Source organism: Nerophis ophidion, linkage group LG03 (genome assembly GCF_033978795.1).
Source record: "Nerophis ophidion isolate RoL-2023_Sa linkage group LG03, RoL_Noph_v1.0, whole genome shotgun sequence".
Taxonomy (NCBI): domain Eukaryota; kingdom Metazoa; phylum Chordata; class Actinopteri; order Syngnathiformes; family Syngnathidae; genus Nerophis; species Nerophis ophidion.
The window spans coordinates 70,469,848-70,532,839 of NC_084613.1; the positions used below are offsets into that span (position 1 = coordinate 70,469,848).

The window sequence follows — 62,992 nt, forward strand, 5'->3', positions numbered from 1 at the left end:
GACTAAACGGACAACTGTCTATCAAGTGACTCTCGCTTTATACTGATCATGATACATGCAGCACATCTCTGCACAACTACAGTGCATACGCTGTCGAGCTAGCTGTGCACAAACAAAACGTGAAATGCGGGCTAATACTTTACAGATGTATGATTGTGTCAATAACACATTTTTAGTTATGAAATCCTACTACCCAGGACTCCTACGTTTTAATTAGCTAAGAGTGGTCAAAGGTCAAGCTTGTAGCATGGCACTACTGAAATAATCAACTCCAAGTGCTCCTTTGCAAGTATTGGAAGGGGTTCATTTACACTCTTTCCAACAAGGTAGCGCTACTACACTTGTCTTTCCACCAAGTACGTCATTGTGGTCATCCACAAGCACTTTACAGCTACTTTAGTTTGATTGGTCATGTTTTTCAGTCCGTACAGATTGTTGTTTCATCGCTTCGCAATGTGTTGTGTATTAAAAACTTAAAAGCCATTTAGCTGTTGACACAGTTGCTTGCTTACCTCTTGCCATTGCGAGCGTTTGGCTAATGCCGTAGCATGCCATCACATCGCGAATGTGTTAGTTAAAGTTAACCTAAAAGTAAAGTACCAATGATTGTCACACGCACACTAGGTGTGGCGATATTTGTTCTTTGCATTTGACCCATCCCCTTGTTCACCCCCTGGGAGGTGAGGGGAGCAGTGGGCAGCAGCAGTGGCCACGCCTGGGAGTCATTTTTTGGTGATTCAACCCCCAATTCCAACTCTTGATGCTGAGTGCCAAGCAGGGAGGTAATGGGTCCCATTTTTATAGTCTTTGGTATGACTCAGCTGGGGTTTGAATTCACAACTTACCGATCTCTAACCACTGAGCGATGAAAAGAGTTCCTCCATGTTCGCTTTTAACAATTACAACGGCACTACAGCGTAATTACTATACGTTTTACGGAATGTAAATGAAGTCTTGTTGGGGGTTGTTTTTAGGTGCATTTTGAAAGTGATTTTAAAGAATGGATTTCTCCCATTAGCTGCATTGCTAGCCACCTAGAACAAGACTTAGTAAAATACAAATAAAAAAAACTTTTGTCTTTTTTTTTTTTATGTATTTAACCAAAAACACAACAATAACAACAACATCAGCAAATAGGATATGTACTAATATGATGGTAAAAGTGATAGCAAAGAAGCAGTTAGTGAAATAAAAAATAATACAGAAATGACAATGAGCATTATTACACTACAAATGGAGCAATACAAATACCAACAGAAATAGCCCTATTGATAATGAATAATAACAAAAATTACCTCTATTATCCATTATCAACAATACAATTGTTCACATGCAGGAATGAGTAGCATTCATATAAAAAAGATCACCATAATCTAGCACATATAAAAATATGGCAGAGAAAAGGCGCTTTTTTACACCAAAAGAAAATCATCTCTTATTACGGAAGAAAAAACCCAATTCAAGTTGTAGTTTCTTCACCATCCATCTATCCATCCATGTTCTACCGCATGTCCTGTTCGGGGTCGTGGGGGTGCTGGCGCCTATCTCAGCTGCATTCAGGCGGAAGGCGGCGTACACCCTGGACAAGTCTCCACCTCATCACAGGGCAGTTTCTTCACCAGTTGATCAATAAAAGGTTTAAAAGTGAGGGAGTCAAGGTATTATTTATATTTATGCAGCACTTCTATGACATTCCCTTCAAGAGTGGACATTTACGGGGGAGTTTGAGGCACATTTCCATGTTTGAAAAACAGCATAAATTTAGTTTTGTCAGCATTGAGAACCACTTTTAAGTCAATAAGTGAATACTGCACAGTGACAAAAGCTGTCTGCAGGGAATTACCAGCCTGTTCAACAGATGATTCAGATAAATAAGTAATTGTATCGTCAGCATAAAAATGCATATTAGCATCAGGGAAATGTGGTTTGAGATCATTGATGTATAATATAAATAAGAGTGGCCCCAATACAGATCCCTGAGTAACCCCTTTTTGAACAATGATAAATTCTAAACAAAGGTCCTGTCATCTAAATGATCATATTATCTGTTATCTTAATAAATGATAAATGGGTTGTACTTGTATAGCGCTTTTCTACCTTCAAGGTACTCAAAGCGCTTTGACACTACTTCCACATTTACCCATTCACACACACATTCAGGGAGCTGCCATGCAAGGCGCCAACCAGCACCCATCAGGAGCAAGGGTGAAGTGTCTTGCTCAGGACACAACGGACGTGACGAGGTTGGTTCTAGGTGGGATTTGAACCAGTGACCCTCGGGTTGCGCACGGCCACTATCCCACTGCGCCACGCCGTCCCTAATAGTCTTCTTGTCCCTCATAAGGATTGTAAACAACAGGCAGAATCCTAAAAAAAATTGCAGTTTTCCTTTAAAATGTAAAAAAATTCCAAATATTAAAAAAAAAAAAGTTCTATAAGGAGTATACCCTTAAATGTTGATGTCCATTTTTCCTTTACAGCAGCTTCACGGGAAGAACTTGTTGTTCAGCGACGGTTATGTGTTGAAGGAAGACATCGGCATGGGCTCCTTCTCCGTGTGTAAGCGATGTGTCCACAAGGCCACCAACACAGAATACGCCGTCAAGGTACAGTAAATCTGCTCGCCTGTCTAAAATGCCACTTTCTTCTGCTCCTGCTAAACTCCTGTCTCCTGTTAGATGATAGACAAGACCAGCACCGACCCCACGGAGGAGATCGAGATCCTCCTTCGATACGGCCAACACCCAAATATCATAACACTGAAGGACGTGAGGATCATGCAGTTCGCACGTGAACGCCGCTTCGCTTCGAGCTCACACAAACGTACTGTTGGCGCTCCCGTTGCAGGTGTACGACACCGGGAAGCAGGTGTTCCTGGTGACGGAGCTGATGCGAGGGGGGGAGCTCCTCGACCGCATCCTCAAGCAGAAGTTCTTCTCGGAAAGGGAGGCCAGCGCCGTGCTGCACACCATCACCAAGACTGTGGAGTACCTGCACTCACAAGGGGTGAGGACAGCGCACGACATCACACTTAATGGTGCAAATCTGACAAGCGATACCAAAGCTTCACTGAATAATATCAGCCATGATTTTGTCATTGTGTCATTACATTACTTCTCAAATAAACAGGCTATGAAACATGACACCACCGTTATATTAGAGGGAGATTTTTTAGGAATTTTGCATATCGTTCACAATCATTATGAAAGACATGACAACGGATATATTTTTTTAATGCATTCTAACCCGTAAATAAACGGAAATAAAAGTCCTCTTACAGCGGAGCCAATGGGAAGTCCTCTATTCTGCCCATAAAACCCAACAAAAAAACATTCAAAAATCGCCAACAATACTCCATTTAAATTTCGTGACTTGAATATTGACCAAGTATTAGTGATATTATTATTAGAAGCACTAACGCAGACAAACTATTTATAGCTTTGGTACTTATACTGCTATGATCAACTGATCAGTTGAGTCCTTGTTTACCCGCTCGTCAAACTTCATTGTAGATAATAAATCATGATTCTCACCTGGATAGCAGAAGAATGAGGAAGTATTCGGACAAGTCGGTAGACTTTGACAGCCAATTTAGACTCGGAAATGGCGAGAACGACCCAAAACACGCCTGGTTCCACCCCTCTTGTCTTTGCGAGGATTATGAATCATTCTTTGTTTAAATGGGAATATCTAGCATTCGGCATCTGAATAACAGCAAACATTGTACAGTAAGTGATGTTTTATTGTTTGTTGGCTCTCATAAAGTCTGCTGTGAGTAATAATCAGTGATGATGTAGTTAAAAAAAATCTAACATTTTGATACTTTTTCTGAATTAATGCGCCATGTATACTTAAAAAGATTAAAATACATCAATATTAAATGTTATTATCAATGTGTCCGTACAATAGTACATATATACTTGCATTGTGTATACAAAACCTTAATGGGGGTGGTTTAGATGTTTAAAGGCTTTATAGGCAGAATAGTGAGGCTCCCATTGGCTGCATTGTAAGCCGACTTGATTGCATTTATTTACGAGTTAAAATGCATTGAAAAAAATACATCCGTCGTCATATCTTCATAATGATTGTGAACAAAAGGCAAAAGTCTACAAAAAAAAAGTGAAGTACACCTTTATCAAGGTAAGTAATTATTATAACTATTACATGGCATTTAACTTTGGTGAGTGCTAAATTTGTGAGATTGTATTGCACAACTTTTACGTAAATTATACGTTAAAAGAAGGGTTTAATACATTTGAGACATTTTTACAAAAAAAAAAAAAATTTTAAATTTTTCCTACTTGGACTTTAGGTTTTAGTATGATTTTAGGCTCAATGTATTAATATTATGCCTGTCAAAATGTGATTACATTAATCACAGTTTAATAATAAATCGTGTTTAATTAAATGTATTATATTTTATAGGTATTATTTATCATAAAATTATTTTTTAATTATTTTATTATATTTTGCCATGCTCTCCTGTTTGATAACAATAAAGCATATTATCATTTATAAGAAATATATATATTATTTATGATAAAAAATATCAAATTAATCACATTTACAAATTTATGATAAATCAATGGCTAATTAATTACATAAATAAATCATGATTTATTTACAGCATTTTTGTTTTATTACATTTTTAAATTAAATGATCATAATATATGTACAGTATTAATATTACAATATGCATAATATTAGTGTTAAACGAAAATAATTAATTTATTAAGTTTATTATATTGATATTTTAATAATTGAATATTGTATTTATAATAAATAACTGTACAGTATACAATAGTATTATCAATCATTCTATATAATTTATAATAAAACATATTACTTTAAAATATTTCCATCCATCCATCCATTTTCTACTACTTATTCCCTTAAATACAATCATAATTTTTAGTTTTAGAAAATATTAATGTGTTGTTTAACATAACTAACTATTGTGTTTATTTAATCACGTTAAAATGTTTGACGCTATCAACACATGCGCATCATGTCAAGCCACGTACTAAACCTCTCTGTTATGACAGCGAACTCTCTGTTTTTCAACTTAATCCTGGCCTTAACAATAGAGGCTTTTTTTTTTTAACCTTAGATTAATCATGATTAATTAATGTAAATTGTGATGAATCTTTTTTTTTTTTTTTTTTACTTCATAATTTGACACATCCTTAGTTATTAAGTCCTAGCACGCAGGACTCCTAAGTTTTTCAAAATAAAAGTCAAATGCAGAGAATAATTTTTCCACACCTGGTGTATGTGTGAGACAATCATTGGCCCTAACTTTTTAGATTCAATTGTTTTGTCGCATGGTACTTCTGTAACTCAACTGCAAGTATTTGAAAGGGTTAAAAGAAGTGTCATTTACACTCTTGCCCACAAAGTAGCGCTACGAGACTTGTGTTTTCACCAAGTATGTCACTGTGTAGGTGGTGCACAGAGACCTGAAGCCCAGCAACATTCTGTACGTGGATGAGTCGGGCAACCCAGAGTCCATCCGCATCTGCGACTTCGGCTTCGCCAAGCAGCTGCGCGCCAACAACGGTCTTCTGATGACGCCCTGCTACACCGCCAACTTTGTAGCTCCTGAGGTGAGCCCAAAATAAAGGGGGTGGGAATGATCCGTTTCAGGGTCAAACTGTCACCATGACATCATATTTGGCATTTTTGACAATATCAGGCCTCAAAATTTAACTTTTTAAGGTCAAGGCAAGTGCTGCTTTAAAGGAGGGCTCATATTTTAAGTAATAATTAAGATTATTATTATCAATATTGAAATCATGATTACTGATTGTTAAGTAAAGCAGTGTTGGGGTGTGAACGTAATACCATCATGTCATTTGTAATGTCTAATAAAAAGACTATAGATAAATGTTTTCCATATACTTATAGACAAGTATTAGGGTTCTTTTTATTCTTTAATAACATTAACTTGTCAGATTTTTGTGATTACATGATGCATTTATCTCTAATTTTACATTTTGATAGAGAGAGTTTTTATTTTTATATTTTTTTCGGTTATGTACATCATGTAGATCAGGGGTCACCGACGCGGTGCCCGCGGGCACCAGGTAGCCCGTAAGGACCAGATGAGTCGCCCGCTGGCCTGTTCTAAAAATAGCTCAAACAGCAGCACTTACCAGTGAGCTGCCTCTATTTTTTTTATTTTATTTATTTACTAGCAAGCTGGTCTCGCTTTGCTCGACATTTTTAATTCTAAGAGGGACAAAACTCAAATAGAATTTGAAAATCCAAGAAAATATTTTAAAGACTTGGTCTTCACTTGTTTAAATAAATTCATTTATTTTTTTACTTTGGTTCTTATAACTTTCAGAAAGACAATTTTAGAGAAAAAAGTACAGCGTTAAAAATTATTTTAGGATTTTTAAACACATAAACCTTTTTAACCTTTTAAATTCCTTCCTCTTCTTTCCCGACAATTTAAATCAATGTTCAAGTATTTTTTTTTTATTGTAAAGAATAATAAATACATTTTAATTTAATTCTTCATTTTAGCTTATGTTTTTTCGACGAAGAATATTTGTGAAATATTTCTTCAAACTTATTATGATTAAAATTAAAAAAAAATATTCTGGCAAATCTAGAAAATCTGAAGAATCAAATTTAAATCTTATTTCAAAGTCTTTTGAATTTCTTTGAAAATTTTGTTCTGGAAAATCTAGAAGAAATAACAATTTGTCTTTGTTAGAAATATAGCTTGGTCCAATTTGTTATATATTCTAACAAAGTGCAGATTGGATATTATACCATTTAAAACATGTCATCAAAATTCTAAAATTAATCTTAATCGGGAAAAACTACTAATGATGTTCCATAAATTCTTTTTTGAATTTTTTCAAAAAGATTCGAATTAGCTAGTTTTTCTCTTCATTTTTTTTCGGATGAATTTTGAATTTTAAAGAGTCGAAATTGAAGATTAACTACGTTTCAAAATTTAATTTTCATTTATTTTGTGTTTTCTCCTCTGTTAAACTGTTCAATTAAGTGTTTTTTTTTCATCATTTACTCTCTACAAAAAACCTTCCGTAAAAGGAAAAATAATGTACTGCAGAATGACGGACAGAAATACCCGTTTTTTTATGTATATAGATTTATTTATTAAAGGTAAATTGAGCAAATTGGTTATTTCTGGCAATTAATATAAGTGTGTATCAAACTGGTAGCCCTTCGCATTAATCAGTACCGAAGAAGTAGCTCTTGGTTTCACAAAGGTTGGTGACCCCTGATGTAGCTTATGTATCGGGAGAGATCCATTATGAGTTTGAGCAGAAATATGTCACATAGGAATTAACTAAGCATAATAACACATTAACAAAATGATGTCACATGAATGATATTTGAAGTGACATGAAAAAAACATACAATTAATGTAAACAAAACATGGTGTTGACTTTTTCATATCAAAATAGAACTCAAAGCAGTTTGACTAATAATGAAGATGAAGCCTAATAAACAATCAATCAATGATTATTTATATAGCCCTAAATCACTAGTGTCTCACACCCAGTGGGACGTCGGTGACAATGATGACTATGAGAAACCTTGGAGAGGACCACATATGTGGGCAACCCCCCCTAGGGGACCGAAAGCAATGGATATCGAGCGGGTCTAACATGATACTGTGAAAGTTCTATGAAAGTTCATAGAAAATACTATGAAAGTTCAACCCATAGTGGATCCAACACAGACGTGAGAGTCCAGTCCAAAGTGGATCCAACAGAGTAGCGAGAACAAACATAGATAAACAAGCTTTGTTCTTCTCCAACGTGTTTCAGTGAAACAGTTTGGCCAACAAAAAAAAAAACCCGGAGTGATACCTCTCACATCGAAAAAACAATCTTCACCGCCTGCTTTTAATTCGATGAGATGAACAAACATTACAGCTAGAATTTATGTTATTTGAACGCTGATATTAAATAAAGGAGTGAACATCCCAGTCAACAAAGTAAAGAATTTATAAACAAGCTGTGACAATGTTCACGATACATCGCCTGCTGCAAAACTTAAAGTTTTTTCCTTCGTTGTATACTTTGTGTGTGGACAAGTGTCTCCCATATTGTCCACACCTGTCTCCATCTAAACACAGCAATGCGCTCTTAAACGCACGGCGGAAAGCGAGGGAAAATGACCTTAAACCAGACATGCGTCTGTCTCCGTGTTGCCTAAAATAATAAATGACGGTTATTCGGTCATTAAAAAAATTCAACGGTATTATTACCCGTGGGAATTATCGCAAATTATCATCATACCGTTTACTGTTACATCCCTTGTCGATAAACAAGTGAAAAGTCAAGGGCGGTCACAGCATGTTCTTGCCGCAAATGTTGGTCAATTTTTTGGGGCATTACGGCAAAATGACGAGGGCCATCGCGGTAAAATTTGAGTGCTGCAATATTGTTTTATATTCAATACGGGGTAGGTAGTGACAAATGAAATAAAGATTTTCTTGTTGCATTGATGTCAGGTGTTGAAGCGTCAAGGCTACGATGAAGGCTGTGACATCTGGAGTTTGGGGGTCTTACTGTTCACAATGATGGCGGGGTAAGTCGACGTTTTGCACTTCTTTAAAAGTCGTACTCACTTATTACCTGCTGACAGTTTCACTCCGTTTGCCAACGGGCCTGAGGACACGCCCAATGAGATCCTGAACAGGATAGGAAACGGTCACTTCAGCCTGTCTGGAGGGAATTGGGACACGGTGTCTGACGCCGCTAAGGTACAACTCAACTTCTCCCCTTACGGCCGGACTCTACTTAAATGTCTCGTCCTGTCCTGCAGGACTTGGTGTCCAAGATGCTCCACGTGGATCCGCATCAGAGACTGACTGCCAAGCAGGTCCTCAGACACACATGGATCGTCCAGAGGGACAAACTCCCCAACAGCCAACTCCCACACCAGGACCCCAAACTCGTCAAGGTGAGGAAACACAGTTTGAACTGCAAAGTCCGAGCAGTACATCAGAAAATATACAATTAACATGAAGTGAGTCACAATCATTGATTTTTAACAGCTTTGGCTGCCAGTTCTATGATTAATTACATTCTTCTACAAAATAAACAGCTTTGATTAATTTCTATATTACTGAAAAGAAAACTGGTTTTGTTTAATGAACTGCTTCCCAAATATTTAATGTAGTCAAATACAAATAAGGTAACAAGAGAAGTATCCACCACTTACCTTTTTTTAGGTAAATCTGTACAGTAGGTAGGGGCATCTACATCAACTATATGATTTACCCGAGTGGCGGGACAGGACAAATAAAAAAAATTACTATATATATATATATATATATATATATATATATATATATATATATATATATATATATATATATATATATATATATATATATATATATATATATATATATATGCATATATATATGTATGTATGTGTGTAGGTGTGGGAAAAATCACAAGACTACTTCATCTCTACAGAATTGTTTCATGAGGCGTTCCCTCAATCGTCAGATTTTTTTTTTTTTTTTTCCTGATGATTGAGGGAACCCCTCATGAAAAAGTTCTGTAGAGATGAAGTAGTCTTGTGATTTTTCCAACACACACTCATATATATATATATATATATATATATATATCTCTTGATTGGATTATCCAGAGAATAGTGCTCAATACCGTGGTATAGTGCAATATGTAGGTGTGGGGAAAATCACAAGACTACTTCATCTCTACAGAACTGTTTCATGAGGGGTTCCCTCAATCATCAGGAGATTTTTATTTTATTTTTTCCCCTGGTGATTGAGGGAACCCCTCATGAAACAGTTCTATAGAGATGAAGTAGTCTTGTGATTTTTCCCACACCTACATATATATATATATATATATTTTTTTTTTTTTTTTTTAATTGATTTAGAATTGTTAATGTAATATATAATTGTAGTAAATGGTAAATGGGTTAAACTTGTATAGTGCTTTTCTACCTTCAAGGTACTCAAAGCACTTCAAGACTATTTCCACATTCAACCATTCACTCACACATTAACACACTGATGGCGGGAGCTGCCATGCAAGGCCCCTAACCACGACCCATCAGGAGCTAGGGTGAAGTGTCTTGCTCAAGGCAAGGACACAACGGACGTGACGAGGTTGGTAGATGGTGGGGAGTGAACCAGGAACCCTCAGGTTGTTGGCACGGCCACGCTCCCAACCTCACCACGCCGTCCCACTATAATAATAATAATAATTCAGTTTAAATCCATTATTTACATATTCTAATTAAATGTTTTGCAATTTATATTTGACCTAAATTGTTATATTTTTATTAAACTACCTATACCATACCATAAGTCATCACACACACAAAAACTCCACTGTGAAGTTTCTTTGCTTCATTTCATGTCCCTCCTTTATATTTCTTTTGCTCTTTCTACTTATTTCACATCAAAGATACATCATTAACATGTCATGCTTGTATTGTTTTAATTGATAAATGCATTTGATTAAAAAAAATGTATTATGAAATTATCACTCTGCTGTTCAAAGGACAAACTTGGCCACTCGCCTTTATATCACACAAATTATTGGTGTCATCTAAAACAGTGGTCCCCAACCTTTTTGTATCCGTGGACCGGTCAATGCTTAATAATTTGTGGGGGTATGTCCTTTTTTTATTTGTATTTTTTTATTTTTTTTATTTGTCATGAAAAAGGGAGGTTTTTGTGGTTTGTGCACTAATTGTAAGTGTATATTTTTTTTATGTTGATTTAATAAAAATAAAAAAATATATATATATTTTTTTTTTTTAAATAAAAATTAATAAAAAATTCTTCTGCGGCCCGGTACCAATCGGTACCTAAGACATTGAAAAAAATTTGATAAACAATTATACAAATATTTAAGAGATGCATATACTCATATTTGCTTCATAATAATTTTATTTATTACTATTTGTATACTGTTATATCTCTGTTACCTTATCCCTTGCACTAAATGTGCCAAGTATGAGACTGCATGACGACTGTAATAAACCTTGAAATAAATAAATACATGTAAATAACTAGTAACAATTTAAAGATAAAGGTCAACTTCCGCCCGATTGTAGCTGAGATAGGCGCCAGCGCCCCCCGCGACCCCAAAAGGGAATAAGCGGTAGAAAATGGTTGGATAGCTGGTCACTTTTGTTGTTGTTTTTAAACTGCTGTCTAGCAATTTGTGTTGCAACTTGTTGCTTTATAAATAGTTTGGATTGGTTGACGGATAAATCAGTTGGATGGCTGCTCTGTTGAACATAAAATGGACGACTAAACGGGATGACTGCTTTCCAGGGCGCCATGGCAGCCACCTACTCAGCCCTGAAGAACTCGCAGCCCACCCCCGAGCTCAAACCAATCGAGAGCTCCTTCCTGGCCCAGCGGCGCGTTAAGAAGCTTCCGTCCACCTCGCTCTAGACGCTGACACGCACCTCTCCTATCAGCTGTCGGCGAGCCTGATGGCTCGATGGGGGGGGCAGGCAGGGCAGGCGGAGACGACCAGCCAAGGAACACTGACTGTGACCATGAACATATTTTGTCTGCTTTAGTATGAATGGGGTTTGTATGTACTGTGTGTGTGTGTGAGTGAGTGTGTGTCTGTTTTTTGTGCGTGTGTGTGTGCGCGCGTGTGTGTGTGTTCCTGCATGACCACCATGCCATTTTCCTCCAGCTTGCTGCACGTTTAGTTGTCTGACTGTTTCTTCTTCTTCTGTCTCATTGTTTGTGAAGATGATGATGATGATGATGATGATTATGAGGACACTCCTTACACCAGCGGCTTGTGCTGCTTAAATCCGTTTGTGCCGGCAGCACGGCAGCTACAGTCCTGTCCTAATGCTGTTCAAATGTTATTTCTTATATATATATATATATATATGTGTGTGTGTGTGTGTGTGTGTGTGTATGTGTGTGTGTGTATGTATGTATGTATGTGTATATGTATGTATATATATATACATATATATGTGTATATGTATGTATGTATATATATTTATGTATATATATATACATATATACATTTATGTATATATATACATATATATGTATATATGTGTATGTATGTATATATGTATGTATGTATGTATGTATATATATGTGTATATATATGTATGTATATATATGTGTATATATATGTATGTATATATATGTGTATATATATGTATGTATATATATGTTTATATATATGTATGTATATATATGTATGTATATATATATATACACACTTATATATATATATATGTGTGTGTGTGTGTATATATATGTATGTCTGTATACACATATATATATGTGTGTATATATATATATATATATATATATATATATATATATATATATATATATATATATATATATATATATATATATATATATATATATATATATATATATATATATATATATATATATAAGTAATGTGAATAAAATAATATACATATATATAGGTATATATTGCTGCCATAAATGCCTCCCTTGGCGTTGGTACAGCCAGAAAATGGGGAAATGTGGGAAATGTTTGTCGATGTTTTCTTTTCCCTGGTGTCAGTTTGCATGACTTGCAGTCTATCTTTCTTTCCATGTGGGTTTCTTCTTTTTGGATGATTTCACTACAAAATGGGGGCTTTTGTGGAAGAGACTTGGCATGTTCCAAAAAAAAAATATTGGCTCCATTTGTTTTGTTTAGTTTTAAAGTGCGTCATATCGAATGCATGTTTCCTGTACTGGTTGAGTTCTGTCTATTTGTGTGTTGCTTTGAAATAGTGCAAGACATACTGAGCACATTGCTAAGAAAAAAAAAACTCAACAAAAAGTCTCTTCTTGTGTAAGAGGCTGAGCAGACTGTTCTAACTTCATGGAATTCACCCTTTTCTTCTCTTAACATCACTGCTTGTGTTTCATTTATTGTTATATTATTTTCTTTTCTTTTCTTTTTTTTAATTGACGTCTAGATAGTGTGCCCTCAGTGTGTAGGTCCTGCTTTCAGCTCGGTGCCTAAAGGCCTACTTGCTGAGGAAATGTCCAAAAAATTTTATTTACTTGGAGAAAAAAAAAAAAAAACACACCAGAAGAAGAACTTGATGAATCATCTGTCAATCAACCAGCTGTCTTACCTCAAAAGGGATCAAACGTTCTAGCATTCTTTTCTTGTGTGGTGGCAAACAAACAAAAAAACAACACATTGCTCCTTTTGACTCAAAGTTGTGCTGTTTATCTTATTGTATGATGAAGAGTTTTATATCTTAAAAACATTAAAGATTCAGTTGCTACGGTAAGTTGTCTGCTGCAGTACTTCCTGCGTCTCACTGAAATGGGCACAAGATGTGTGTCATATTTGAAATGTATTTAAATACCCCAAATTAACCTATGACAACTTGGGATTTTACACATTTTATATCCATAATAAGCATTAATATTGGTTTACTTTTTTTTTTTTTACATCTTTTAATTCCAAATGCATGATATTATTCAATTATAACTACCGTATTTCCTTGAATTGCTGCCGGGGTGCTAATTCATTTAAAACCTCTTCTCACTCCTGCGCTTATCAAAGGCATGCGGTAAAAGTAAGCATGCGCTAATTATTTTAAAACCTCTTCTCACTCCGGCACTTACCAAAGGTATGTAGTAAAAATTTGAATGTGATGTAAGCTTGGACCATAAATCCTACTGAATAGCTCTTAATCGTCTTCCCTTTATGCGATTTCAAATTACCGGTATTGAAATCAGCCTCCTCCATTTTGAAAATGATGACAGGGGAAGTGTCACTCGTGACATCACGAGTTTGACCAGGCGGTAATACATGCGCTAATTATTTTGGGAAGCGAGTTTGATCCGGCAGTAATTCAAGGCAGGCGTATACTATATGCCCTGTGGCAATTCAAGGAAATACGGTAATCCATTTCCAAGCAAAATCAGTCTAGTAAAAGAGCACGTGTTAATATCTATTTTACAAAACTATTTTAACTATTACAATAACTAATAAAAGGTTAACATTCGGGGAAAAAAATTGTAATTTAAACACTTAAAAGTCTTGGTGAGTTATTAAATTAAGGAAAATAATTGTAAGTAAAGTGTAATATAATATCAATCAATCAGTCAATGTTTATTTATATAGCCCTAAATCACTAGTGTCTCAAAGGGCTGCACAAACTACGACACAAACCACGAGATCCTCGGTAGAGCCCACATAAGGGCAAGGAAAACTCACCCCAGTGGGACGTCAGTGACAATGATGACTATGAGAAACCTTGGAGAGGACCGCATATATGAACTATACGTAGAAATTGTAAGTTATTTTTTGTATTTATTTAATTATTATTTTTTTTTATAATTTATTTCATTTTGTAACACACAATTAGGTTTGTATTAAGTTTATGGAAAACAATTTGTTTAAAAAAATATCCATCCACCCATTCATTTTTACCGCTTATTCCCTTTGGGGTCGCTGGTGCCTATCTCAGCTACAATCGGGCGGAAGGTGGCGTACATCCTGGACAAGTCGCCATCTTATCGCAGGGCCAACACAAATAGACAATATTCACACTCACATTCACAGACTAAGGCCAATTTAGTGTTGCCAATCAACCTATCCCCCAAAAAATATCCAATCCAGTCAAATACTGGTGACCGGATACAGTACGCAAACAAAACCAGGCGCCAAAATAAAAGTCAACCTCTAGTTTACAACACGCATGCGCATATATAACGCTTTCCTGCCGTAAAAAGTATTACAACGACATTTTTTTTCCTTCAAAGTGTTTGGATAGCGAAGCTCATTTTCGAAAGAAATGCAAGTTTATTTAGTTACGGCTATATACACAGACAAAGCTAAGATGAAAACAGCAGTTTCTACTTTGAATAACGAACGATTATGGATGGATGAAAAATATTGTAATCTTTAAAATTCCCTTGTCGATTATTTAGGAGTATCAGTTGATAAAAAAATCCTGACATTTGACGCATTCGCAAACGAATCTGGCAGCTCTGTAACTTAGACAATAGGCATTAATTATTTATGTGGTAGCTAATATTTTTAAAGTAGCGTCACGTTACTCTCTTACTTTATAGCATGGATCACGTTTTAATTATACGTGAAATAAGTGTACGAAGAGGGCGGAAGTGACGACATTCGTGGCGGAAGAAAAAATATTTAGCGCCAAAGCTTGAGCGGCGGGGCGAGTAACGTCAACAAAAAAGATGGACGTCGCTCGCAAAATGAAGTCTAAAGTTTCCGCCGAATTCAAGATGCGAGGACTTATTCTTCGACCGTATGTAACCTTAACTCATTAAATGCTACTAAATGTATTGACGTTTAACGTCACGTCGCGCTGGTTTAGAACTAGCATAGCTAAAGGATTAGCTCTAGTCTGCACTTTACTTTTGCACTCACATTAGTCCGTTTTATGGTCAAATAATACTTTTCACACTTTTTTGTAACTATGTTCGATTTTGTCTTAATTCTGTGTATCCACTACCCGTCATGTCATAGGGTAACACCATTCATGAGTACAACCCAATATAAACACTTTGTGTATTGTGTTTGTAGTTTACAGACCTAATAATGGAAGGGGTTAGTGCAGGGGTGTCCAAAGTGCGGCCCGAGGGGCTTTTGCGGCCCGCAGCTAATCGTTTACCGGCCCGCCACACATTCTGCAAAAATTGCAAAGTTGATAGTATTGCAAAAATTTAAAAAAAACATTCAAAAAAAGTGGAATGAGGTGAAATCTAATGAGAAAAAGTGGCAATGTTGACACAAAGTTGCCATGTAGGCAGTTTTTTTGTTCCTTTTGTCTGTATTTTGTTTTCCATTGCTCATAAAAAAGGACAAAAAATCTGTTATAATGAATTATTTAGGGCTGCAACTAACGATTAATTTGATAATCGACTAATCTCTCGATTATTACTTTGATTAATTGATTAAAAATCGGATTTAAAAAAGAAACTACATTTCTATCTTTCCCAATACTTAATTTAAAAAAAACGCATACTGGCACCATGTCCTTTCGACTTGCCAAACATAACAATAACAAAGCAAGTGTTAGAAAAATGTTTTTTTTATATATAAAGTGCACCATTGTCATGCACAATAGCAATAATTTTGCTTAGGGGGATTTCAAACCTCCCACTTCCAAAAACATGCACCTGGGGATAGGTTGATTGGCAACACTAAAATTGGCCCTAGTGTTTGAATATGAGTGTGAATGTTGTCTGTCTATCTGTGTTGGCCCTGCGATGAGGTGAGGACTTGTCCAGGGTGTACCCCGCCTTCCGCCCGATTGTAGCTGAGATAGGCGCCAGCGCCCCCCGCGACCCCAAAAGGGAATAAGCGGTAGAAAATGGATGGATGGATGGATTTCAAACCTGCCTATTACCTATTCCAACCATTCTGCAATGTTGGATGCTGAATGTCTTTCCTCTAGTGGCAAGGTCGTAAGGCAGATTGACTTCATGTTCCTTACGTCTCCAATGTAGTGGCATGTTTTGCCAAAGTGGCTACACTTGTCCACACATCAGTGGTCAGACTACCGTGAGTTTTTTTCTTCATCCATGGATCCAAGATGTTTCCTCTTAAGGTGCTCCCGAAGCGATGTCATACTTTCGTGCCACGCGAGGTCGATGCTGCACGTTTTGCAGGAAACTGTCTTCTTTGCAGTGTTTAGGGTGAAGAATTCCCACACTTTTGACGACTTAGGTGGTAGTCTTTTCTCCATTGCACTTACACTATCGCTCCTTTTTTTTCCTCCACCATTTTTCAAATGTTTCCAGACAAAGAATACGGCTTTGGTCACGTGAGCTGCACATGACACATCATTGGCTGGCTCACTTCCGCTGCCCTGGCACTGTTTTGTACTTTTTTTGTACTTATTTTGATTATTGTTTCTCATATTTTTTTAAATGTTGCAGTTCCTAAATAAAGGTTTAGGAAAGAACTTAAGGGGGAAAAAAAAAAAAAAAACGGCCCTCAGCGCATGCGCACTGCATACATCCAACGAATCGATGACTAAATTAATTGCCAACTATTTTTATAATCGATTTTAATCGATTTAACCGATTAGTTGATGCAGCCCTAGAATTATTACTTAAAAATTACTTTAAAATGTTTTATGTGTAAAAGATATTGCGTATGTTGTGTAGTTGCCATATAAAAACATCAAAGTTTTGACAAAAGAGCATAAAACAAACAAAATAATAGTTCAAACTTAAAATCGACAGATATATCGGAAGTTGATCTTGAAATTAATTTTTGAAAGTAAAAAAAACTAATAAAAATTTATCACTTTATGAGTGAGGAACCTTTCGGATCTCATATATAATTAGTAGGATTTTATTTAACGTTTAACTGTGATTACTCCAAAATATTAAATAATTAAAATCAATGGTGTCCTGCATTATTGATCGTTGAGGGCTTTAATTGCTAAATAAAGGAACTCTCCTGAAGGAATCAATAAAGTTCTATCTCGCTATCTATCTATCTATCTATCTAAATACTGCATATTTCAGTTTTACAATTAAAAACTAAATTGTCTTTGACAGAAAAGTCTTAAAACCTTATTTGTTTTGCTTTATATAAACCTCAAGTTGATATAGAGATTTACTGCAAGCATTAAATTAAAAAAAATAATAATAATTTGACTAATTAATTTAAAATCTTTTCTCACTCCTGTGCTTACTAAAGGCATGCGGTAAAAGTAAGCATGCTCTAATTATTTTAAAACCTCTTCTCACTCCGGCACTTACCCAAGGTTTGCAGTAAAAATTTGAGTGTGATGTAAGTTTGGACCTTAAATCCTACTGAATAGCTCTTTATCTTCTTCCCTTTGTGATTTCAAATTACCGGTATTGAAATCAGCCTCCTCCATTTTGAAAATGATGACAGGGGAAGTGTCACTCGTGACGTCACGAGTTTGACCAGGCGGTAATACTGAGCATGCGCTAATTATTTTGGGAAGCGAGTTTGACCCGGCAGTAATTCAAGGCAGGTGCATACTATATGTCCTGCGGCAATTCAAGGAAATACGGTATGTTTAACATTTTAGTGACTGAGACCCTCTATGCTCCCAAGGAGCTCTAAGGATTAAAAAAAAAATCCATATATTTTGTTATGGTTTGAAAATGAAAAATATCAAAATGGCCCCCGCATGCTTATATTTTTCCGTGTGCGGCCCTCTGTGGAAAAAGTTTGGACACCCCTGGGTTAGTGCATGTGCCTCACAATACGAAGGTCCTGAGTAGTCCTGGGTTCAATCCCGGGCTTGGGCTCTTTCTGTGTGGAGTTTGCTTGTTCTCCCCGTGACTGCGTGGGTTCCCTCCTGGTACTCCGGCTTCCTCCCACCTCCTAAAACATGCACCTGGGGATAGGTTGATGGTGACACTAAATTGACCCTAGTGTGTGAATGTTGTCTATCTGTGTTGGCCCTGCGATGAGGTGGCGACTTATCCAGGGTGTACACCGCCTTCCGCCCAAATGTAGCTGAGATAGGCTCCAGCGACCCCAAAAAGGGACAAGCGGTAGAAAAAGGATGGATGGATGTATCTAACATTTGGTTTTGTCTTATTGTCCAGTGAGGCTACCAAGTACCTCGTGGAGGCCCTGCTCTCTGTCGATCCCTCAGAGCTGGATGATGTCATTGGAAGAGTCCTGGATGCTGTGGAGAAGCAGCCATGTACTGTCATGTACAGTATACGATACAGAATATGCATGTCCAGAACTGTAATATGCTTTGTTTTCCCTCAGTGTCGTCTAGCATGATCGAGCAGTCTGTGGTGGAAAATGCCGTACAGGACTGCTCTCAATCCTCCGATGAGGCCCTGTATGTACAAGATTGGTCATTAATAGTATGCGATTTGTCACGATGATTTCAAACCGGCTTATTTTACTTGCAGAAATAATGTCTTCAACATCATTGGAGCCTTCGACGTGCCCAGATACATTTACAATGCGGAGCGTAAGAAGTTTGTGCCGTAAGTAAAATGCAATGTTTCCCTGTAGTGATCAGCGGAGTCTCATTTATGATTAGATGGTATTAGTGTAGTATTACTTTGGGGTTGATCTATTTTATATAGTTGTGAATTAGGGTTAATGATGGTGATATATGGAGGATTTTAGTGACAAACTTACATACATATGAAGCCAAATTAAACACAGCTTCATTAGTAATTACATGTGGAATAATTATGATAATAATAATAATGACGATATTGCCATATTTATTTTTCCATTTATTAAAGAAATTGTGAAGTACCGTATAATTAAAAATAATTGCATTGATAATTACTGACTGATTTAATAACAATTACGAATTGTACTTTTTTGTCACCAATTCATTTATCTATTTATTTAGTTAATGTCCTTCTTGCCGTGTCGAAAAGCAACATGACATGCAACATGAGCTATATCAGGGGTGTCCAAACTACGGCCAATGGACAAATTGCGGCCCGCCTAAGTCTTCAGTTTGGCCCGTGAGACGTGAGTTTCCCTTGCCCTTATGTGGGCCTACCGAGGATGTCGTAGTGGTTTGTGTTGTGGTTTGTGCAGCCCTTTGAGACACTAGTGATTTAGGGCTATATAAGTAAACATTGATTGATTGATTGATTAATTGATAAGGAATCTGGCACATTGGGTGTTTTCAAATTAATTTCAAATAAGTAGCAATCTGATTGGTGCAAATTTGCCACCAACTTGTTGACAACGTGAGGAAATCAGGTCAATGACCATGAATTGTACATTGCCGTAAATATAATCCAATTCAAAGCAAAGAAAAAAACATAACCAATACAAAAAGTCAACACACATGGTCACACATAACACAACCTGCTCATTGAACTTTGTGGATATTCTAAAAAATGACCAAGCACTATAAAAAATTCAAGACTACACCCATTACAATGCATGATGGGGAAAAAGCAAAAAACTCTCTTCACACTTACCCATGTTTGGCACATTTTTGCTGCTTGATATTTGTAACTGATAACATTTTTAGGAAAGTCATCACAGAAGTAAACAAGGTAGGAGTCGAACTTTAACATACTCCCAATAGCCATCCATCCATCCATTTTCTACCGCTTATTCCCTTTTGGGGTCGCGGGGGGTGCTGGCGCCTATCTCAGCTACAATCGGGCGGAAGGCGGCGTACACCCTGGACAAGTCGCCACCTTATCGCAGGGCCCTCCTAATAGCCAATTATATTAATTATATAGCCATTGTATTTGTATAATATGAACATACAAATATGTATAAGATATAAATATATATATTTGTGTGTGTGTGTACAGTATGTATGTACGTACACATATACATACAATCAAAGACCAAGTTAAAAAGTTTGGACACCCCTGAGCTAAATTAATTGGTCAAAGTCCCCCATCAGAAGGTGGTGGGCGGGACCATTGACCTGATTGGTCGACCTTCCACTATCCAGGCTTTATCAATATTATTTAGCTGCTTGTTTGCACTTCCCAGCATCAGTATGACCGGTCATCCGACTCCAAGCTTGTGCGGAGGCGCCAGAGACAAAGCAGAACTTTTTCGTGAGCGCTACACAATTTTACAGCAGGTCAGCAAGCCTCTGCTTTATTCTTATTTGTATGACTTCAATGTGCTTTGAATGACTTTGTTTTTTTTCTACGTGTGTTAACAGCGCACACGGCGACATGAGTTGTTCACCCTGCCTGCAATTGGAGCTCCTGTAGTGGAGAATCAAAACAAATTTCAGGTAATTTTTGATTCCATCATATCTCCTTATCTAGTGTAGTATGTTTGTATAGTCAACTACTGAGATCACCAGGTATCTATTAGACATCAGACATTTATTAGTGGACATGTTTGTATAAATGCATTTTTATTAGGGCAGCCAAAAATAATTTAACTCACGTGTTTATTCTCCAAAAATATATCAGAATCGTGTACATAGTAATTTAATCATACAATTATTTTGATCGCACATGCTCCTTTATCTTAACTGTGGATGGTTACCTGAAAGGTTGTTATATGGTCAGTGATTAGGTCAATGTAACGTCATTGCATGAGTGAGAAGCAGGGCTGTTGTTTGGAATTTGGTGCCCCCTGAAAGAATATTGGTGTGGGCCCCTCTACTCCAGTCATTGCCTCCTTCAATATTTTGTGCCCGTGCCTTGTGTAGTACTACACCCATTTTGTTTACTTTCTTACGATTGACCACTTAACAAGTCAGAGTATTATTATGTAAATTATTAGTTGTTTTATTCTCATTTCACTGATTTGCAACATGTGATTTATCCTCCGTCTGCAAATGCATTTTCAATTAACCATTGAATTAAGAAGTAGTGTTTTTGTTATTGTATTTAAAAATCCAGCACTAATATGCAAACAAACTAAGTGTCCTAGCTCAAGATAGCCCACAGGTAAATATGTAGCATTTAACTTAAATATGCAAGTAACACAAAGAGCACAGGGAATATGTTGTCATAAAACAAATATCAAAAACAACAACAAGCCTCATCTAATTGTAATTAAAGCTTACATTGGCTTGTTTGTCCACTAAAAGTCTAAACAAAAAGCCCAACACCTTTTTGCTAGCACATTTGCTGATGAGGTATTTGAAGTACAAATGTGGGCTTAGCTGAATTTCAGTTGTAAGGCTAGCAAGGCTATTTAGTCTCTTTTGACTTTTTGTGGCTCTGAGATAGTTCCAAACTTGTTTCATTTTGATAAACACTCTTTCTCCACCTGCTACAGTCTCAGGTAATGAAGGTTATGATATGAAAGTTGGTGTAAAACTGTCCGAAATTCTGAAGTCTTTTTTTTTTTTTTACTTTGTTGTTGGCAGCTATTTTGTGTCTTTTATTGTATATTAGTTTAGTTTATTATTTCTTTGGTCAGTGGTCAACAAAATAAAAAAACATTTTCACATAAACAAACAGTTGTACATTTATAAATTGACAATGTTACAGACAGGAAAGGGTTTAGGCTGAAGTTGAGCACCTATTTCGCCTAACCCTATAAACAATCTCAAATACAAAATGAGCTTCCTAAAAATATGACATTTCCTTTACACAACTTGAACACTGTTCAAATATATACACAGTAAAGACATGTGAAATATCCTTGTACACGTGTTTGTTAAACATTTGTACCAATAATATACAATATACAAACAATTATTCTTCCATTATTATTATTATATCCCACATTTAGTTTTGTAATTAACATTGATCATAGGATTAACTACTGTGTCGATTTAAGAGTGATATATTTTTCTCAGACATTGGTCTTAAAGTGTTTTTTAAATGTGTAAAATGTGAATGGAACTGGAACATTTTAAGGAATTACTATGAAACTTACTATTACTATGAAACCCAACATCAACTCTTTGGATATTTGACTTTTTTGTATTTAGGCTATTCAAATGTCCCACAAATAACATATTTTACAAGACCACATTGAACACATCATGATAACGTAACTGACTTTTGTCAGATGCTCATAATTAGTAATTATAAGCATCTGATGAAGGTAATTACTCTGTAATTACTAATTGCTGAGTAGAACTTGAATGCATCATTATACAGTTCAATTCAGCAGCTAAATAGAAGGGCGCATAATGGAGCACTGTCCGACAGTGATACTGTATGTATGAAACACACAATCACACTGTTGCTCTACAATGAACTGGGGATTTGAAAAGAGTGTAGCGTGGCCAGACAGCTAACGTAGGCTCCAGTGTTCAGCCTGTGGCCAGTCAAAGGGAACGTTACAAACATTAAATGAATGAACAAGTAGGCTTAAATGTTTCAGCCACCCTCTGTAGTTTTACTTTCTTACCATCAATGTTCCCTACTTCCCTCAATTTTTTTATGTGTTTGGGCACCTCCCTGAGCATTCGGTGAGGAGCACACATGAGCAACATCAGACATGCACCCTGTAGCCATACCAGCAGCAAACCTCTCCTAAACCTGACATAACAATTTAAATGTTTTATTATGATGATCAAATGACGTCAGTTATTTCCAAGAGATTATTTTCTAATATAGGTGGTTTGGCACACTTACAATGAAAATAACAAAAACATCTATGAAAGCAACATGGGGCATCCTAAATAGAATTATTAAAAATGGTGCTAGGAAGGATTATTCTAAATGCTTCTCTGACGGAAATGTAAAAAATGACATTATGAACAAAGTAGTTAAAAGCTTCAGTAAGTACTTTGTGAACATTGGACCACATTTAGGGAAATAAAAGAATCCAGATCCCGAGTCAGTTGAGGACTTGAATGACACTACAGACAGAAATCCCAACTCAATGTTCCTCAAAGGTGTGACAAAAGAGTAACCAATCAATATTGTTAAAAAAATCTAAATCCAAGACCTCACCTGGTTGTATTGGAATTGATATGGAAACAATAAAAAAGGTTATTTTATAATTTTTGCACATTTGACTGTACTTAATTTACAATGTAATATACAGTGCCAGTTATAGCACACACACTTTAAAAATGTGTACAGTTTAACAGGCCCTAATGTTCACTATTCTCCTGAAACTTGAAAATCTTTCAAGTCCACCGTAAACACCAGCTATACAGGTGACATGTTGGCTGTGCAGGCAGTGTGTTGTCACTATTTCAGGTGTTGCTTTTCTCTACTCAAGCAGACTCAGATTTATTGGGGTCCGGCGCCAATTACAGCTACTGTTTGTTGTCATCTAAGCAGCCGATTATTTTGTGTCCTCCAGCTAAAGCCAATTGAAGCTTTGCTCGGCAGCACGTCCAAGATGGGAGGTGTGATTGTGCTGGGGATGATCACACAGCTGAAAGAGGTGGGTCACTATTTAAATAAAAGACATGCCAATGTTGTCTGTTCTGATTGATTGATTTGAAACTTTTATTAGTCGATTGCACAGTACAGTACATCTTACGTACAATTGACCACTAAATGGTAACACCCGAATAAGTTTTTCAAATTGTTTAAGTCTGGGTCCACGTTAATCAATTCATGGTCTGTGTGTGTCTAAAATGGTTTGCTATTTCTTTTATTTTAAAGGGGAAATACCACTTGGAGGATCCAACAGGAACAGTAGAGCTCAACATATCTAAAGCAATATCCTTTCATCTATAAAGTATAAAATAATGCTTCACACGATGCATTATTTCAAGTTATTTGCCTTCATTTAGCTTTCACCAGTTTCATAACGGACTTTACACAGAATCCAGTTTTGTGCTGGCTGAGGGTAAGATGGAATTACTTGTTAAAGACATGCATTGTGCACAGCGGGGACAAAGTATTCTGTCCTTTCAGTAGCTTGAAAGTAGTTTTGTGTGTGTGGCAGGTTGGTACGAGGACTCAGTGTTCCATGTTAATGGTTTTGGTACTCCGCCAATAGAACCTTCATCAGCCACAAGGTCTCAAAAGGGTTTAAGGGAAATGATCTACCTTGCACAGTTTTTGTCACAACTTTGTCGTCCTCTTTCCATTATCAGGGCATACTTTGGCAACGTCAACTTTTTCGGCGGTCCGTCCGCCATGTCTGTGAAGGCGTCGGCCAAGCTTAAGCAGCTGGAGGAAGAGAATGAGGACGCCATGTTTGTTATTGTCTCGGACGTGTGGCTGGACAACGTGGAAGTGATGGAGAAGCTCAACCTCATGTTCTCAGGTATGTTAGTCATGTAGCTAGTATCTTATAGACGCTGTGCCTCAAATGTTCACTTGAAAAACGGAACAGCCTACTTTTTTCAGAATGAAGTAGGAATCATTAATTATTAATATTTTTATAGACAAAGAATAAAACACTGCTTACTACTAAATACATTTTTTACATTATGGGAGCCCTCTAAAGAACATCCTTTACACTCTTTTAATCCAATATAGTAATGAAGCCTGAGGCTAAGCCAATCAGTGGCCACAATGCTGAACAGGTTTGATCTCGATTGGCCAAAACTACTGCAGTATATGTACATGTGTATATATATGTATATGCATCAAAACTATGAATGAACACATGTGGAGTTCTGTACTTAAAAAAAACAGGTGAAATAACTGAAAACATGTTTTATATCAGGGGTAGGGAACCTATGGCTCTAGAGCCAGATGTGGCTCTTTTGATGACTGCATCTGGCTCTCAATAAGCAGTAGAAAAGGGATGGATAAGTAATGAATAATTCCGCTGGTAATCACTGTGTTAAAAATAAAGTTCAAAATATAAAACATTCTCATGCATTTTAATCCATCCATCCGTTTCTACCGCACCTGTTCAAGAAGTTACATTAATGGTAAGAAGTGTTTTATTTATTATTGGTTAGCTTCAGAATAACAATGTTATTAAAAAAGAATAAGAGACTTATTATACTCTAAAAATGTTGGTCTTACTTAAAAATACACTCATGTAGTTGTATTGGGTGTTAAAAAATATTATATGGCTCTCACGGAAACACATTTTAAAATATTTGGCTTTCATGGCTCTCTCAGCCAAAAAGGTTCCCGACCCCTGTTTTATATTCTAGTTTCCTCCCAAAAAAATTTGCACGCTCTTGCATTCTCTTGGTGAGCTTCAAGAGGTATTAAACTGAAAGGGTTTTCACATCACACGTGTCATAGTTTTGATGCCTTCAGTTACAATCTACAATGTAAATAGTCAAGCAAATTTAAAAAAACACATTGAAATGAGATATGTATGTATCAGTGACGTGCGGTGAACTAAACACCAGGTGAGACATACATACTTTTTTGTCTTCTTTTTTTTTTAACTTAAATTCATATGTGCAGCTCTAGTCATTGTTGATTTAGGTTGCACATTAGAGTTACAGGAAAAAAAGGGAGTTTTTCGCTTTCATAAAAACGTTACCATAATGATTTTATGATATGATAAATGGGTCCAAAAAGTATTTGATAAAGTTATTAAATACTTTTTGGTCCCATTTGCTTTTAACAAAATAAATCAAGTATTGTGACTGTATCTTACCTTTCTGTGTTTGTATCTGAAGAAGAAATAGCTATCCTCCATGAAAACATACTTTGTAAGACCACATTAATTTTGTCTTAAAGTCCAGTTTAGAGAAGTATTTCATCTTGGATACAGTATATAATCCTCCATATTGGCAGAAACATTCATTTAATTCAATTTAATTCCAAGAAATCAAACAATATTTTTGCACCACAAACGCTGGCTTACTCTAATAAAAATGCCATGTTTGTTATAAATACAGTTAAAAAAAAAAAGAAAAGAATAAAAGACTGGCTTTTGCTGGAGAGACCTGTGTTTGCTAGCTTGCGCGCCCCCACTTCTCCCAGTGTGGCGAATCATAGTACTGCTGAGGCATTCAACTGCAAGTTGACAATATATCACCCCCTATCTTGAGGCAGAGGTACTTGCTGCCTCATGGCCTGTCTTTTCCCCGTGGCAACAAGCATGCGCCTCCTCCCACGCACACGCCCAATACACACTGTTTGTGGCCGTGGAGGCACCGCCTGAGTCTGCCTCACTTCTCGTCTACTGCGTTGTTTTGATCAGGAAATACAACATTTCTGTGATTTTGACCATGAAAATGACCAAGATATACAGGAACCACACCAAAATCACATAGAAAGCATAAACCAAAAGAGAAATATTTAAACTTATTTTATTTTATTACTTCATTTTGGAACATCTCATGGTTAAGCCACCTGGTGGCAGGTGAGGCACTGCCTCACTTGTCTCCCCTGACAACACATCACTGGTATGTACAAGTATATGTGTGTATATATATATAAGTATATGTATCTATACATGCATATGTATGTATATATATATATATATAAATGTTTGTATGCATATATGCATGTGTATATATGTATGTGTATATATATATGTAACTATATGTATATATATGTATGTGTGTGTATATACATATGTGTGTATAAAGACCATATTTTAGCAACTTATGATGTATTCTTGTTTTTATTGTTCTGTCCCTAGGCTATGCTGCAATGCCACCCACTTGTTTCATCTTTTGTGGAAATTTCTCTTCAGTTCCTTATGGAAAAACTCAAATCAATTCCCTTAAAGGTGACTTATTTCAACTCATGAAATGTTTATATGTAATGTTCAAATAAACAGTACGGCGTTTGTTCTGTGTGCAGAGTCGCTAAAGGTATTAGCAGATAGCATATGTGCACATCCCAGCATACACAGCAGGTACAGAATATCTTGTATGTATTTATAAAAACATCTGCTTCAATGTCTGACTGCTCTTTTTCCTGCCCCTCACCTGCAGTAGTCGATTTGTGTTTGTTCCCGGCCCCGAGGACCCTGGTCCAGGCACCATCCTGCCACGGTAAAGCATATGTCCGCTTGTACAAATGAAATACATTTTTTTAAATTAGGTACTGAGCATTTGAAAATAAATGAGTGATGTTTGTCAACAGACCTCCACTGGCCGATTACATCACTGAGGAGTTCAGACAGAGGGTTCCTTTCTCCGTCTTTACCACCAACCCATGCAGGTAAACATGGACTCTAGTAGTCCAGAATTTGTACATCTTAAAATGAGCCAAAATTACACAATAGTACCTTTTGATGTTTTAAACGACTGGAAAAAACATCTTTATGTGCAATTTATTGCATTTTTGGGTTTTTTTTCTTGGTAGGTTTCTACTTCCTGTTTTGACCTAGTCCTGGTTGGCTTGATTACAAGTGTCTGCTAGCTTTGATTTCAATCTTCTGTGACTGTGTAGCAGTGAGTGAAGATGTAGAAAGTATTCACCGCACATTTTCTCATGTGACAGCCTAAATTAATTTTCTTTTTTTTTCTTCCCGATCCCAATTTTATACACAATGTCTCATACTGTCAGCAAAAGTGTTTTTTAATGTTTGCTAATTAATCACTTATAATAAAACAAGTTATTAGCAGTTGTTTCGGATTTAAGTCTGGTTTCTGGAAAATGATTAACAAATCTTACAGTCATAGAAAATGAGGAAAAAAAGGTCAAATGTCTTGGAAAAGTATTTCTTTTACTCACTTGCCTCATAAGTGAATGCAAAGAGTTATGCAAATGTCTGTTTTGACCTTGTCTTCTGGGCAACATTTAGGCAGAGTGCTTCTCTGCTTTTAGAGGGAGCAGAGCCTCATGTGACGCAGTTCTGCAATCCAGCACTTGTACTTTACTGTGTCCCTCCATTGAGAGACCTTGTTACAGACAAAACTTATTGGTCTGCTTGTGTGAAAAGTTAGAATTTTAGGAAACCCTGTCTTAAGTTACCTCTGGGACTAGGACCTGTTAAGATGGGCGGTCAGTTCTTGGAAGAGTCTGAGGTGGTCCCAAACTTCTGATAGAGGTCACGGGTCTCATTGGGACTTTTAAAACAGAAATGTTTCAGTACCCTTCCTCAGAATTGTGCCTGAAAACAATCCTTCTTTGGACGTCATGCTTGGGTGTTGTGGTTAAGTGTAGGACATGTACTGCACCTTTTGTACAGACAAGTGTGTGCCTTTCTAAATATCACATCCATTAAGCTGTGCAAACTTCTCCAGGATGATCAGTGGAAACAGGAAGAACCTCCCTTCAATTTTGCCAAAATGGCTGCAAATACATACAAACGTGTGTTTTATTTTTTTTAAATATATTAATCTGGAAAAAACATGTTTATTTTTGAGTGTTGTGTTTAAAAGTAATCAATTTAGGAATAAAGCTGGAATTTGCTTTCTGAGTGCACTGCCAGCTTCCTAAGCGTGCGTTAGCTACAGTATAGCTAGTCTCTTGTTCATAATCAGATACTCTATTGATTTTTTGTTTTGTTTTATTCACGTATACTTTTCTATTTTTGTAGTCATTGTTATTGCACTGATTTATCACAAATTGTAATGCCATGTTTGTCTATCAAGTTCTTTGGGGGGAAAAAAAGTGAAGTTAGCTGGTTGAAGTACCACAATACTGTAGATTAAATACAGTGGCGATTACCTCTCAAAATAATTGATGTCACCACATGATCATAGCTGGATAAATACTGTACAGTTGCTTACATATGCGGTCCTCTCCATGGTTTCTCATAGTCATCATTGTCACCGACGTCCTACTGGGTGTGAGTTTTCCTTGCCCTTATGTGGGCCTACCGAGGATGTCGTTGTGGTTTGTGTTCTCAAATTCCTCCGCTAACGGTCCGTTGACTATTCAATTACAGGACGCATAAATGTCACGGTCAACGTGAGGCCATCTAGAAAGCCTTACTGACAACAACTCGTGTTCCGATTGGCTATCACAACTGTCTATCACTGTATGTGCCCGTTCACTTAACAGTGCATTGTTGATTCTGAAGGCCTCAGGCAGATTTGGTACTGAATGGCAACATAAGCTTGCGGAATTCTGATTGGATACAAACTAAATTTAAAAACAACAGCACTGGAATGTGCATAATATGACATGAAAATTATATGAACAATTTTAGATATTTAGAGAAAGTAAATTAAAGAATAATTGTATCTTTAATTATGATCATGATTTCTGGTTATGTTCGGCAAGCAGAGAAGGCCTTGCTGGCCCTGACGGCACACTACTGATTAAATAATGAAGAACTCAACAAAAGATTTTCCTCATGTACCTTGTCAGGATCCAGTACTGCAGCCAGGAGATGGTGGTGGTCAGGGAGGACCTGGTCAACAAGATGTGCAGGAACTGTGTGGGTTTACCTAACAGCAGTCTGGACATTCCAAACCACGTGAGTCTACCAGCAATCACGGAAAATGTATTTTTTGGCGCAGCTGCTCACTTTTTGTTCTCAGTTTGTTAGAACCATCCTGTCCCAGGCTCACCTCACGCCGCTGCCTCTCTATGTCAGCCCCGTGTTTTGGGCGTACGACTACACCTTACGAGTGTACCCAGTCCCTGATGTTGTGGTGTTTGCAGACAAGTACGACCCCTTCACCATCAACCACGTCGACTGCCTCTGTGTCAATCCAGTATGTTTTTCATCTCTGTAGGGTTTTTTTTTTGTTTTATTTCCAAACCATCTCTGATTACTATCATCTTTTCATCACAGGGCTCTTTTCCAAAGAGTGGTTTTACATTTAAGGTGTACTATCCATCTAACAGAACAGTTGAGGACAGGTGAGAATTTTGACCATTCTTAGATCCACAAATTGTCTGCCGTTTGAACAATAATAATGAATCATATTACTGTTATCTTTTGTCTTTACAGTAAACTGCAAGAACTATAACAAGGACAATGTTTAAGTGTAAGTCACATATTGTACAGTATGTAAGGTTCTTTTTAATTGTGCTTTGTAATGAATAAAATATACTGGTGTACTTTAAGTATCAGTTTTGGCTCATTTAGCAAACACGTGACAACTAAATGAGTCATTTCTGAACAAACTAAAAGAGCTGTCGCTGTTCCGTTATATCCTTCAGACTTCACTTCAATACGACACATTAAAAGCATTTGAATATCCGTACACAGTTAACCCGATACACACTCCATGTCAAACGCCTTTGTAAATGTATATCAAGTGCCTTGCAAAAGTATTCACCCCCTCTTAGATATTTCTTATTATTATTGCGTTTCTAAATGAAATCATGGTCAATGTTTGGCTTTTTGACCAGTATTTGAAAAAGAACCCAGCTCATTTCATGGCAAAGCCAAAACAGATTTTTACTCATTTGTGTCAATGAATTCTAAATATGGAAAGTAAATAATTGTACAAGTAATCACCCCATTCAGATCAATATTTAGTATGTAATCACAGTTCTCACTGTGTGTGTGTGTGTGTGTGTGTGTGTGTGTGTGTGTGTGTGTGTGTGTGTGTGTGTGTGTGTGTGTGTGTGTGTGTGTGTGTGTGTGTGTGTGTGTGCCCTGACATTTTTCTGCCATGAAAAACTCCAACTCTTACCAGGTTGCCCACGCATTGATCAACAAATTCTCCACAGCATTGAGATAGGGATGGGTACTGAATTTGCTACTTTTATGGGCACCAACCGAATTTTGTCGTTACTACCGGGTACCGATTCACATCAAATCCATAGGTGCCATATTTCGATACCTTTGTTGCGCGTAACGTGACTAAACAGCGGCTCACAAACTATAACTCAGGAAGTACTCAGCTAAACTCTATCAAAGTAAGTAATGTATGCTTGGTAGAAAAATCTCCAATGTTAAGTAAGGCTCCTCTTTCAAAATGTGCTGGCTTGATACTTATTTAATTTTGATTTGCTATAAACAGGCCACTATTAGCATTTGCAATTTTCCATGGCAACACCACCAAGTATAGTAATGAGAACTACCACTAAGATGAATTTGATAATCAAACAGCTGGTGTGCAATAAGCACAATACTTACAGCACAAGCACTTTGTAGGGCGCAACACAACACATCCAGCTTCATGGAAAAGGTTACTTCCTTGTTAAACATACCATGAATAGCCTATACCAGGCCCATTCAGCTGGCAGCCCCCTAAAGCTTTTCATTTGAACTGCCGCACATTGCCCAAATAAGCTTGGTCCATCCATCAATGTTCTACCACTTGTCCCTTTCGGGGTCGCGGGGGGTGCTGGAGCCTATCTCAGCTGCATTCGGACGGAAGGCAGTGTACACCCTGGACAAGTCGCCACCCCATTGCAGGGCCAGCACAAAGACAAACTAGTAACAATTTACACACCATTCAAATTAGGGTTGCTTGTGTATGCAGTACTCCTGCCACCCCGCAGGGGGCAACACCAATGAAGCATCAGTGGAGTGGGTAGAAGTAGACTACTCATTTAAACCACAAATAGCACTATCGGCCCAGAAAAAAATTAAAATGACAAAAATCTGACTTCTTTTAGTACTCTAATCATGTTTCCTGTCAGACTGTTGACTTTGTGACATCATTGGTATTCGTGGTCGTGTTTTTGGCTGAGTAACTCTAGCAATCAAAGCTCTTAACATTACAGCACTAAATCTGAGCAGTAGAGGTGCAGTTTTTGCTGTGGATATTGTTTAATTTCTAAATGTCAACATCTGTAGTTTACTGTGTCAAACACACAATGGACATTATACTTTTGTAATGTTTATATTTTCAGTCTTACAAACCTAAATGAAGGAAGAAGTGTTTCTTAATGCTGTTGACTATCTCTTTAGCTGCCCTCGCTGGAAATGAGTAGCGAGAGCACAATACTTAATTTATTGACAGAGGAATACAAGCTGTGGAGGCACTTTCTAATGAAATATCCACATTTCAAGGTCAAGGTTTCTTTAATGGTACTGGAGGTAAAATAGTTGTACACAGTAGTAATATCAATGTCCCCTGGGCTCTTAAAACTGCGTAGTTATATAGCCCTGGCCTGTACAGTACTGCCATATAAAGTCTTGGGAGTGCTAATGAGACTCAAAACCAAATATAAGAACCGGACAGCACATTTATCATAATCAGCTCATTTTTAATTGTTACATAAAAATACAATTATTATCAATTAACATTTATTAACACTTACAAAGATAACGAAAATTGGCACCATTGAGTCCCTCTTCGCCATGTACATGCTTCCCCTGCTATGCTGACGACACACAACTCTACCTTAAGTTCTGCTACTATTGCTTGTCTTAGCTCCCACCTGGAGGAGATAAACACATGGATGAGCCAAAACTTCTGCAGCTGAATGGCTCAACAACAGAATCCATCCAGACCGGTACCCCTCAACAACTCCGCTCTTCTCATCACTCTCAGGCCACAACGTTCTGTTGCCAACCTTGGGGTCAAGTTTCACCCCCACCTGTCCTTCAACAATCATGTACCCACATCTGCAAAACCTTCTTCTTTTAACTCTGTAACATCTCCAAACTCTGCCTTTTCCTCTCCATTCCTGCTGCGGAGAAACTCGTCCATGCCTTTGTCTCCTCCAGGTTGGATTACTGTAACGCACTCATCGGGATCATTGAAAGGAGCCCCCAAACGCTCCAGTATGTTCTGAACAATCCTGAAGTACATCACCTCCATCCTCCACACCCTTCACTGGCTCCCCATCTTCGCCCGCATCAAATATATACACAAGGTTCTCCCTGCATGGCACTCAGCATCAAGGGTTGGAATTGGGGGTTAAATCACCAAAATGATTCCTGAGCACGGCCACTGCTGCTGCTCACTGCTCCCCTCCCCTCTCAAGAGGTGTAACAAGAGGATGGGTCAAATGCAGAGGATAATTTCACCACACCTAGTGTGTGTGTGTGTGACTATCAATGGGACTTTGACACCCACCAATGTCTGCTCGGTGATGCCATCAGGCCAACAGCACAGTTTGTTCTCAACCAGAACACAGCTCAAGACTATGGGGGACAAGGCCTCTGAAGTGTGTGGAATGCATCTGGCCAGGATCTCCAGCTCTCACTGGATCGGTTAGCAGCCGAGTGTGAAGTGACTGGGATGAGAATCAGCACCTCCAAGTCCGAGTCCATGGTTCTCGCCCGGGAAAGGGGGGAGTGCCATCTCCAGGTTGGGGAGGAAGTCTTTGCCCAAGTGGAGGAGTTCAAGTACCTCGGAGTCTTGTTCACGAGTGAGGGAAGAATGGATCGTGAGATCGACAGGCGGATCGGTGCAGCGTCTTCAGTAATGCGGACGTTGTATCGATCTGTTGTGGTGAAGAATGAGCTGAGCCGGAAGGCAAAGCTCTCAATTTACCTGTCAATCTAAGTTCCCATCCTCACCTATGGTCATGAGCTTTGGGTCATGACCGAAAGGATAAGATCACGGGTACAAGCGGCCGAAATGAGTTTCCTCCACCGTGTGGCGGGGCTCTCCCTTAGAGATAGGGTGAGAAGCTCTGCCATCCGGGAGGAACTCAAAGTAAAGCCGTTGCTCATCGAGAGGAGCAAGATGAGGATGTTTCGGGCATCTGCTCAGGATACCACCTGAACACCTCCCTAGGGAGGTGTTTAGGGCACGTACGACCGGCAGGAGGCCACGGGGAAAACCCAGGACACATTGGGAGGACTATGTCTCCTGGCTGGCCTGGGAACGCCTCGGGATCCCCCGGGAGGAGCTGGACAAAGTGGCTAGGTAGAGGGAAGTCTGGGCTTCCCTGCTTAGGCTGCTGCCCCCGCCGACCTCGGATATGCAGAAGAAAATGGATGGATGTATGGAATGCCCATCCTGATCACCTCAGGGCCCCAGAGACAGTGAAATGCTTTAAAAAAGGTTTAAAACCCCCCTTTAAAAAAAAAAAGCTTACATCGAATTTTTAAATTGTGTGAGGTGTCATGCATTTATTTCTTTATGCCTTAATATGTAGCGAATAAAAAGTGCATCATAAATAAAAGTTATTATTACTGGTATTGATTCCCAGATACCAGCAATCTGTACCGTATCGGTTCACCCCTAGATTGATATTTTGTCATATTTTAACTTTTGTCCTTTAATATAGTGTTGAAGTAATATTTCCAGTCTTTATACTTTTTAACTGGACGATAAAGTGTCCTGTTGTTGAAGCTCACCTTAGCAAGATGGTTGCTTATGAAGCCCACTCAAAGAGTCCTTTGCACACTAGTGATGATTTTACAACAGGACTAACTACAACCACAACACAAATCTTACGCTACATATCTGACACACGTGTAAAGACAAGTGTGGTGTGCCTCATGCTGTGTCTAGAGGGTGAAAATGAGAGGCGCACTAAAAAGAACTGTCTTGTATTGTGTTATTCACATGATTTGTTTCCCATTCCAGAGATGAGATTTGGTCATCAGAATCCATTTCCATGATCCAACACTAAATCAAGTGTCCAATGTCAATTACCTACAGAAGGTGATCATTTTACTTCCTCTTGACCGCCTGCAGGTTGGGAGCAGACACTTTCACTTTGCCAGGCATGTTCCTGGACAGGTCGCCATCCTGAGAGACGGGGTCATAGTTTTACAAAAGAAAAGAAAAAGACTATATTCCTTGTGTAGTTGACGACTTCTTACCTTGACGCTGCGTAGAAGATCCTTTTCTCTCGCCGAAGCTTCTTTGGCCTTCATGAAGCTCAAAAGTGCAGTGCGTGCAGCTGGAAGGTACACAGAAATAAACAAAGTAGCGATTTAGCTTCTCGTTGTCTGGACACCAATCCAGCTGGGGTAGGCTCCAGCTTCATTACACCAATCCAGCTGGGGTAGGCTCCAGCTTCATTACACCAAAGGAACGTCTTACCTTTGCCTTTCTTTTGACTGCCTGGTGTCAGCTTGACTTTATGCCTGTAAAGTTTTGGGCAGTACAAAAAAAAACCTCACTCTAGTGTCTGATGAAGGAATGCCACTATACTGTACATACTTGAAGTTAGAGAGTGCACTGTAGGGGGCGCACATGGGCACTGCAAACATTAACATGTCCTCCAGGTGAGGTTGTCCTGTCAGAGAGGTGAGTAGGTTCTCTGCTTCCTGACACACACACACACAACATGACAGAACCTTGTTAAACATATTTGTCTTTTTAAATGTTGGCGTTTGAAGTCTACCTCTGCTCCGGGGTTGTCTGGATCCACCTCGTCCTCCTAAAAGCACAAACATTATCAGTCAAAGCAGGGTGTGTAATAAATATATATTAACAATAGACTATGCTAATATACTCACAACCTTTTTTATTGTAAGATCTTTTATTAATTGTCAGCATTTCTTGATATTACATTTCTGTCTGTTGGAGTGGACATAGACCATTACAACGTATCCCTACAGGTAACTGTAACAGGGCCACAGTGCAGGAAGGCTCTATAACAGGGGTCACCAACGCGGTGCCCGCGCGTAAGGTCCACATGAGTAGCCCGCTGGCCTGTTCTAAAAATAGCTCAAATAGCAGCACTTACCAGTGAGCTGCCTCTATTTTTTAAATTTAATTTATTTACTAGCAAACTGGTCTCGCTTTGCTCGACATTTTTAATTCTAAGAGAGAAAACTCAAATAGAATTTGAAAATCCAAGAAAATATTTTAAAGACTTTGTCTTCACTTATTTAAATAAATTCATTCATTTTTTTTTTTTTTGCTTCTTATAACTTTCAGAAAGACAATTTTAAACTAAAAATATAACCTTAAAAATTATTTTAGAATTTTTAAACACATATACCTTTTTACCTTTTAAATTACTTCTTCTTTCCTGACAATTTAAATTAATGTTCAAGTATTTTTTTTTTATTATTGTAAAGAATAATGAATACATTTTAATTTAATTCTTCATTTTAACTTTTGTTTTTTCGACAAAAAATATTTGTGAAATATTTCTTCAAACTTATGATTAAAATTCAAAAAAATTATTCTGGCAAATCTCGAAAATCTGTAGAATCAAATTTAAATCTTATTTCAAAGTGGATTTTAACCTATTTAAAACATCCATCCATTTTCTAAAATTAATCTTATTCAGGAAAAATGACTAATGATATTTCATAAAATATTTTTTAAATTTTTTCAAAAAGATTCAAATTAGCTATTTTTCTCTTCATTTTTTTCGGTTGAATTTTGAATTTTAAAGAGTTGAAATTGAAGATATACTATGTTTCAAAATTCAATTTTCATTTTTTTCATGTTTTCACCTTTTTTAAACTGTTCAATTAAGTGTTATTTTCATCATTTATTCACTACAAAAAAACCTTTCGTAAAAGGACAGAAATTGTACGACGGAATGACAGACAGATATACCCATTTTTTTATATATATATAGATTTATTTATTAAAGGTAAATTGAGCAAATTGGCGATTTCTAGCAATTTATTTAAGTGTGCATCAAACTGGTAGCCCTTTGCATTAATCAGTACCCAAGAAGTAGCTCTTGGTTTCAATAAGCTTGGTGACCCCTGTTCTATAACATACTAATTTAAATACTTGTGATCTCCAAAATGGGCATGCTGTTAGTCGTGTCACAATTTTTTTATTTACTTGTACATAGTGCATATATATGTATGTACACACGTGTGTGTGTGTGTGTGTATATATATATATGTTTGTGTGTGTATATTAGGGCTGTGAATCATTGTCACCACACGATTCAAACCGATTATCGATTCAAACCCAATACTTTTTAAAATAACATCAGGTGCGATTAACTACATTCCTCCATAAAATAGACAAACTGCTTTGATCAATTTCTATATTACTTAAAAGAAAACTGGTTTTGTTTAACCAAATGCTACCAAAACATTTACTTAAGCAAATGCTACCAAAAGATTTACTATAGTCAAATACAAATAAAGCTACAAGAGAAGGATACCACACTTCTCTTTTCTCAAGTGATTCCGTACAGCAAATATAGGCATCTACATCAACAATATGATTTGCCCGAGGGCCTGACAGGACAAGTTATATATATATATATATATTTTGTTGTTTATAAATTTTAGATTTTTTTTTAAATTAAGAATCGTTACAAATAAGAATCGTAGCTCATTCAAAAATATATTTTTTGACACCCCTTTATATATATATGTATGTATGTATAAATATATTTACACATGTATATATATATAAATGTATGCACACACACACACATATATATATATATACATATATATATATATACACACACATATATATATATATATATATATATATATATATACATATATATATATATATACACACACATATATATATATATATACATATATGCACACACACATATATATACATATATATATACACATTTATTTATATAAATATATATATATATGTATAAAAATATAAATTTAAATCTCCATAAATGATTCCCAGGCGCATCACCGCTGCTGCCCACTGCTCCCCTCACTTCCCAGGGGGTGATCAAGGGGATGGGTCAAATGCAGAGGACAAATTTCACCACACCTAGTGTGTGTGTGACAATCATTGGTACTTTAACTTAACTTATATTTCCACACGTGTGTGCAGGCTCACATAGGAGGTACTTGTGTTATTAATTACTCAATTTAGTTTTTCATTGTTTGTATTACTTTTTACTGTATGTAAAATCTGTGCTGCAATCACAGAATCTCTCCATTGCACATATATTTAAAAAAAAATAAGTTCAAATAAGGTAAATTTCTTCCTCGATCAGAACTATGAGCAGAAACAGAATGGAGACTTTCAAAGTTTCAAAATAAGAGTCTCTGCTTAAACACAGGGTACAGGATGCATCGAATATATCCCATAAATACAAGAAAGTATGTGATTGACACACTGACGTTACCATAGCAACTAAACTCCACATACCTTCTCCTCTTGTTCCGCAACAGCCCCCTCCTCATCCTCGCCTGTCCTCTGCTGTGGTCTTTTGGCCGCCGTCTCCTCTTGGCGAGGTTTCGGAGGAGGCTTCTGAGGGGCGGTCTTCTTTAGGAGCTCCTCTTTCCCTTTTCCCTTCTTGCCTTTCTTTCCCTTCTCCTTCTCTTCCTTTGTGGAACCTGCTGACTAAAAGGACAACGTCTTAACCCTTTGATCTTAAGTCACTCTGTGTGTGTGTGTGTGTGTGTGTGTGTGTGTGTGTGTGTGTGTGTGTGTGTGTGTGTGTGTGTGTGTGTGTGTGTGTGTGTTTGGTTGAGTGATTTTTTCCGTGTGTGATTTTGATTGTGAATGTGATTTTATGTTTGTGTGTTTGTGATTGTGTGATTTTTAGGTATTTGTGTGATGTTCTGTTCGTGTTTTTATGGTAGTGTATGATTGTGTGTGTTTGTGTGTCACTTTGTGTGTGGGATTGTGTGGAATTTTGCGTGCGTGTGATTGGGTGTTATTGTAAGACTCTGCATGTGATTAAGTGGGTTTGTAACTTTGTGCATGATTTTATTCAATTATGTGATTGTGTGTGTGATTTTATATCTGATTGTATGTTGGTGTCTGTGATTATGTATTTGTGGGTAAGTGTGTGTATGTGTGTTGTTTGTGATTTTGTGTCTGTGTGATTGTAAGTTTGTCTGAAATAGTGTAATTCTGTGACTTAACATGTGATTGAGTGTGTGTGTGTGTGTGTGTGTGTGCGTGCGATTGTATATTGGCCATTGTGTGTGTTTGTTTGTGGTCAGTGATTTTGTGTGCATTTGATTTTGTGTGTTGTGAACGTGTGTGTCCACACCCACCCCAAGCAGCTGCATCATGAGCTGGCGGTCCTCATCATCCTGGTCCTTGTACTTTTCTCTGATCTTCTTCATCTTGTTCTGAGACAAACCAACCACACACGTTAGGCTTCCATGAAAGATGAGCTAATAGAATCCTCACAACCTTTTGGCCTCTCTTGGGCGGCGCCTGGGAGGGGCCGGTCACACTTTTTGAGCCGGGGTCCACTTCCGGTGCTGCAGGTGTGGGGTCGGTGCTGTTGTCGGGGTCGGTCGCTTCCTCTGGTTTCTGCTTTTTCTTCTTCTCATCTCTAGTAGGGAAAGTCAGAAGACAAAAACATGAAAGGAAGAAAGTCGACTAATTCCCTCGCAGTCTCAGTTTGGACATCGGTGTGTGAAGTTTGCTTGTTTAGCACATGAGTACATACCTGACAACACTTGCGTCTTAAAACACAGAACATTGTCAGTTTGCCAACTCATGCGTCGCCTGCGCAGTGCTTTATTTTACTGGCTTTTATTTTGAAGGTCTGACTTTTTACACGCTGCAGAATGATCCCAGGGCTCAAATTTACCACGGCAACTGCTGCGACCGCCCTTGTCATTACCTGCGATGCCCTAAAAAATTGGCCAACATCAGCGGCAAGAACATGCCGTGACCGCCCTTGACTTTTTACTAATGGACTAAGGATGTAACGGTAAACGGTATAATGATAATTTGTGATAAAATTCCAAATGGTTAGTAATACCGTCTAATTTTTTAGTTACCGAAAACCCGTCATTTAATAATGCATTTTAGGCAACACGAAGTCAGGCGCATGCACATTAGCGTCGTTTGGCGAACTAACTACATGGACTTTACTCCAAAGATTTCCCCTCAGAGTAAACGGAGCCAAGCGCTTGGTTTAACGTAATTTTCCGTTGCTTCCCGGCGTTCGCTTAAGAGCGCGCTGCTGTGTTTAGATGGAGACAGGTGTGGACAATATTGGAGACGGACGCATTTGTCCACACACTAAACGTATACAGCGAAGGAGAAAAAACATTTGATGTTGCTTTTATTTTCTCAGTACAGCGACCTTCAGCTGCTGTGACTGAGAGTTAATGAGGTGAGGAAACATGTAGCAAGCAATGTGTCGGGAACGTTTTCATAACTTGTTTATAAAGTCTTTAGTTTGTTTACTGGGATGTTCACTTGTCCTTTATTTCAGTGGCCCCCAACCACAGGGCCGCGGCCGCAGCTCAATTGGTACCATCCGCAGAATAATTTTTTATTATTTTTTTTGTTTTTTATTTTACAAAAAATATATATATTTTTTATTAAATCAACATAAAAAACACAATTAATTAGTGCATCAACCCCAAAAAACTCCCTTTGTCATAAGAAGAAAAAAAAAAAGCTACGGCACTAGCATATAGCAGTTAGCCTTCCATGACCCACAATGCACTTCTGCCATGACCCTCCCCCGCCGAATTCTTATTGGTTGACATGTGTGTGACAATTGCTGACGTGTGTGTGATGATTGCTGATATTTTCTTCGTCTCTTCCATGAATGAGATAATGATTTCACACATAAGTCGCTCCGGAGTATATGTCGCACCCCCGGCCAAACCATGAAAAAAAACTGCGACTTATAGTCCGAAAAATACGGTACATATAAATGTACATAACTTTAAAAAAAATATCCCTCCATCAAAATGTAAAAATAGACATAAAGGCATCATGTAATGACAACTAGCTGACAAGTTGATATTATTAAAGAAAAAAATAATAATATTTTTCTTTAGATATATGGATAACGTTTATTATGATGGTATTACAGTACGTTCACATCCTAACAGTGCTTTACCTAACAATCAGTAATCATAATTTCCATATCGATCACAATAATCATAATTGGCAGCCCAAATCTCATACATGACCACTATTTTTATCTATATCGACAAAAAGTGCAGTTATGTCTTATGGCCATCAGGTTCTATCTTTCAACCTTTTTTGTGCATATATATGTGTGTGTGTATATATATATATATATATATATATATATATATATATACACACTTTCATGTAGAACTATTTAATTACATTTTATTTAATTAAATAATTAGTAAATACATAATTACAGATTAAAATAAATGTAATTTGAAATCAAATAATGACACATTTATCAACATATTTGTGTATTTAATTATATTTAACCAATTACACATTCAAGTCACTATTTAAAGATTGATTTACCTATTTAATTGTGTCCCATTTACCCCCTATAGTCAAAGAGTGTGAACGCTTGTTCGTTTCCATGTGCCCTGTGATTGGCTGTCGACTGATGTGGGATCTGAGCTGAGGATGTAGTTGTGGCTTTTGCAGCCCTTTGAGACTTGTGATTAAGGGCTATATAAATAAACTTTGATTGAGTGACTGATGTTAGGCTCCAGCTTACCTGTGACCTTAATGAGGACAAGCCCTATCCAAAACTGATTATTATTAAGTACAAAGTAATATTTGTTTGCCATGTGTGTAGTGAGAGGAAAACAATTCAATTATTTTCCACTAGATGGCAGAAGGTACATAATTCATGTGTATACTAGAGATGCGCGGATATGCAATTATATCATCCGCAACCGCATCACTAAAGTCGTCATCCACCCGCCACCCACCCGAACCAACATTTCATCAAAGCCACACTTGCCTGCCACCCGCCCGTTTTTATATATCTAATATAGACGATGCAAGGCACTAGTGAGGTTAGAAAGTGTAACTCCCTCCAAATAGCACAGACAGAATTGCTTTCTTGAACTGATTTATTTGAAGGCTTACTTTCCCTTCAAATTCACCGTGAAAACTGTAATAAATAAAGCACGTTACAAGTGTAAAAATAATAACATGCACAGCATGTGGATCAAACATTTTACCAAGTAAAACACCAACAAATGACAAATACCTCGTTGGCCATACCCGGAAGTAGCTTCCTTACATCCGTCGACAGACCAAACGAGACACTTCAAAATAAAAGTATGCCCCCATACTGTTTCAAAGAGTGCTGCTTGTTTTTTCTATATGGGTAACAAGATTTAACTATTTATAAATGGTTGATTTCTATAGGCTAGTAAGGTAAAGTGTTGTAGCTGACAAGTTTGGGCTACCTTGCTTCTGCAGCCTTCATCAGAGGTGTCACGTGATGTTAGCGTGACGTCGTCTGTGACGTTATATATGGATTGTACCATCAAGAGTTGTCAGGTACAACACTTTACTTACTAGCCTATATAAATCAACCATTTATAAATACATGTCAGTAGGCTAAATTAACCTCTTCAACATAACATTTAACTATGTTTAATGTAGCGGCTGGCTACGGGGTGTTAGCCAATGACTTTGGCTCGGGGGCGGGACTTCCGGGAGAGATAGGGAAGTGACGTTATCGACAGGAAGTGAAGGTTCGAGTTGTCCCTGGAAAAGCGTTAGAGACATGAGAGCTGTTGTGTGGTTGTATTACATCTTGTGCAATAAAGACAAGACAAACGAAAAAGTTTTATGAGCCTACATTCCTGGGATTATTACAAGATATATTTCCGAATTGGTTCAACCGCCACCCGCCCGAATCTATTTAAAATCAATTTTTTCGTCATGTCACCCGCCTGACCCGCGGTTTATCCGCGGACTCCGCGGTTGTGACCGCAAAACGCGCATCTATAGTGTATACCATCTGGCGGTGAGCAGTGACATTTTTCTCATCTAAAATATGTGCCTCGGCTTGTCAATAAGCTAACTTTTTCACACAGAAAAAACTGTTTCAGTGCAAATTCTCGACAATTATATTGTGAAGGGAACTCACCGCCTCTGTTTCGCTGTCATGTGTTTCTTCCCCAGCAATTGGACGTCGGCCTGGGCAGAAAATCATTGATAATGCATCTTAAAGACATACTGGATATATGGTTGAAAGAAAGATGGAACCTGCAGGGATTCATCTTCTTTAAAGGTGACTTTCTGGGAGCTCCTGCATGGTTTATACAAAAAAAAAAACACCCAACAATATGAGCTATCATGATGTGTTTGGAAGACGATGCTTTCAGTACCTGTTGGGTTGCAGATGAGTGAGGGCGATGGTGGTGTCAGGGTAGCTCAATTCTTCACTTGCCTCTGCCTCCGAGTCGTTACCCTTCGTATCCTCCACATCGTTAACCTGCAGCTTATGTTCCTCCTCCTCCTCTCCTCCTGCTTCATCCTCACCACCGCTATCGTCACCTGCCAGGGCAATGCACTCTGTCTTCTGATGCTAGCATGATAACATAACACCAATGGGCACGCACCAATCAGCTCCTCCCCTTCCTCTAACAGCTCGGCAGTTCTGTTGGCCACTTCCTCCATGTCCTCCTCCACCGTCTTTACTTTACGCTCGCCTCTGTGCCGAAACACACACTGCTCGTCCACCTGCAACACAAATGTTGGATGTACACACGCTTAAACACACGAGCTTGTGCGTTTACCTTGAAGAGGAAGCCAAAGCCCATGATCAAGTAGGAAGGTGGAAGATAATTTTTCTTCCCTGAGGACAAAAGTAAGCATTGATTCAGCATTTTGTTGAGTAAGGGTGTTAAAATATGAATTCATTTTTCATACCTCGAATCATGAAGCTACCAGTGGTCAGGTACTCTCCTGTAGGTGCTGTCTTGGACACCTACAACAACAGCAACACTTGGAATCAATAAATCATACACAGCCCTTTACAACATACAACCTCAAAATAATGATCATACTGCGTTAATAAAATACAATATGCTAAAAAATACACAGCTCTGTTATGTAACATGAGTTTTACAGACATAGTTTGTATTTATGCTTTCAACAAGCACTTTATGATCCATAAACATTAATCTTATTTTTTTCATGTACCGGTATTTATTTCCTGGGTTTAGGTTTGTTGTTAAATGAAAGATGTTTTGTTCTGTACAGTAAAAAAAAGATGAAATTAAACAATTTTATCACTAGCCAAGTTATCATCATGTAATATCTTTCAATACAAATATTGCACAAAAATATGTTTAATTGTACAGAATGTAATTACTATATTTTGGTAATGATTTTTTTCATTATGTTATAAGAAATATTACTACTGTTGCATTTTTTTCCTAATAAAATTAAAACTGTCTTGTAAAAATAAAATTGAAGATACATTTATTTTTGCGAGTTGAAGAGAAATACTTTACCAAACTATTTTTAGTAAATGTTTTCTCCATAACAAAAAATAACACAAAAAAACACATACAATTTTTTTTTTAAATATTTTTAGTTGATCAAATAGTTATGTTTTTTTATAATATTACACATATATTACAGCCTCTAAATTGATTAATTACATTAATAATAAAAAAAAAGAAATAAAAGTCTCAAATAAAACGAACTATGCAGTACATACATAGGTAGTGTCTTTTTTTAGTGTAAAATATTTAATTTATGTGGTTTCTTTGTACACATATATATATACATCAAGGGTGTCTAAACCTTTTCCACTGAGGGTTGCATAAACAAAAATCAATAGTAACATAATTCTTTTTAAGACAAAGCTTTGTGTTACTATTTCTAATGAGGATGAACATTTTAGCTTGTTTTCTTTACATTCTTCCTTTTCACTCTATTTTTCCCCATTTTGCTGGGGTTTCTACAATGTACAGCCGGCCCATAAAGTAAAAAAAAAAACAGCGGGTCGTACTTTGTACACATCTGACATCTAACAGGTAACCTAATTTCTTGTGTAACTGGTCTCACCTGATGATGGTGGACCCACCAAGCGCTGGTGACTATCTTAGCATCCCAGGCGGCGCTGTAGCACACAGACATGGTGCCCGCCTCTGTCAGGGTGCGAGGGGGGATGGGATTACCTGCAGCAAAGATGAATACCTCCATTAGGACTTACCATAACTTCCTAAATTTACAGTGTAGACAATCAGGACACAAACAGACTGACCTGAGGGGTTCTTGATAATGCAGCTGGTTGCACCGTGGAGGTCAGCATGGACGTAGATGTCGCCTAGCAACAAATGGCAGATTGTGACAATGAATTAAGAGAACTAACAACTTCAGAATTTGAAAGATTCCCTACCAGCCCGCAGGTAGCGCTTGACGATCATCTCGTTTTGCTGCTGGTCCCTTCCTGCGATGACGAGGTAGTTCTCCGAGGTGATAAACCACAAGAACTTTTCAAACCTACCAAAAAAGGAGGCCGACACAGACAATTGTCTACCGTGACCTTGTAGACACGAGCAATGAGCAGCTGTGAAACTGCCACCCACCAATAGACCTTCCTGGCTTTTTGAATGGTAGTCACCGTCTGGACTTCTTTCAAGGTTTGGTGGGTTTTTTTCTCTGCTGATTTCATGGCCTTGTGTGAAGTCAGTGGAACATTTTCAGTGGCCGTTGACTGTAAATTTGGAGAGAGTTGACTTTTTCTTTTTTACCTTATCTGCTGCTTGGATTGTTTTCTGTTCCTTCTTTTCAGCACTCCGCTTGCAGTCATAGTATCTGAAAAAATAAATGTCATACATTTATTACGACTAATAGCACTGTGTGCTGCTCCTGTTATGGTCTCTGTAAAGCTGGTGTTTATGGTGCAGTGTAAAGACAAAATGTTGCTGTATGTACACCTTATAAGGGAATGGAGGGGAGAATAATCTGGTTACGACTAGCAATGCCATTCTATGGTATTGTACTTTTGATCTAATTTGAGTGTCATTATTCATAAATATAGCATAGTACTACTATAAAAGTGCATTGTGCTCCCCACTAATAAACACCTTATCATAAGAAATATGGTACAGTGTCAAAATCCTTACAGTGATTAGCATTGGCCATTTTTTGTGAAAAAGTGTAGGATCCCCGTTGGCGGGTAATGCCTTTTAATGCCAATCACAAACGCTGATCCCCTCTGGATGAGACTTTATTTATTTTTTGTCAAAATGGTGGTATCTATAATGTCATGATCCTACATGACAGACTTTGTTAGTTATAATCCTATGTTCTGTATCACTCCTGTCCTGGTGCTCTTATTTTGGTTTTACTTGCTGCCTTACCCCTTGTTTTGCTACTCCTTTGCTTTCTGTTTTATGTTTCCTGCCAGTGCCCCTTTTTTTCTATTACTAATCAAGCCTATTTAGGTTTGGCTGTCGCTCCTTTCTAGAGCTGCATTATTGGCTTTTTGTCAGAGTGCATGTATTACCCTGCTGCCGCTACGTGTCTTCCACTACCCTTTTGTTTCTGCCAGTGTTTTTTTTTTTTTCAAAGTAAAAATGTAATTCTTTAACCTGCACGTCACCTTCTATCACTGCATCCTGGGGTCACGTCAACATGCCCCACCCTTTGTATTACAAAAAATATTAATAATTTAATCAGTATTTCAGTATGCATTTCTTTCTAGTTCAGTTGATATACATAGCTACTTTTACAAAAAAAAAAAAAAAATTGTGTTAAACTTATATGACTGGCAACATTTTAAATTGAACTTTTATCAGAAAACAAATGTGTGTTCTTTGTCTTTGTGGTATTTTGTCATTAAATAGAGGCATCATGTCTCAATTGAACAGTTATGATAATAATACAAAGAGTTTAAGGAAATATTATTTGATCCTTTGTGAGCTACTCAAAAGGAACTGGCGAGCTACCGGTTGGAAACCCGTTGTAGGGCTTAGTGTAAAAAATAGCTGTTTTTATGTTCATTATGTGCGTTTTTTCACTATTCACAAGGGGGTCTCGCAACATCACCCCCGCAATAGGGTGGTGGGGATCAACTATAGTTAATCTGTACTGACTTTTTGGCATTGGCGTAGGCTGACAGGCCAAGATCCACATCCACCAACATGGGCTTGTTCCTCTGCAGCTTCTTGTTCTGTCCTTTGTCTTTATTTTTGTTTTTCTTCCCCTTGTCCTCGTTGGGCTCCTTAACGGCTTCCTCCTCCTGCTCTTCTTCAGTGATGTAAGGATTCCTAGATTTCATTAAAAATGATGCTGGATAGTCATTTTGTTGTGCACAGATTGTGTTGGGTCTCACTTTAAAAGCATGGTGATGTGGTTGGTCTTCAGCTTCAGCTCCTTGATGGAACACGCCACAGGATCGCCAGCGGCTTGCGCTTCCTTGACGAGCACGCCGATCTCCGTCCAATCCACCTGGTTGGCTAGGGCACTGCGGATCACCTGCAGCGCCCGATCAACCACCGTCAGGTTCATCTCTACCAGCTCACCTTTCACTCTGTCCACTTCCTGTGAGTAACGAAAAAAACATGTCCTGGCGGAGCTTGACTTTTTGAAGTCTGTATTACCATTTACCTGAACTTGATGCAAGGCCTCCAGTCTTTGCTCGTGGTCCTTCTTGACGTTCTCCAACTTCTTCAAGGCTTGCTTCTCCTGCTGCAAAGCTTTCATGTCGATCCTCTGGCTCTCCATCTTAGAAAAGAACTCATCTACTGCCTGAAAAGACGACATCACAAGTGATCGGTGCGGTAGAATAGTAGTGGAGATGAAATGTGATAACTTGGGAGTATTTACCTTGTTAAAAGTATCAAATTCCAAGTAAGGGTTTTTTAAATGCTGGGCAAAGAGGAACGGGTGGAATTCATCATAGCTGTGTAAAGCAAATTGTGTTATCAGTTTGGATTTGTCTGCATCTTATCTTATCAGTAAAAAAGTATCAATAACATGATTGGATTACATAATTCTAACTATGATTAAGCATGCCCATTTGTATTCATCATCATCATTATGCATCTCAAAAAGTTTATCACGCAAACTTCAGTGTAGCATCCTTTTACTGTAAACAGTGTAGTGGTACCTCAATTTCAGAGTGCTGCAACGTAGGAGTGTTTTAGGATAAAAGCTGTGTCTCAGCTAATTGGTCTGTTTTAAGATGCAAGCAAAAATTTTACAGTAGTTATAAGCATCCCCGCCATTAGTTGGTGTAGCAAATGTCACAATGAACTCCATAAGATCTGACCATAACATCTGGTCTTACTTGCTACCATTAGATTATAGGAAGATATCGACATAAATGTGTTTTCCAACCATCGGAGTAAAGTGAGTGTACAGTGCTGAGAAGATGAAGTGCATGATATTCACTGAATTAAAGTGCCAGTAAAGTTGAAAAACAAGTTGACTTTATATAATAAATTGTGTTTCATTGTATCCATTAAACCAGTGGTTCTCAAATGGGGGTACGCGTACCCCTGGGGGTACTTGAAGGTATGCCAAGGGGTATGTGAGATTTTTCAAAAATATTCTAAAAATAGCAACAAATCAAAAATCCTTTATAAATATATTTATTGAATAATACTTCAAAAAAATATGTAAGTTCATAAACTGTGAAAAGAAATGCAACAATGCAATATTCAGTGTTGACAGCTAGATTTTTTTGTGGACATGTTCCATAAATATTGATGTTAAAAGTTTCTTTTTTTGTGAAGAAATGTTTAGAATTAAGTTCATGAATCCAGGTGGATCTCTATTACAATCCCCAAAGAGGGCACTTTAAGTTGATGAGTACTTCTCTTTGTAGAAATCTTCATTTATAATTGAATAAATAAATGATAAATGGGTTGTACTTGTATAGCGCTTTTCTACCTACAAGGTACTCAAAGCGCTTTGACACTACTTCCACATTTACCCATTCACACACTGATGGAGGGAGCTGCCATGCAAGGCGCTAACCAGCACCCATCAGGAGCAAGAGTGAAGTGTCTTGCTCAGGACACAACGGACGTGACAAGGTTGGTACTAGGTGGGGATTGAACCAGGGACCCTCGGGTTGCGCACAGCCACTTTACCACTGTGCCACGCCGTCCCTATCACTTGAATCACTTGTTTATTGTTCAACAAGTTTTTAGTTATTTATTTATCTTTTTTTCCAAATAGTTCAAGAAAGACCACTACAAATGAGCAATATTCTGCACTGTTATACAATCTAATAAATCAGAAACTGATGACATAGTGCTGTACTTTACTTCTCTTTTTTTCCAACCAAAAATGCTTTGCTCTGATTAGGGGGTACTTGAATTAAAAAAATGTTCACAGGGGGTCCATCATTGAAAAAAGGTTGAGAACCACTGCATTAAACCATAACCAATTGTCTTTACAGTCCGCAAAGTATGTAAAAATACCATCTAAAAGTCACACAAGGCCCCAAAATTCAGAGAGCCATTTTAAGTATTGCGCTCCGAATAACTTCGGCTATTTACGGAGATTGACGTCACTGAAGGAACGCTTCTGCACTCTGACCATAGTATCAAATGAGTCATACTAGAAATATGCAACAAATATCATTGACAATCTCTATTCAAGCCATGAACACATACATTTTTCTGTTTGTGCATTCTAAGTCTTAAATAAATAACTATATAAAAAGTCAACTAACAAATAAGGAGTCAATGGGGGCTCTGTAAATATAAAATCAAACTAAAGATGGCAGTAATGCAACATGTTTGGATGCAAACTGCTGTAAAACTGTAAAGAAGAAAAAGAAGCTCATGTAGCACAGAGATGTCGTTTGCTGCCATTTCTGCTACTGCAGCATTGCGTCTCGGCTCGTCAAAGTTATTCTAGATTATAAATGATGCTTCTTATCTGGATAATAGGAGGATTTAACCATGAGTCTAGAAGTTGTTCATCTGTGACATTCAATTTCTACCTACAAATGGAGACAAACACACTACAACAGGAGACAGTGTCAGCAGAAAATTGTTAACCCTTCGTATGGATTAAAAATAATTCTTCATCTAAACTGGAACATATGGACATCCTATCAGTCGTCATCACAGCGTGAACAGACATTGTACAGTAAGCAATAATTTGATTGTTATAGTTTGTATTTCTTGTTTACCACTTAGCAATACAGCTGCATAATGCTTAGTGTTTCACTAAATCTGGATCTGTTAATCAGAGTTTTTAAAACTTGAAGCTCATCCTCCCTATATTCAGGATAACAAATATATGGTTCTGGACCATCATTTGTCCAAAAATAGTTAGCTCCCACAAAATCAGAAAAATTTGCATTGTTGTTGGTGATAAAGAGATCTGTGGTTCCTACGTCTACGTCACGCGATGACGTGTCTGGCTAGCTAAAATGGCTCGGGAATCTCCGTGAGATTGATATTACTTAGAGCAGATCTATTTACTCACAAATTTTGTAGGTCTTTCGATACCATACATCAGATATATATGACAATAGCTTCAAAATAGAGGCCACTTGTTTTTCCACTGTACTGGTACTTTAAAGAAAAAAAATTTATCAAAAACACAAAATTTGAGCATATCATTGCTAGATTGCACCATGCTAAAGCAGAATGAGTCAATAACGCCAGCAAAAGATGTCAAAACCATATCTAAACGGCAGCCATCTATCTATTAAATATGGAAAAGCTTCAGATGGTGGATTTGAAAGAAAAGCAGCTGGAAGGAGATACCGTAGAAGTTCACTATCCAATCCCAATCAGAATCAGAAGTACTTTGGTAAATGCTGTTCATTATTAATTTTAAAAGGCCTTCCTTCCTAAGTGTCAACATTGTATTGTTTTAGTGTGGGGCTAAGCACCAATTAAATTAAGTTCAATTAATTTAAATGGAAGATGCTAATTAGATATACAATTTTTTTGAGTCAAATGGGTCATTCTATGATGTTTTTCTATATACTTATTTTTGGTCTACATAACATGTAATGGTGGTTCTTTATTCAAACTTTTTACAGACCATCTTCCAGCCGCTTTCTGACCCTCTCTCTATTCAGGATGGGCTATTTTGTGGGCTTATTTACTGTACATGCCTCAACTTCCACTGCCTCTTCTCCCCATCAGCACATGTTGTAGTTTTTAGCGCTTCTATAGTGAATCCACTGACAGATATAAGTTTGGGTCAAATTCCAAATGGCTCATCTGGAGGAAGTATAAAGGAAAGCAAGATTTTTTTTTTAAATATCTCAGCAATACCTCTATGTTTTGATTTAAAAAAATTTGGGACTTAGGCAGATCCCAAATACACAAAAACAGGTACCAATAAGTAAGAAAAGTAGTTTTTGCCTGATATGTCCCCTTTTAAGCGCTAAGTTACAGAACTCATTGAACTAAAATAGGGAATGTCACAATGAGTAAACCCTGTAAGAGCCAACCAAAACATTTGGTCTTATTGACTAACATTATCTTATAGCTAGAGATTGACGTAACTTTGTTTTCCAACCATGGGAAAGAAGAAAGTGAGTGTGAAGGACAGTAAAGTTGATGAATATCCATCAACACATCCATCTTTTTCCGTTTACATGGAGGTCGGGTCGCAAGAGCTGCAGCCTAAGCAGAGAAGCCCAGACTTCTCCCCCCAAATTACTTCGTCCAGCTCCTCCCAGGGGAACCCGAGGCACTCCCAGGCCAGCCGGGAGACATAGCCTCTCCAACATGTCCTGAGTCTTCCCTGTGGTCTCCTACCGGTCGGACTTTCCCCAAAATTCCTCCCCATGAGGGCGTTCGGGGGGGCATCCTTACTGGATGCCTGAACCACCTCATTGGACTCCTCTCAGTGTGGAGGAGCAGCGGCTTTATTCTGAGCTCCTCCAAAATGACGGAGCTTCTTACTCTATCTCTGAAGGAAAGCCCTGCCACCGGACGAAGGAAACTCATTTCCGACGCTTCTAACTGTGATCTTGTCCTTTCGGTCATAACCCAAAGCTCATGACCATAGGTGATGAATAGGAATGTAGATCGACCGGTAAATTGAGAGCTTTACCTTCCAGCTCAGCTACTTCTTCACCACGACAGATCGATACAGGATCCCCATTATTGCAGACGCTGTACTGATCCACTTGTCGATGTCACAATCTACTCTTTCTTTACTTGCGAACAAGACGCCGAGGCACTTGAACTCCTCCACTTGGAAATAATCAAAAACATGACCCAGCATGTCGCCAATTTGGAAAAATAATTTGAGCGTATCACTGCTCGTCTGTACCATACTGAAGCAAAATGAGTAACGACAGCCAAGAATTTTGAGATAATATCTAAACAGAAGACATCCAAGAAACTATTGAAAAGCTGCTGATGGCATGTTTGACGGCAGAGCAGCTGGAAGTTAATACAGCAGAAAGGTTAATGCTGTAGATTAGTAAAACATTACTTCATAAAAATACTGTAGTTGTTTGTAGTAATTTATTTTGGTACAATATTCCTTATCTAAAAGATAGTTTTTATTTTTAAACCGCCTGTTACATGTTAGAATTGTGCTGTTTTGGAGGGACCGAGAACCAATTAAATTGAGTTAAATTCATTTCAGTGGGAGACGGTTTGTGATACAAATGTTTTGTGTCAAGAGCTCCGTCACAGAACCAATTAAGCTCGGAAGTTGAGGCACTACTGTAGTCATCGTACTTATTGCAGCATTGTGTGATGTAACTCACGTGAGCAGCTCTTCACTGGCTTTCCCAGGAATTAAGCTGGGTTTTTTCTCACTCTTCTGAATGATGAAGCCCTTCAGTAGAGCAAATAATAATTTTAAAATATACAACAGGGGAGGGAAAAGGAAAAATTAAAATCACAATTAATACTTTGCCACTAAAGTTCTCCGTTTTTTCCATGTACGTCTCAGCCATTTGCAGGGCTTCCAGTATTTTAGGTGCAACTAAAAAACATAATATTAAATATCAAAATAAACATAAATAGTTCACATGAACATAATCCGAAATCTCAGCCCTCTCCACACCTTGGGAAACCTCCACTTCGCTGTCAACTTTGACCGAGCCTGGCAGTCCAGCTTCTATTAAACAGTGTTCTATCACAGTGGCTCCGTACGCTGCAGAATGTCACAACATACTGTATCATAACAATATAGTTCAAATGAAAGGAAGTGAACTGGATTATGTTGTTGGTGGTTACTTACGAAGGTGAGGGTTCAGCACCTTTTTCACTTGCTCTCCATTTGGTGCTTTGCTGATGATCTCACTGAGTCTACATGTAGAAATTAAAAATGAGCATGAAGCCAACACAATAATAGCGGCCTCACATCAAAATAATTCCATTTGTTTCCTCTCAGAAAAAACATATATGGCAGAATTTACAATGACTGGGGCTGTAATGCTAAACAACATATTAGCATTAGCTTAAATGAAAAGCGTTTTTTGGGGGGGACGAAAAGCATGTATTTTTTGACTAGTATTGTATTTTATTTCAAATATTTTCTAATATATTTTCAGATGAATTAATATTTTTAGATTCTTTACAGAAATTATTTCTGGATGAATAAAAAACACACAATACTTTTCATTGCACAGTAAAAATATATTGTATATTTTATTGGTATTACACATATTTAAGTTGTTACATACAGTACATTTCTTATGTAAGTAGCATTATTTATTCTGAAATATAAAGTAACGATGCAGACACAGTTTAATAATACAAACCCCGTTTCCATAGGAGTTGGAAATTGTGTTAGATGTAAATATAAACGGAATACAATGATTTGCAAATCATTTTCAACCCATATTCAGTTGAATATGCTACAAAGACAACATATTTGATGTTCAAACTGATAAACTTTTTTTTTGGGCAAATAATCATTAACTTTAGAATTTGATGCCAGCAACACGTGACAAAGAAGTTGGGAAGGGTGGCAATAAATACTGATAAAGTTGAGGAATGCTCATCAAACACTTATTTGGAACATCCCACAGGTGTGCAGGCTAATTGGGAACAGGTGGTTGCCATGATTGGGTATAAAAACAGCTTCCCAAAAAATGCTCAGTCTTTCACAAGAAAGGATGGGGCGAGGTACACCCCCTTGTCCACATCTGCGTGAGCAAATAGTCAAACAGTTTAAGAACAACATTTCTCAAAGTGCAATTGCAAGAAATGTAGGGATTTCAACATCTACGGTCCATAGTATCATCAAAAGGTTCAGAGAATCTGGAGAAATCACTCCACGTAAACGGCATGGCCGGAAACCAACATTGAATGACCGTGACCTTCGATCCCTCAGACGGCACTGTATCAAAAACCGACATCAATCTCTAAAGGATATCACCACATGTGCTCAGGAACACTTCAGAAAACCACTGTCACTAAATACAGTTCGTTGCTACATCTGTAAGTGCAAGTTAAAGCTCTACTATGCAAAGTGAAAGCCATTTATCAACAACATCCAGAAACGCAGCCGGCTTCTCTGGGCCTGAGATCATCTAAGATGGACTGATCCAAAGTGGAAAAGTGTTCTGTGGTCTGACGAGTCCAAATTTCAAATTTTGGGGGGAAATATTCGACATCGCGTCAACCGGACCAAAGGGGAAGCGAAACCATCCAGACTGTTATCGACGCAAAGTTCAAAAGCCAGCATCTGTTATGGTATGGGGGTGCATTAGTGCCCAAGGCATGGGTAACTTACACATCTGTGAAGGCACCATTAATGCTGAAAGGTACATACAACTTTTGGAGCAACATATGTTGCCATCCAAGCAACGTTATCATGGACGCCCCTGCTTATTTCAGCAAGACAATGCCAAGCCACATTCAGCATGGGCTTCGTAAAAAAAGAGTGCGGGTACTTTCCTGGCCCGCCTGCAGTCCAGACCTGTTTCCCATCGAAAATGTGTGGCGCATTATGAAGCGTAAAATACGACAGCGGAGACCCCGGACTGTTGAACGACTGAAGCTCTACATAAAACAAGAATGGGAAACAATTCCACTTTCAAAGCTTCAACAATTAGTTTCCTCAGTTCCCAAACCTTTATTGAGTGTTGTAAAAAGAAAAGGTGATGTAACACAGTGGTGAACATGCCCTTTCCCAACTACTTTGGCACGTGTTGCAGCCATGAAATTCTAAGTTAATTATTATTTGCAAAAAAAAAAATTACGTTTATGAGTTTGAACATCAAATATCTTGTCTTGGTAGTGCAATTCAATTGAATATGGGTTGAAAAGGATTTGCAAATCATTGTATTCCGTTTATATTTACATCTAACACAATTTCCCAACTCATATGGAAACGGGGTTTGTAGAAAAATCCATATGTAAAGAACCTGTAGCACTAATGGACACTTTGTATTCTCTGCAGTTGAGTTGATAAACATCCTCTGTGTTACATATACAGTATGTGGAAATAGATTGAAACCGATAACATGCATAAAAGCTCATAAAAGTACCGTTCCAGAGTGATGAGTGGTTCCGGGGGCCGAGCGTTCTCCACAGGGTAGCGCTCTCTCACAGCAATCTTGACGTCTTCAACCTCGGCTGTGCGAAATCGAAGCAGGTTCAAGATGGTGTATTCGTAGTCTGTAAGAATGATGTTACCCTGCAGACACACAACATATGGACATACTGTACACACTGTATTGTGTGTTTATGCATACGTCGTCCTACCCGGTCATAAAGTTCCACAATGAGGTGATAGGCCGCATCGTCAGAGCCAAACTGGATGTCGACGATTCTGTCGATGCCGAGCTGCTTCACCTGGGTGAGCCGTCGCGATTTCAGGTGCTTGCGGCACTATGAGGACAGGGGCTTGAAATTAAAATGTTCTCTTAAAAGGACCCATATCCTTCAGGTGACCGGCATTCAACAAACACTCTTTAGGAATTTTTCCCTCCTGAAAATGAATCTGGCAGTCATTTCCCATTAAATATATTACTATTTGAGATCTGTAGGTAACTAACTATACTTAACTAAATTAAACTAACTAATAACTTTCCTCTGGCAATGTTCCCCTTGCATTTGAAAAAGTGGTTATTCATCCACTGCTAACCTTGATCCTGCCCTCATGATACACTACCGGCCGGTGTCCCACCTTCCCTTTACCTGGAAAATCTTAACAAAATTTTTGTTTCACAGCAGCTAAATGAACACTTAGCAATCTAACAATCTCTGTGAACCCTTTCAGTCCGGTTTCAGGGAAAATCACTCTACGGAGACAGCCCTTTAAGTGGAAAATGGCACATTCCCAACACAGACACCAAAATAAATGAGGCTATTTCAAACATCTACTTCTTACTTTCATTGCAAAGCCCGAAGGCATCATGTTCTTTGGCCATTCAAAGTCTGTCGAGTGGATCCGGATGCCAGATTCAAGCAGCAGAATGGCTTTGCAGTCAGGCCTTTATAACACAAAAATATACGACAAACAGTATATCAATTGGCCACAACATTAGGTACTAAAAAACACTTGAAGGCAATCCATCCCGATGGTTCTCAAACCACAGACCAACATTTTTTAAGGTGAGTTTAAAGTTTTTTCAACTTAAACATAACAATAACAATATTACTATTGCTTACTCCCCTTTTATCAAAAAAATCCACTTTACTTTTCTGATAAAATGTTCACTTTACTTTTATCAGAAAAGTAAAGTGAACATTGTTAAGCTTTGGCTTCATGGATTCATTTGGAAAGAACTTGCAGAACATTCTTGAACATCTATTTACAGTGGATTCGGATCGTATTCACAGCGCTTCACTTTTCCACATTTTGTTATGTTCCAGCCTTACTTCAAAATGGAATAAATTCATTTTTGTCATCAAAATTCTATAAATACCACATCATGACAATGTGAAAGTGTTTTTGAGCTTGGCACACCAATCATTGGGGAGTTTCGCCCATTCCTCTTTGAAACACCTCTCAAACTCCATCAGGTTGGATGGGAAGAGTCGTTGCGCAGCCATTTTCAGATCTCTAGAGATGTCCAATAAGATTAAAGTCCTGGATCGGGCTAATTTCTTAGTTTTAATGTTTTAAGAAAAATTGCAAACCGTGGTTCAATCTTTATATAAAGGACATTGGTAAAGTTACAAAAGACTTTTTAGTATTATTCGCGGACGATAAAACAGTGTTTTGTTCAGGAGAGAACACACAGAAGCTAATAAAAATGATTATAAAATAAGTAAATTAAAGAGATGGTTTTCCAATACCAGACCTCAGTAAAACTAAAATAATGTTATTTGGTAACAGTAGAAGATAGAGTCAAATACAAATACAAGTAGACAAAATAGAAATTGAAAGAGTAAATGAAGAACCAGGATCAACATTCTGTACTTATTGATAATCTCATTTATCTCACCATGTGAAATACAACATACTTCACAAACTATTATTTTTAATGTTTTTATTTATGGAGTAAAAATGAATTGAGAACTGCAAGTGAACAAAAATGTTAGCAATCACTATGTAATGAAAAAGGGGGATTAAATAAACCATGCTCCTTCCTAGTCCTTTTCGAACCTGTTGAAAAGAGAAACTGGAAATTGGGATGTATCATGTTCGAAATGAACTCAAACATATACATATATTCATCCATCTATATCCACATATACATACTTACAATCATACATTTATTTATATGTATATATATATTAGGGGTGTGGTAAAAAATGTATTCGAATACTAATTGAATCGAATACGTTGTGCGATTCAGAATTGATTCTCATTTTTTAAATTTATTTGTTCAATCCTTTTTTTAGGGGGGATTTTTTTTTTTAATCAATCCAACAAACCACTACACAGCAATACCATAACAATGCAATCCAATTCCAAAACCAAACCTGACCCAGCAACACTCAGAACTGCAATAAACAGAGCAATTGAGAGGAGACACAAACACGACACAGAACAAACCAAAAGTAGTGAAACAAAAATGAATATTATCAACAACAGTATCAATATTAGTTATAATTTCAGCATAGCAGTGATTAAAAAATCCCTCATTGACATTATCATTAGACATTTATAAACATTTTAAAAAAGAACAATAGTGTCACAGTGGCTTAAACATGCATCGTATCTCATAAACCTGACAACACACTGTGTCCAATATTTTCACAAAGATAAAATAAGTCATATTTTGGGTTCATTTAATAGTTAAAACAAATTTACATTATTGCAATCAGTTGACAAAACATTGTCCTTTGCAATTATAAAAGGTTTTTTTTTTTTTAAATCTACTACTCTGCTTGCATATCAGCAGACTGGGGTAGATCCTGCTGAAATCCTATGTATTGAATGAATACAGAATTGTTTTGAATCGGAAAAATATCGTTTTTGAATCGAGAATCGGATCGAATCGAAAAAAATCGATATATTATTGAATCGTGACCCCAAGAATTGATATTGAATCGAATCGTGGGACACCCAAAGATTCGCAGCCCTAATATATATACATACATACATACGTGAGTATATATATATATATATATATATATATATATATATATATATATATATATATATATATATATATATATATATATATATATACATACGTATATATATATGTATGTATATGTTTGTGTGTGAGTAGTATACACACACACACACACACACACACATATACACACCCAAATATTCGCAGCCCTAATATATAGATACATACATACATGAGTGTGTGTGTATATATATATATATATATATATATAAATATATATATATACATACATATACATACATATATATGTGTGTATGTATGTATACATTTGTGTGTGAGTATTATATATATACACACACACACATACACATATATATCCATCCATCCATTTTTTCTACCGCTTATTCCCCTTATGTATGTATATGTTTGTGTGTATTATATATACACACATACACACACGCACACACACACACACACACACACACACACACACACACACACACCCAAAGATTCGCAGCCCTAATATATATACATACATACATACATACGTGAGTGTATATATATATATTTGTTTATTTATATATACATACATATATATATACATACATATATATGTGTGTATATATGTATACGTTTGTGTGTGAGTATTATATATATACACACGCACACATACACATATATATCCATCCATCCATCCATTTTCTACCGCTTATTCCATTTTGGGGTCGCGGGGGGCGCTGGCACCTTTCTCAGCTACAATCGGGCGGAAGCCGGAGTACACCCTGGACAAGTCGCCACCTCATCGCAGGACCAACACAGATAGACAGACAACATTCACACTCACGTTCAAACACTAGGGCCAATTTAGTGTTGCCAATCAACCTATACCCAGGTGCATGTCTTTGGAAGTGGGAGGAAGCCGGAGTACCCGGAGGGAACCCACGCATTCACGGGGAGAACATGCAAACTCCACACAGAAAGATCCCGAGCCCGGGATTGAACCCAGGACTGCAGGACCTTCGTATTGTGAGGCAGACGCACTAGCCCCTCTAACACCGTGATGTTGTTTGTCTATCTGTGTTGGCCCTACGATGAGGTGGCAACTTGTCCAAGGGTGTACACCGCCTTCCGCCTGATTGTAGCAGAGATAGGCACCAGCGCCCCCAAAGGGAATAAGCGGTAGGAAATGGATGGATGGGATGGAGGTATTTATATATATATATATGTTTGCATTTTTTCTTACAGTATAATTTAGGCATCATAAATAGAGGAAGGAGCTACAAATAGACATTTCTTCCCCCACTTATTCAGTTCATATGTTTAGTTTGCACTAAATTTTAAGACACTTATCAATATTATACTGTCTTTTCTTATAGTGGAAAAATGCTTTGGAAGAGGTCATAATTGTCATCACAGCTTTAAAATCTATGTTGACGTCACTGCATTACGCTCGCTAGGCAAAGTGGGAAACTTCTTAAAAGAACACACGCCAAGACTAATGCGTGGGTTATAACGGGGTCCTTACTTTTGTAGCCGAATGAGGTACGTCTTGTTGTCGATGTCATACACGTTGTTCACTCTCATGCCGATGTAGCTGCCAAAGAAAAAGAAAAGAGGCACAAAACAGAAAATGAATGCCGTGAGTGCGAAAGTAAACATTTTAGCATAATAGCTAGCACCTGACAGATGAGCCAAGTTTAGCGTGTTTAAGGGCCAGGAAACACAAGTCACCTACTTGGCATTTATCTCAGCGATAACCGCCCTGATGTCCGCTGTGGTAAATCTGGTTTTCATGTTTAATTAATGTGTTTGAAAGAAGAAAGCGTGAAAAAAATGATAGGACGAGCTTGTGCCACACACTTGTCCGGGATGAATACCACGCATGCGCAGTTCGGCATACACGTACGGAAGCCGACGTTGAGCAGAAATGAGATTGTTTTGTGTCCTCCATCTAGGCCAGTGGTTCTCAACCTTTTTTCAGTGATGTACCCCCTGTAAACATTTTTTTAATTCAAGTACCCCCTAATCAGAGCAAAGCATTTTTGGTTGAAAAAAAGATAAAGAAGTAAAATACAGCACTATGTCATTGGTCATTTGTAGTGGTCTTTCTTGAACTATTTAGAAAAAAATATATGAAAATTGCTAAAAACTTGTTGAAAAATGAACAAGTGATACAATTATAAATCAAGATTTGTACACATAGAAGTAATAATCAACTTAAAGTGCCCTCTTTGGGGATTGTAATAAAGATCCATCTGGATTCATGAACTTAATTCGAAACATTTCTTCACAAAAAAAGAAATCTTTAACATTAAAATTTATGGAACATGTCCACAAAAAAAATCTAGCTGTCAACACTGAATATTGCATTATTGCATTTCTTTTCACAGTTTATGAACTAACATTCATATTTTGTTGAAGTATTAATTCAGTAAATATATAAAGGATTGTTGAATTGTTGCTATTTTTAGAATATTTAAAAAAAATCTCAAGTACCCCTTGGCATACCTTCAAGTACCCCAGGGGTACGCGTACCCCCATTTGAGAACCACTGATCTAAGCCAGTGGTTCTCAACCTTTCTTCAGTGATGTACCCACTGTGAACATTTTTTTAATTCAAGTACCCCCTAAACAGAGCAAAGCATTTTTGGTTGAAAAAAAGAGATAAAGAAGTAAAATACAGCACTATGTCATCAGTTTCTGATTTATTAAATTGTATAACAGTGCGAAATATTGCTCATTTGTAGTGGTATTTTTTTAACTATTTGGAAAAAAAGATATAAAAATACTAAAAACTTGTTGAAAAATAAACAAGTGATTCAATTATAAATGAAGATTTTTACACATAGAAGTAATCATCAACTTAAAGTGCCGTCTTTGGGGATTGTAATAGAGATCCATCCGGATTCATGAACTTAATTCTAAACATTTCTTCACAAAAAAAAGAAATCTTTAACATTAAAATTTATGGAACATGTCCACAAAAAAAATCTAGCTGTCAACACTGAATATTGCATTGTTGCATTTCTTTTCACAGTTTATGAACTAACATTCATATTTTGTTGAAGTATTAATTCAATAAATATATAAAGGATTTTTGAATTGTTGCTATTTTTAGAATATTTAAAAAAAATCTCAAGTACCCCTTGGCATACCTTCAAGTACCCCCGGGGGTACGTTTACCCCCATTTGAGAACTACTGATCTACGCTGTGGGGACTTTGGTTTCCTCGTTTATTAATATGTATTGAAATGCACAAAATATGTTAAATGAATGTGTGTTACCAAAAAAACACGTAAATGTTACTTGTGACTAGGACTGGACGATATGGCCAAAAATATATCTCGATATATTGTTACTTCAACACGATATTCGATATATATCTTTAAATGTTTTTTGGTGAAAGTATACATATAAAGATATTCATTTTTGAGCGATATTCCGTGAAATTGAAGTGAATGACAACTGTACTGTAAACAGTCAGTTGAACTTTTATTAACCCAGTTAGTCAAGATGGGTATTAACAGCACAGAAAATAAACTGTTTAGGTAGTACAGAATTACATAACAATAAAATAGAAAAATATTATTTCTACATCGTGAGATCAACAGGCGGATCGGTGCGGCGTCTTCAGTAATGCGGACGTTTTACCGATCCGTTGTGGTGAAGAAGGAGCTGAGCCGGAAGGCAAAGCTCTCAATTTACTGGTCGATCTACGTTCCCATCCTCACCTATGGTCATGAGCTTTGGGTCATGACTTAAAGGATAAGATCACGGGTACAAGCCGCCGAAATGAGTTTCCTCCGCCGTGTGGCGGGGCTCTCCCTTAGAGATAGGGTGAGAAGCTCTGTAATCCGGAAGAAACTCAGAGTAAAGCCGCTGCTCCTCCACATAGAGAGGAGCCAGATAAGGTGGTTCGGGCATCTGGTCAGGATGCCACCTGAACGCCTCCCTAGGGAGGTGTTTAGGGCACGTCCAACCGGTAGGAGGCCATGGGGAAGACCCAGGACACGTTGGGAAGACTATGTCTCCCGGCTGGCCTGGGAACGCCTCGGGATCCCCCGGGAAGAGCTGGACAAAGTGGCTGAGGAGAGGGAAGTCTGGGCTTCCCTGCTTAGGCTGTTGCCCCCGCGACCCGACCTTGGATAAGCGAAAGAAGATGGATGGATGGATGGAATATTTCTACATAAAATAAATAACATAGCTGTGCAAATAATAAAAAATGAATCAAACTCTAGTAAAACAATGACATTTGTAGGTTCGATGACCCTCCCTATCTTGCCTCTGATTGGCCCGTTTCTAACTAATCATGACTCAGCATAGTAAACAACCAACCAATCATGGATGTTCTTATACGTGCAAGCACGGCTTGAAAGGAGCAAGGGGAGGGGTTTAATAGCCCATGGAGGGGAGCAAGTTGAGTTTTGATTGATTGATTGATTGCAACTTTTATTAGTATATTGCACAGTACAGTACATATTCCGTACAATTGACCACTAAATGGTAACACCCGAATAAGTTTTTCAACTTGTTTGAGTTGGGGTCCACATTAATCAAGTCATGGTAAGAACAAGGAACACAACAAATAAGTAGCGTTAGGTCATTTTAACATGAAATAAATTATATCGACGTAACAATATTTTCTTTATTCATATCTTGTTTAAAAATATATTGCTGTATCTTACAACAGGGGTCACCAACGCGGTGCCCGCGGGCACCAGGTAGCCCGTAAGGACCAGACGAGTAGCCCGCTGGCCTGTTCTAAAAAATAGCTCAAATAGCAGCACTTACCAGTGAGCTGCCTCTATTTTTTAAATTGTATTTAATTACTAGCAAGCTGGTCTCACTTTGCTCGACATTTTTAATTCTAAGAGAGACAAAACTCAAATAGAATTT

The 62,992-nt window shown here is 37.6% G+C and overlaps 3 protein-coding genes across 6 annotated transcripts in view; 2 read left to right on the forward strand and 1 right to left on the reverse strand.

Annotated features, from left to right (window-relative positions):
* Window positions 1-11,941, forward strand: part of rps6ka1 (ribosomal protein S6 kinase a, polypeptide 1) — a 171,167-nt gene extending 159,226 nt beyond the window's left edge. For 2 of the 4 annotated variants that reach the window (XM_061895970.1, XM_061895973.1), the window contains exons 15-22: window positions 2,481-2,606; window positions 2,679-2,768; window positions 2,848-3,006; window positions 5,448-5,609; window positions 8,504-8,580; window positions 8,638-8,755; window positions 8,818-8,955; window positions 11,321-11,941. In XM_061895970.1, coding sequence (XP_061751954.1) covers window positions 2,481-2,606; window positions 2,679-2,768; window positions 2,848-3,006; window positions 5,448-5,609; window positions 8,504-8,580; window positions 8,638-8,755; window positions 8,818-8,955; window positions 11,321-11,443 — 993 coding nt within the window. In that variant the 3' untranslated portion in view covers window positions 11,444-11,941. The remainder of the gene's footprint in view (window positions 1-2,480; window positions 2,607-2,678; window positions 2,769-2,847; window positions 3,007-5,447; window positions 5,610-8,503; window positions 8,581-8,637; window positions 8,756-8,817; window positions 8,956-11,320) is intronic. The other 2 variants (XM_061895972.1, XM_061895974.1) reach the window with 1 other exon arrangement.
* A 3,183-nt stretch (window positions 11,942-15,124) lies between these two features.
* pole2 (polymerase (DNA directed), epsilon 2) lies at window positions 15,125-30,277 on the forward strand. Its single transcript, XM_061895976.1, has 19 exons — window positions 15,125-15,291; window positions 18,587-18,687; window positions 18,759-18,834; window positions 18,908-18,985; window positions 20,484-20,577; window positions 20,662-20,736; window positions 23,730-23,813; window positions 24,038-24,094; window positions 24,176-24,224; window positions 24,324-24,396; window positions 24,475-24,647; window positions 26,946-27,035; window positions 27,110-27,164; window positions 27,244-27,303; window positions 27,395-27,472; window positions 29,573-29,681; window positions 29,746-29,922; window positions 30,003-30,070; window positions 30,162-30,277. The coding sequence occupies exons 1-19, from the start codon at window positions 15,221-15,223 to the stop codon at window positions 30,178-30,180; spliced, it is 1,587 nt and encodes a 528-aa protein (XP_061751960.1). The 5' UTR covers window positions 15,125-15,220; the 3' UTR covers window positions 30,181-30,277.
* A 2,079-nt stretch (window positions 30,278-32,356) lies between these two features.
* On the reverse strand, window positions 32,357-59,992 carry LOC133550002 (ribosome quality control complex subunit NEMF-like). The gene is made up of 32 exons (XM_061895975.1): window positions 59,832-59,992; window positions 59,622-59,690; window positions 55,957-56,059; window positions 55,329-55,454; window positions 55,112-55,260; window positions 52,855-52,922; window positions 52,678-52,767; window positions 52,523-52,596; window positions 52,376-52,446; window positions 47,497-47,572; window positions 47,278-47,418; window positions 47,003-47,211; window positions 46,764-46,937; window positions 45,417-45,480; window positions 45,252-45,340; window positions 45,062-45,165; window positions 44,927-44,989; window positions 44,728-44,840; window positions 43,582-43,639; window positions 43,449-43,507; window positions 43,272-43,392; window positions 43,038-43,206; window positions 42,916-42,958; window positions 42,797-42,846; window positions 39,136-39,280; window positions 38,994-39,071; window positions 38,137-38,331; window positions 35,423-35,458; window positions 35,239-35,345; window positions 35,119-35,162; window positions 34,896-34,975; window positions 32,357-34,821 (listed from the first exon to the last, which is right to left on the reverse strand). The coding sequence occupies exons 1-32, from the start codon at window positions 59,888-59,890 to the stop codon at window positions 34,744-34,746; spliced, it is 3,105 nt and encodes a 1,034-aa protein (XP_061751959.1). The 5' UTR covers window positions 59,891-59,992; the 3' UTR covers window positions 32,357-34,743.
* Window positions 59,993-62,992: the final 3,000 nt, after the last annotated feature.

Coding starts and splice junctions, on each gene's coding strand:
- pole2 (XM_061895976.1), top strand. CDS start 15,221: ATGGACGTCGCTCGCAAAATGAAGTCTAAAGTTTCCGCCGAATTCAAG. Junction 24,095..24,175: donor AGCTCAACATATCTAAAGCA/ATATCCTTTCAT, acceptor TTTAGCTTTCAC/CAGTTTCATAACGGACTTTA. Junction 24,397..24,474: donor GAACCTTCATCAGCCACAAG/GTCTCAAAAGGG, acceptor TTCCATTATCAG/GGCATACTTTGGCAACGTCA.
- LOC133550002 (XM_061895975.1), bottom strand. CDS start 59,890: ATGAAAACCAGATTTACCACAGCGGACATCAGGGCGGTTATCGCTGAG. Junction 45,481..46,763: donor GCCTACGCCAATGCCAAAAA/GTCAGTACAGAT, acceptor TTATTTTTTCAG/ATACTATGACTGCAAGCGGA. Junction 43,393..43,448: donor GCTTTGGCTTCCTCTTCAAG/GTAAACGCACAA, acceptor TTTGTGTTGCAG/GTGGACGAGCAGTGTGTGTT.